Consider the following 72,089-nt stretch of genomic DNA (forward strand, 5'->3'; position numbering starts at 1 on the left):
AAGCTCTAGTTGATATAATAACAGGGTGTGTACAAATGATGTAATTCACATATACAGAGTAGTACCTAAATGTTTTGTCCTTGGTTTTAAAACAAGCATTTGTCTCATGTTCTCTCTCTCTCTTTCTTTCTCTTTTTTTTTTTTAATTCTGAAGGAGCTTTGTCATCAGCCAACTACCCTAAACAAATCCAAATAAGCCCTGTATAGCTTTTCTTGCAACCATAATAAATGACTTGTTTCAATTACTTTTTTTCCTTTTTAGAAAAAATTCAGTGTGAATGATGACAAATCATCTCAAACAATAATAAAAAATATATTTTTTGTAAAGCACTCATGGTTTAATGCTGTATTTTCTGGTCTTGAAACAGCTGTTAAAATGAAGTCTGCTCAATGATGCATAAACGTCTTTGGCTGCAAGTATGAATAATACCCTCAAGCAATGATATCAAAGTACCCTACTAGGTACTTTCCAAAACAAGGAATAAAACCATCCTTGTTCTCATCTCCCACCAATTTGAACAGCATTTAATTTGATTATTTGTTACCACACTTATGCTAAGAATAAGTCAGAAAATAAGTGTTAGACGGGTCATTGTTGGTTTTGGAAATACAATGTAAATTTATAAAACTGCAATTCAGAGCAGTGATTACAGAACTCATGTTTACCACAAGATAAGAGCATACACAAGGCCGTTAGTGTGGCACAGACAAGGTGCAGCAGTTTGTTATTCTATAACATAGATCCTTCCCTTTGCACCTTCTCAATAAGTAAATCAAAGACTGTTCGGATTTTAAACTGCAGTTATGGGGAAAAAAAAGCTATCTTGCTTTGAGACAAATATAAATGTTGTTTTATTGCATTTCTTGTGCAGGCAGATCCTCTTTGTTCTTTTCAAACCAGTGAGTGTTTGTATTGTTTGAGAAGATTTTTTCTGGTGTGTAGCAAACCGGCACGCTACGTGATTCTATTCCCCTCAAAAGTCATGGGGCATCACAGAAACAAACTTAAATTTTGCTCTGAAAAAAGACATCAGAGCAAAACACATAATGCCTTTCATGTGATGTGATCATTCAGCTCTATGAACTGTATAATTGTCCTTCCAGATATGAGATTTCTCCCTTCAAAACAGAACAACTATTAATTTTTTTCTTATTATTTTTGCAAGACTTCTTTCTGACTATCAAATGAATGTAAACAGGTGTCAGGTATTTGAGTCTGAATCTTCACCTAGAAAGGATACCTGGAAGGGAAAAACTTGCCATTATCAACCTGTTAGTTTGATATTAATTCTGTAAATTTGAACGTTGTTGACCATTTCTCTATTGATCAATTCAGGAAAAATGTCAATAGTGATTATTGATATTGGCTAGAAGTGCTTCAGGGTTCTTATAAATGAAGAATTAAACACCCTTTGTTCCTGCTTATCATTTAAAAGAAAATAAAACTCAACAGCAATAGAATTTTGCATTTTGGGGGAAAGAAAAATAAAAGTGACTTTTATTGCTGACCAGCGTTCCTCCCACACTCAAAAGTGAGGGGTTTTAAATACATGTGTGTGCATGAAAAAGAAATATACAGATTTTTACCTTCCATTCTCCCTGCTTTTGCACCCTCCTCCTCAGAAAAGTCTGTTTTCCTTGGGGGAGTGAAAGGATTATTATAAGGGCCAGGCAGAGGGAAGAATGTTGTAATATCTGAGCAAGGTCTAATTACATATATTAACTCTTTATAACCTCATTTACTCTCTAGCTGGATCGATATATAGAAATAGGAAAGAAGCCAAATTAAATGCATAATATCTATCCTCAGCTGCAGTTCAAGGAGATGTATTGATGGAGAACACGTCTTTAAGCTATATTTCCTTTCCCAAACTCTGCCCACAAATCCAAAGCCTCATTTCTTCTAGTGTGAAGTCATGATAACTGTTGTTCCAGACTGTAATGATACTACCAGTGGGTATTTTGGGGAAAAGAAAACACCTTTGCTTGTTGTTTTCTTTTTGTTTGTTTGTTTGTTTAGTTCTTAAACTGAATATTCTCCCTCTATAGAAGCAGTTTGTTTCCCATGCAAGCACACACTGTGAGAAACCACAATACAGGCTCTCCTACTATTCTTAGTAGATAGTTGTTGAGCTGAAGAGATGTTATGAGCTGTGAAAGGGAATAGAACTAGCAAGTGCTGATGTTTGCGCACTTTTCATGAAGTTTATAGCACTTATTTTATATGACTGATGTTTCACTGGTAAACGTCTGATAATGGTTTGTTAACCGGTTGGAAAGATGGGGTTTGGATTTTCAGTAGCCAATAACTTCAGTTTTCTTATGCAAGCTTTCAAAGTGATGTAAGATGGGCGTGGAATAATGTAATACACTAGTCTTCAGAAGTAGATTGCTTTTGGGTTTGTACTGACAAAAAAAAGTGGAAGGGCAGGTCGAATATCACTGGTTTTGCTCCAGAGAGAATGTATCTATAACTAAGAAATAGTTGTTTAAATGAGCATTAGGTGCTAGGTTATGAAGGGTGGATGTCTCTAAACTAGTTGCCTAGATTGTTATTTCCATGCTTTCACAAGTCAGATTTGGTGTAGGTTTGGGGATAGGATTTTACAAAGGTAAAACAATGCATCAGCCAGGGGCTATAGAAAAACTAGATGAATACAAAAACTAGACTTTGAAGAAATAACTTGAAGAACAGTTTTACACACATTCAGCTTACCCAAAAAGCATGTTTTCTGTGACATATGCGAACTTGCTCGTGACAGTTTCATAACCCAACTGCATCTCCTTTCCATGTGCTCCTTTGATAGAAGTTCTCTTGGGGGGGGGGTATAAGTGCTGACAGTTACATCCTGTGTTTGTGAAACAGGACACACAAAACTCAAGGTAGACACCTAATTCAGCCTAGGCTAAGTGAAAGAATTTTAATTTTAAAGAAAGCATTTTGCATTATTCATTCATTAACTCCATTATTTGTTTGATGGTTGTCATTTCTAATAGACAAGTATACCATTTCCATTTTTAACTACGGAAATATTTCCTTGACAGTTCTTCCTGTCTTGCAAAGCAATGAGTTTCAGTAGTTTTTCCCACTAAGCACTGGAAATAAATGTTTGGCAAGTACTGGAAGTATCTTTGAAACTGGGGGGTTTTGTTTGGTTGATTGTTTTTTTTTAATGGAAGAAAATTCTAAATTACAACCCCTGTATAAATACACTAGGACAGCTATTCTTACAAAAAGAGTATTGGCAATTAAATTCTACTTAAACTATGCATATAACTCAGGCTGATGAGCTAGGTATCTGTAGCTCTGGGAGGAGAAGTACTCCCAGCTAGACGCAGGTTAGAGGCAGCATCAGAATTCATCAGGGGCACAGCAGTACGAAAGACAAATATCTATAATGGCATTGTCAAGAAAGAATTACAGAACTTCCTTGAAACTGATAAGGCCAATATAGCAAGATCCAGCTTTAGTAAGTAGCGTGTGAATATTTGAGTGTGTTTCGGTTTGTGATTGCTTTGTTAGCTTTTGAAATATATGATGTGGTAAACATTTTTGGACGTGTGCAATAACTCTAACCATTATATGGTGGCAATCACTGATGTTGCTCATTAAATGGTAACACTTTTCTATCTTTCGTCTCCAATGTTTTAATTTTTTTCTTCTTTTCTGCACTTTCCACAACTCTAGCCTTTCTGACGGCCAATTTACAAGTTCTGTCTCTTGAGGAGTGAATGATTTGAGGATGCTGTTATTTCTTCCAGTGATGTGCTTGACATATGTAAAGTTACTTTTGTTCTCTTCTTTGAAATACAAAGAGGAAGGGATTTAGATTTCATTATTATGTACATTAGCTCCTTTGTTACTATTAGAGTGGCACAAGCTCTTGGCACAGGGATTTGTTTATTTATTTATTTTCCTGGTGTGTGCTGCCTTTGAATTGGTGTTGTGTATCGCCTGTTCTTTTTGTTTTCTCCTGCTTGGGGACAAGCAGATTTTTTTCTTTTCCTATTTTTGTATTAAATGTATTAACTGAGGAGTAGTGCAATTTCATAGGTCTCTTTTTGGGTGTTCCTCTCCATTGCTGTAGCTGGTAGATAATTGCAGGCCAGGAGACAGAGTCAGTGGGATAATAATGGGCATACATGAAACCTGGTAAACAACGTAATTGTTCATCTGACAGCAATGCAGTCTGGAGGGAGAGAAAATGAACTATCATGAAAGCAGCTGTAATATCCAAGAAAAGAAATAAAAATAAAAAAAGACTATAGGAATAGCAAGAGACAAACAAACAGATACTTTTATCTGTTTAAGTCTGTCTTTGCTTGCAAAGGGTCTTTGCCTTTGAGTACTATCCTTAGAAATCCGTCTTCTATTTGTCTTTCAATTCTCACAAGTTCAGTGGATAGTATTCCAAAAAACACAGTTTTTCAGATAGTGAGAAAAAAGACATTTTATCTTTTCTGCCAACTTCTTGTTACTGTTCTTTTGTTTCTGAAGTAACTCATGAACTTTCAGAGTAGTAGAATACAACTGTCTTAGGCTTCCCAACTTTAATTGATCTACAAGGTAAGTAAAGGGCACACTCTGAAATTTGAACTTGCCTTGTAATTAACCAGACTAAAGAAAAGGACTCAATCAAGAGTTTGACAATAATATAGATAAATGGAATATTCCATCTTACGTCTGATGCACAGGATTCTATATGAGAGAATATTCATGCATCAGGCCATAAACCAGATTTTTACCATAAAGTTATGAAGAGACCTGTCATATTGCACAACTACTGATTATTTTTCCACTAAAATATTGGATGCTGGCCATGTTCAGAAATATACATTAGTAGATGTAGATCTTTGACTTTCAAGTTCCTGTGTTCACTTCTGAATCATAGAATGGTTTAGGGTGGAAGGGACCTTAAAGATCATCTAGTTCAAATCCCTGTGCCATGGGCAGGGACACCTTCCACCAGACCAAGTTGCTCAAAGACCTAGCTAACCTGGCCTTGAACACGTCCAGGGATGGGGCTTCCACAACTTCTCTGGGCAGCCTGTTCCAGTGCCTCACTGCCCTCACAGTAAACTATTTCTTCCTCATATCTAATCTAATCTACCATGTTTCACTTTAAAAACATTACTCCTTGTCCTATCATTATGCTCCCTGATAAAGAGCCCCTCCCTATATTCCTGCCATGCCTGTAAGAGAGTTTTGGTGGTTTTTATATGTATCATTCTAATTTGAAATGATGCTACAGATCATTACAGTATTCAAAAATACCTTTGCTGAAGTAACAAGCTTAGACTAAGAGAGCCCAAAGGCAAAGATGCATGACAAAAACAGCAGCAAAAATCATCATTACCTAACTTCCATCAAGAGTTCAGCATCTCCTGCTTACTACTGCGTTAGGAAGTCTTTCTCTTGTAACAAAACATGGCATTGGAGAAAGGATAAGAAAATGAAAAGTGTGTTCTACATTTCTTCTAAAAAGTCCCAAAGTGAAAATATATTTCAAAGGTGGACTTCATGTTCTGGTTCCTGGCTGGTTACGGACACACACAGCTGGTGGGTAGAGAGCACATATATGAGTAGCACACTTCCGAAGACCGTCAGGCTGTAGTGGATTTGGACAGTTGGCGGTGGGTAGGAAGCTGGCTGTCCCAGCTCCACGTGGTGTTTGTGCTGCCCCCACTTAGTTCTTGCTTAGTTTTTAGTTATTTTTCCTCCTGAGAAGTGGAGAAACCAACACCTCCAGTGCCAAAGAACTAGACAGCCTCTGCATTTTATGCAAAAGCTGATGTCACAGTTTCCCTGGTAATTTTAGCACACTTTATTTCCCACTGGCAGGGTAAACAATGGCTAAGGAATAATTCAAAATCAATTTAAGTAGGAACAACACAGTCTCTAGACACACAGAGAGACTGAGTGTGGTATGTTGTTGAATTGAACTATTGCTATGGAAATATATCCTAGAAAAGAGGACTATATCTGTATACAATGATCTATTAAAATCCACTTCTACATTCATGGTGATTTTCAGATCTGAGCCAATTCTTAAGTCATAAACATATGTTCTTAACAGGGAAACAGTATTCTAGAAAGCTTTTCATCTGCAGACAAAGAAATACATGAGAAACACTTGAGAAGGTAGAATAGTTGTATACTTTTTTCTCTGTGCGTGTTGAAGTGACATCAATAGATTATGAGTTCATTTTTGATTACAGATTAAACATAACCCTTTTGGGAGGCTGCTGACGGTCTTGAATCTTTAAGGGTTTGTGGGTTTTGGTTTTGTTTTTCTTTTTTTTTTAAAGGCAAGCACAAAATCAAACCTCACACTGGAAATTTCTACAATATCATTAATCTATATCAAAGACCTCCTACTTTTGAAGAAAATAGTTTGTGTTTGGGTAACATTTTTGAGAACTGAAGTTTTTACGATTGCCATGGTTTAACATCTAAACACGACTTGGAACACATGAAGGCTCTTTGATACATATTTCTACTGAGAGCTACTCTTGGGACAAGCTGGGTCCTAAACTTTTATTTATAAGGAGAAAACCAAAGCTTATCTCACATGGTGCAAGAAGCAACATACATTGACATGTAGCACAGCTCAATTAAAAGGCTGTTTAAAATCTATTTTTGTAGTAAAGACTCAAAAGCTTCCCTGGTAACCATAAAGAGTTTGCTGCTAAAATGGCTCTTGGCTTGCTTAAAACATTTCACTTGGATGCTCAAACTGATACAGAGTAAAGGATGGAAGGTAATGCTGCAGCTATATGATTATTGATCTTTCAGGTTGGAAACAGGGAGGATTCTGATCCTATATGACTCTTTTGCTGATTCCATGGGACCGGCCCCTGAGAGGAGTCATGCCTGCAAACCCTAAAAAGAAAGACACAGAAATGCATAACAGTGGTTTTCAGCCCACGCATGGTGCAAACACTGAGCAGGAAGGACTTGAGTTAAGGCAGTGCATAAAATTAGTTAATACAAATATAATTATAAACCTAGAATGATAAATAATATCTCATTAGAGATATGGATGTTTATTTATGAACTACCATTAATATTTTTAATACAATATAGGATCCAGTATAATTTTTTCCCTCCCTTTCTCTGTGTCTTTTCTCATTCCTTTCCTTCAGTATGTTCCTCACCTTTTCTCCCTTTCAGGTGACTTTTACAGTGTGTACAAAGTGAGCAATCCCTTGAATAAGAACTGTGTGCACACCTCCCACTGGTCTTACACCTTTGGGATTTTTCTATATGTAAAAGTTACTTTGCAACTACAGGGTTGTATTTTAACCCTGCTGTTGCTGTCAAAACTGCTGAAACTGATTTTCAATTCTTGCCATCAGTATGGCAAGATTTATTAAAATAACTCAGGAAATTTCTAAATTGACACAATTGTAGTTCATTTATTAAATTTTTATTTGTTCAACTGAATTTCACATTATGTGGATTTCTTTGGTAAGATGATGCTACACATCAGGCTGCTTAGTGAGGACATATCTCAAAAGGTTCCTCCCAGCAAAAGATATTTTAATTTATTTCTGAAATAATAAATAATTTGCAAAGTTAAGAGGGTGGTAAAAGGGGCATGGAAACCTGTTGGCATACACAGCTGGATTCACTTAATTTCCCATCATGTTCTTAGAACTACTAGAAATTTCCTTCTTTATACGCTTCACACATGAACCTTTGTCCTTACTGAATTGTTCTGTATGCTAACATGAGTGAAGTTATGATTATAATGAAACACATATGGTGTGTGTCAGGAACAGAAGGGAGCTGACAAAAGATAAACTCAGACTTCACACAGGGTTTTAAATAGAATGGATCAGTTTTAAATTGTTTCTCGCTATGTTACCATGCAGTTCTCGCTCAGACAAAACTACACATAACTCAGTGGGACTTAAACCTTAGTAAAGATGAAAATAAAGGGCAGTAAGAAATAAAGTAGAACATATGCCATTCAGTCACAAAAAGCTTTTTTTATGGAAAAATCCAGAAGCACATTGCTCAAGAAACCATTCCCATAATACATTTTTAGAAGGTAATTTTTTTCTATGCAAGTTACACTTTTCTCTACCTCTTCTGCTCCTTTGATTGTCACTGCAACGAATGTTTGACTTAAAGAATCTGATTTCATGTATCTTAAAGAAACATTGGTAATACCTTCTGCTTTATGTGTCTCAGTTTAAAACTGATTTCATTATCTTTTTTTGTTTGGTTGGTTGGTTTTGGTTTTGTTTTTGTTTTGTAACCTGTAAGTGTCATTTAGAATATGGTTTCACATTACAGCCCTCAACACTTTGAGCCATGCCTGGTGTTTCTCTGACTCCCTAATGAACTGAGCCAGGGAGTTAACAAGTAAAAAATACATTTTACAAGAAAGAAATGAAAAGTGCACTTTGCACCTATTCTCTGCATCGTTTCATTCTGGGGCCTGCTCTGCTGAAATGGGAATGGCAGAAATACCAGGCCAAAAATGGACCTTTTCAATGGCAACTCATCACTAGATCATTTTAGCTTTAACTGCTAAATGACAAGGCTGGGGTTATAGTCTTTGAAAGTTGTCTTCATAAAACTTATGGTGAAAAGGATATCTCAACATTTGAATGAAAGTAAATTAAAAGGTTTGGGCCTGGGGTGAGGAAAACAAATACCACAGTCTTTGACAAGTTTCAAAATACAAAGAGGTATTTTTTATATATGCCTAAGGAATAGTAGGCATTAGTATGAATATCAGTAGCAGAGCTAACGTTATGTTCATACATCTCTATGTTCATTAATAAGAACATATGAAAATTAGTAATTGAGCCTCCATTGTAAGTTGTTTGAAGAAATACTATCCTTTAAAGAGATGCAATGAGTACTTTCACCTTTCTAATAAGAAGGTTTTCATTAACTTCATTGTATTGGTCTGAAAGCTTCATAATTTGCCAAAACACTGTAGATAGAAAAACAATTACGGATTCACTTAGATTGTTTATCAGCTCAAAAATTGTCTACTTTTCATCTTTTTATTTTTAACCTGAGGGTTTTGTATCAATGAAATAAGCACAAAAATTACTTCCTGAATATGCCGACAATCAATTACTTTCTCCTTTCCGTTTTTCTAGTAATAGCAAATCAAAACATATCTAGCCATAAATTGCTCCAGAAAACAGTATATAAAGCAGTTTGATAAGCAAGCTGCAGAAAAGAGATACATATTCTAATAAACTGTTTAGATTATATTCTTGATGCAAACACAAGAGTGTTTTCCAAAATAAATGAGGCTTGGATGCTATTGCTTTGTTCTTACAGATATATTTGATCTATATTCAGATGTATTTTCCTTTTTAATTTGCAGTTTGTTATCTACTTCCTACAATCTTTCCTCCTTCTCGTTAGAGTAAAAAATACATACAGAATAAAACATATCTTATGACCTGTAATATGGGAGCCAAATAAGATTACATATTCCTATATTTTTTCTTTTAGTGCTTTCCTCCCATGCTAATGAATATTCACCTTAGTTCACCTTTACATTAAGACAGACTATTTTGTGGCCAAGCTTACAGACTGAGTTTGATGACTTCATTTGTATTTACCTGCCAGTTCCAGACAGCTGAACCTCATTTTTGTTTGTCTAAATATGAATTAATTCAATCTTCCCAACAAGTTCTGCTTAAAAAGGCTAGTTCTACACACACTCACACACAAATGCATTGTTTGGGGGTAGGGTCCCCAAAAAGTAGCCCATTAGAGCACATCAGTGTGCTTAATTGTATTCTTCCAGATAGCCCCAGCCCCAGCAGCATTCTCTGCTATGCACAGAAATGGAGCCATCTCTTAAAACAGTAGCAGTGGTATTACCAAGAGCACTCAGTAACCTGCATAGAAACCAGCTCTTCTCATCTCTTAAACACCTCGGTGAACCTAGATCTCCTGCACAGAAACATTTCTGCCTCTTGACCCACATGCAGGGATTGATGGAGGACTGTATTATTTGTTTAGAATCAATAGCTTAGCACCTCAGAAGTCCTTTAAAGCACTCAGTCCCTGATGAAGTAGTAGAGAAAATAACACTTTTGAGGCTCTTACTTGTAGGAGGTGCTCGACAGTTTCCCAAAGTATCAGAATTGGTATATATCCAACTGCAAGCAAAGAGAGCACATTTAGCAAGACTTTGAAATCCTTTCCTTTCCTAATTATGTTAGAGTTATCCTTGGTTTCAGCCATCTGCTGCATAGGATCTACATGAAATTCTGACTTTTACCTTCAGTGACAGTCTTTTTGCCTGGTAGATATTCTAACACAGCAATTATTCTACTGTTTCAGGATAATGTCTTCTTTCATTAAGCAACGTAACATTCATATCTATTCAGAATTAAGATGTCTGAATTGGAAATTTTCCTCTTCTTAAGTGCATGTGTATCAGAAGCAAAAGGAATTGTTCGAATACTTACGGATCAGTTTGATTTTAATGAAGTTGAAACAGCTCTTACTTAAGAATATCCAGATAATTAGATACCATACTGTGGTCTGTACTAATCACAAGAAGAGCCTGAAAATGAAAAATTTAAAAGGGGGAAATATACTGCATGCAATATTTTTTATTAAAATAAACATGAACACTCATGTGCACAGTATATGAATGTTTGTGCCCACATGAGAAGAGTCACTCAGCTGAGAATGACTTTTACATCATGTATGATATGACTCATAGTTTCAGACCTGCTCTCTTTCAACTGTACCCATAATAAGATAGGGCTAATATCTTTTCTTTGAAAGTGCACAGAAAGAGACGGGTACATCAAAAGGACTGTAAATCCCAAGTGTCAGAGACAACTTCTCTATGATCAGTAAAATGCAGGCCATAAAATCTTATCTCTGTGTCATTTCTTTCCCCCTGAAATCTTCTTGGAGAAATCCGAGATCTTCCGCATGCCCTGATGGCTGTCCCAAGTTGTAGTTTTACAGCATTGAGAAAGACAGACAAATTTCTTAGCAGTGCCAATTACAAATATACAGGTTGTTAATAAAATTGAGAATCAATAGTATGTCCACAACCAGGGGATATACTTCCTGAGATATGTGGCACCTTCTGTTTTGGGGCTGTCTTTCTAACCTTTCCTCAAAAGGTACCAAAGATCCTTGATTATGAATATTTCTTGTTTTCTCTTATATATATGTATCTTTCTGTGTGTGTCTGTGTGCATGTGTATATATGTGTTTGTGTATTACTTAAGCATTTCACCAGTCTACTGTATTATTTAAACATTGCTAAGGAACATGTTCTCCACTCTGAGAGACAGGGTAGAATACCCTCGAGGGACTGTCAGTTTGCTACTGATAAACAAATAAAATGGAAAAGTGAATCCTCTATAGAGAAGCAGTTACAAATATGTGAGGTGGTACTTGTGATATATTCTTTGTTTATTACATAAAATGCATCATATGGAAAACGGATTTCTAAAACATATGACTGCCTACAGTTTTGTTTTATATCCAGTAAATGCTGCATAATAGCGGTATATTGACATTTCCTTGTCAGCGTAACTCATTCCATTTTGTTTGTAGTAGTTAGAAGCTAAACAGAAGCTAAAACTACCAGAGCTACTTCATCACATCTGATGACTTTACCTTTTAGGAACTGAGCCAAGATTGATGAAAGTGTCAGTATCGAGAGCTGCATTTCAGTATATTTGTAAGTGTGATCCTCAGCACAAACCTTATTATTCCTTACCATGACCTTAAGTTGTACTTTACACTACTGACAATAACAACAGTTATGGTTCCTTTTTCCCTCCTGTGTGATTTGTTCTAGGGAATGTGCAAGGAAAAACGCATTGCAGGAGAGTGACAGGAAGGATGCAAATGTTTCTGCTATGAGTTACTCTCAAATGACCTCTCTCTCTAGCCTGTATCAGACAAACACCTACTCTGAGGTGAAACAAGAAGTTTTTTCTTTAGCTAAGAATCTCTAAGATTGGCAGTGGCTACAACGTCACTGCTACAGTTTACATGGGCTCTGAACATGCTGCAGGACAACTGAAGGGTCTCAACTTGACCAATTTTCTGTATGCAGAAGAGAGAAAGTCCTAAGGAGAGAACTGTACAGTGTCATCCACATTTCTGATTTTGACCTAAACTGTAGTAACCCAATGTCCCAACATGATGAACATCCACCTCTCCCATTTGCATCTGCTAAAGTGTCACATCTGAAGGCTCTGAAAATCTAGTTGCATCAAAGGTCTGGAAGAAGTAGAAAAAAATTGGTTTACTTTAATATCAGATTTCAAAAAGTCCTTGTTCAATAATGCAAACAAATGGCTGCACCTAGAGAAGACATACTTGAACTAGTGTCAAACAAACTGATGTAGATAACAATAAGGCCTGCAAGTTACAAGTGAATTTTTTCCCCTCTGTGGTCTTCACCCACTACTTACTTATCACAAACTTCTCCCCTAAATCACTCTCTGTGCAAGTTCCAAAACAATAAATTCTTCCCCACAAAGTTTTTGAAGCTATTTTCTCTCCAACGCTGACATATTTTAATAGTTATGTCAATAATCAAACATTTATTTCTGATACATCCCTTAATATTTTCTTGATTCTACATATGGGAGCTTTTAGCTTCAACTAAGAAATTCAAAGCCAAATCTCTAATTCTTCTCATTTCTATTAAAAAACATTTTGGGGAAACAAAGAGTCACTGCATACATTTTGTATGCAATACAAAGATGAATAAGATCATATGAGAGTGTTCCATCTAGCTGCCTCTTGGATTGAAATAAATTCACATAAAAGGATTGAAATAAATCTATTTTTTCCATACAGTGAATACTTAAAAACAGTATTACACATGGAGTTCCTCCTGAAGGAACTGGATGGAAGTTCTGCTCTTATAAGAAGGAATTGTTCTGATGAGAGAGATAAAATCTCATCTGGCTTCATTTGGTTTGCGTTTTTGACAGCCGTCTTTAAAAACTCTTTTCCACTGTCTGAGAAGAAATGTACACAGTTGTTTCAACAGCTGATGCTCTTTATCCTCCCCAGTAAGAGCCTGTGTCTTTTCCTACAAACATGTGGACCTGGGTAGGTTGGGAGTTAGAATGGAAAAAAAAATCATAAAGCTGAGTGAATACAAGTTACTATACATGTTCTGTCCAGCAAGTATGCTACCTTTCTCTGTTCACAAGTCTATCTACTATTTTTATTATAGTAAATATATTATATTAAGTATTGTATATGTTTAGTAGTATCTATCTAGTTTTTTACGTCTTGTGAATGTACTTGTTATTTGTTCAATGAGTTTTGAATACATTTAATGTAACTGTTGCCAGCAGCTACTTGCTCTTCTGAGAGCCATTGCTGGACTTGGTATGTGTAGACCCTTGTTCTAGAAAGAAGAGGGTAGCTTGACTTGTGCTCCTGAAGTCAAACATTTAAGGTAATTTCCTAACTTGTGCCTCAACCTCAGTCAGCAAGGAATGCAGTGGTGGCAAGAGTAAGTGCTGCAGCTGGGCGCTAGATTGAGGTGGACAGGGGGGTTCCTGGAACTAGGTAAACCCAAGGAAGAACAGAGAGCCCCACCAGGAGCCAAGACGTCTCACAAGTGAGGCTGATGTACCTGGGCATTGCCCGGAGCAACTGTGGGGGATTTAAACAGCCCTAGGGAGGGCTAGTGACCAGGGTGGGCAAACAGAGCATGGTACATCAGCCAGGCACAGCAGTTTGTGTGGAAGGGTGCACAAGAAGGGTGCTGAAAGTTCTGCCAGCTTGACCAGGGAGAGATGGTATCCACCCAGCAAAAAGCCAAGTCTTCTCTAAGCTCTGCACCCACCACAACTGATGTAGCATCTCTGACAGAGCTCCAGTGGGAACATGCAGCCACCCACATGTCAGGCTGCAGGGTGTGCCCTGCTCTTACACCCGTACAGGACGGCAGCAGTGAGCACACCTGTGGGTGTTGCACGCAGGTAAGAGGAATTCCTCCACTTAGTAACAGAGCTCTTGGAGGAGGTGAATAGGTTGAGGAGAGAGAGAGAGATTCACTGTGGGAATCACATCCTACCCTCCCTGAAAAAGGCCCAACAGGAAGACAACGTACGTAATACTGAGGATTCCCTACCCTCTTGCTACCTGACTGAACACAGTAACTGGAAGGATAGGGAGCAACGGCAACAAGTTCCTGCCCGGTGCAGCAGGCACGTCTCATCAGCAACAACCCCACCTTCCTACGTGCCCTTGCATAAGAGGCTCTGTAGGTAGAACCTACCAGTAATGAGAACGATGGTTCATCTAGCTTGGAAGTGTCGCTGGGGTTAAGTCAGCCTACACCCTGCATCAAAACTACCCCCACAAAGAAAAAAAGACGGGTCATTGTCATTGGTGACTCCCACCTGAAGGGAGCAGAAGGCCTGAGATGCAGACCAGACCCACTCTTTAGGGAAGTCTGCTGCCTCCCTGTGGCCCGGGTTAAAAATGAGGCAAGAAAACTTCCCAGCCTGGTTTCGCCTTCGAACTATTATCCATATTGATTTTTCAGGTAGGCAGCAGTGAAGTTGCAACAAGAAATCTAGGGCAATCAAGAGAGACTTCAGGGCCTTGGGACGACTGATTAAGGGACAGGAGCTCAAGTAATGTTCACCTCTATCCCTCCAGTTGCAGGGAATGATGGGGGAAGAAAAAGGAAGACCCAACAGATCAATACCTGGCTCTGAGCCTGGTGTCACCAGCAGGACATCGGGTTTTTTGATCATGGTTTACACAACACCAGGCCTGCAGGCGACAGATGGGGTATGCCTGTCTCAAATCATAGAATCATAAAATGATTCTATGGAAAGAATCAAAATGGGGAAAAAGATTTTTTTGCACAGGAGTTGGTAGGGCTCATCAAAAAGGCTTTAAGCTAGATTTGAAGGGGGAAAGGGATAAAACTAGCTAGAGACTTGCTAGAGACAAGCCTGAGGGCAGCTTATCAGCATTTGTGGGATGGTGTGCTAGCGAGGTCTTTCAGTCTGCCATCCCAGTGGAGGTAGGGGATGGAGTGCCATGTGATAGCAACGACACAAGGGACGTTGATGGGCTAGAAATCATGGAAGTGCCTGGGAATGGTCAGGTAGGAATTAGGGCTTCTCCATCCCCAAAAGTGACAGGATCAGTAGCACAAGTGAAGTGCATCTACACCAGTGCACGCAGCATGGGCAACAGAAGGAGCTGGAAGCCATTGTGCAGCAAGAGAACTATGATATAGGCTCCATCACAGAAACATGGTGGGATGATACTCGTAACTGGAGTGCTGCATTGGATGACTATAAACTCTTCAGAAGGGATAAGCTGGGTAGGAGAGGCTGTGGAGCGTCATGAATAAGAAACAACCCCTCAGAATTGTCTTCTTATCTCTGTTGAGAACAGTCTTTTAGTCTGGAGATATTAAGATAGGAATGTCCATTGTCTTGATTTTTTGAGAATTCCTTAGTGCATTTAATAAAGAGTAATAATAATTATTGGTAACAAAGATCCTTGGCATAAATGTTCTCAGAAAAAGTCAATAATAGCAGTCACAACTACCAGAGAAATCAATCTGTGGAATTTATTCATAATAACATCCATTGCTGAATTATTTCCTGCTGTGTGTATGTCTAGTTGGCAATGTCTGGTCTAGCAATGGCTGCAGCACTGGGCAAGTTGTTATCTGTTAAAGACTGAAAGTCAAATTACTTGCTTGGAGCCCTCCCAAGCGGGCAAGGTCATGCCTCATGTAGCTCATTTCTATAACTTTAATCAGTACATCCCTTGTCTGATTAATCACAGATTGTTTTCAGTATTTTCTTGTTTCTTTCTCTTGCTCCCTCTTCCTTTTGCCTACATTATCACTACCTTATTTCTGTACCTAACTGGATATTGTTCTTTCCCTGGAATTAAAAAAAAAAAAAAAAAAAAAAAAGGGAAGAAAGAGAAAAAAAAATCAGCATATGAAAGTTAAGATACATTGTTTGACCTTTTATTGTCTTATGGATTACTCTGAATATCATTGTGCCAAGATAATATTTGTATTTCTGTAAGGAAGAAAGAAGAAATTGGCATTGTAATTCTACAGAATATCACAATTTTTTGATGTTTTCAATTTTATGGTGGTCATTTTTCTCATCAGTCATGCGGAAGACAGCCCTTCTATAGCTACTAATGCTTTTAAAATGTTTTTCATGCACAAACTGTCATCTTGAAGATATATTTCAAGTTAAAGAACATTTATAATTGCAGAATATTCCTGGATCTGTTTTTTTCTTAAATACGCTGTAAACCAGATGTGACCGGAGCTGAGTAGGTAGGTGTATATTTCAAAAATCATCCTGGTATTAAGACATGAAATTCCTGTCATCTTTGTTGTTTGTAGTTAGTAAAATTCTCCAACAGATTCATTTTCAGAAAGATCTTTTTAAGCAGCTCTGTTTAACACTTATTCTACTTAGAAACCTGATAAATCTCTGAGCTTAGTATTTACTTTATATGATAGTGAATTTTTAGCAATATCTTTTAAGTACATATTAAATATATACTGTCATGGATAATTGGTTGCAGAAATCATTATCTAAAGCACTCTTAATGGAACAAATATATGAGTGAGAGTATGCCCATAGTAGGCTTTTACAGAGCTAGCTTTTACAGCAACCTATTAGTACCACACACCTTCTGCTCAGGCTCTAGAAGTCAGAAAAATACACTAGGTGTTTCTGATTCAGTGGTGCAATTTCAGCTGCGATTGATGAGCTCGCTGTGGCTCAAAGGGGTGGTTTCATTTCATCCCTGTCCCCCAAGTCACCCTTCTCCTCCTCGTTCCAGCTTTGGCATGCATCTGCTTTTCATCAGGAGCTTATTTGATTCGATTCATTTGCCTAGAAGTATACTGTCAGCTTTTTTCTTCCAGCTTAGCCACTTCATTGCGATATTAGACACACACCACAGCTGATGCTAGGGAAGTGTTGCACACGCAATGTACAGCTGTTGCATGTGGTCAGGGATGGGGACAGAGAGAAAGATGGAAGAGACGAATAAGGTGAAGTGGGGTCTGCTGTTCCGGCTGTGAAAAAGACGGTGGATCGGCTCAGCTGTAGTGCCTAACTGCTCCCTGAGAGAGCGGCTCTGCTTCCAGCTGCGCTGGTTCACTGCTGATATGACTGTACTGAAGGAAATACATAAAGCTAACATAGCGCTGAAATAACAATAGTATGTCTTATAAGGCAGAGACGCGCTGAAACAAACTGACTCATCAGTTTGTTTCACCTCATCTACTTTGGTTGCGGTCTCAAATAGATCGAGTCCGTGTTTGCACACCTGTAAAACACGGTCATTTGGTTCACCTCGCATGCTATGAGGATTGGGCTCATTTCTTCCTAAAGAGTCCTCCAAAAAGAAATCACAATTTGGGAAATTAATCTATCACTGTATTTTTATTGCTAAAGTTGATTTGACAATACTTTTCCAAATGTGGGTCAGATGTCACCCTTAGTCTCTGCCAGTAACCTATATGCCATTTTGAATAGTGGCTCTGTAGATCTGGCCTTGTTCTGCTTCCACCTTGCAAGTGGACACAGCTTTATTATAGCAAAAGGCTCTAGATTTTGGGATTTCCTAGATTCCTCTGACAGTAGGGATGATGTGCCTTTTCCAAACAGGCGCATCCTCTCTTCTAGGGCTGATGCCACTTCAGCTCTTTCACTGTGCCTCTTTCTTCTGTGGACCTGTCTTCCCACATTTTCACTTTCTAGTTATATACAGGGGCATTTCGGGAAGGAAAATCTGTGTGAGGAAAAGCAAATTTTTTGCTAGTAGTGGTAATGGTCTTTGTTCTACAAACATTCTTGAAAAAGAACTACCAAAACATATTCAGCAATTACGTGAAAAGTAAGAAAACATCATTGTTACTTTTTACAAGATTGTGCTCAAATTATATTTTTCTTACAAGGCCAACTCCAAACTTTGCTATGGCAAAACTTCCATTGTCTGCAGTAAGTGTTGTGGATATTTTTTTATTTTATTTTTTAGTTTTCAACTTCAGCAGTTGATTTTGTTTTCAAAATTTCCAGGTACTATTTGGACCTGATTTTCCTCTTACTGTTGAAAGACAGGAATTTTAGGAGGGTTGCTTCTGGCTTACAGTGGGGCAACTGAGGAGAGAATTCAAATGAAATCGTTCAGCAAAATTTACTACTCATGGCAAATCAGGGATTTCTAGTAAGAGATATTCTTCTGAAGTGTCTGTTATATCTGTGCCTTTGGCAGAAAGCTTGAGCTAGAAAATTTTCAGATCGTACAAGATGGTTGCATAGTTTCTGGAGTGCCAAACTGTACAGCATCTTACCCTTTTTTAAGCTTTCAGGAGAAGTTTTGACAAGTGATTAAACTGATGCAGACTTCAGAACACTAGAAGCCTGGGATGTAAAATAACTAAAACTGCAGGTTTGAAAAGAATGATAAATTTCAGTATTTTTTCACTTCCTAGCTTAAAGGTAGACATGTCATAAAATGCTTAAATTCAGGAAGCTTTTATCAGTGATGTTTGGAGTTGTTTGGATAAAAATGGATGACTTGCAACTCTTTATCTGAAACATCAAAATAAATCCCAAAGTTTTTCTTTCTGAAGGTGTGTTGTTTTAATGTTAACTTTTTCTTGAGATTGTGTGTGTCTTGGATTTCTGCTATCCTGTTTAATAACACATCAAGATCAGCACACATCCTTGAAAGGATTTCTGAGACTCTGCATCATATTGCAGATGCAGAAATAACAGAAAAACAAATGAGAGACTTCCTGTATTTCCTTCCCAAATGAACCAGAAAATAACAGAACTATCAAGAGATATTTTGTCCTGTTATGCTTTTCTGTTCTGGTCCTAGACCAAAGTTCAGATTAATTTCTGAACCTCTCAATGTTTGTTTCAAATGACAGGGCTTGTTGATCCACAGCCATTTTACAGGCAGGGAGAGTGACCTCTCTGTTCTCAGTGGTTTCTTTCTTTCCTTCTGTCTTCTCCCACCTTCTAGCCACAGTGGTGAGGTGTGGATTGGAGCAGAGAATGAAAAGCTGGGCAGAAAACTAGCTAGATTGTCAGGCTTAGAGGCACAAAGTCCAACTAAGTGGCTGGTTAAGCAGGGAGGTACCACTCATTGCTAATGACCTGGATGATGGGACAGACTGGGGTTCATATCAAATTCGAGGACGCATCGAGTATGCTAAAGATCAGACTGACCATGACAGGCGAGACACCAGTGTGGCCAGGGGGGTTGGAGCACAGGAGGTATGAGGAAAGCCTGATAGAGCTGATCAGCCTGTAGAAGAGAAGCCGCAAGGGAGGTCATATTTCTCTCTCCAGCTAACTGACGTGGGGAGAGTGCAGAGATGACAGATACAGAGAGAGATGCACAAGGATAGAATGAAGACAAGTGGTGATACAGGAAATTACAACTTGATGTAAGAATTTATTTATTTATTTACGTACTTACTTATTACCTGAGGGGTGGTTAACAGTGGAACAAGTTGCCTGAGGAGGTTATGGGTTCTCTATCCAAGGAGATATTGAAAATGGCATTGGACACAGCCCTAATCAACCTTCTTTAGATGACGCTGCATAGAACAGGGAATTGGAGTAGTAACCTCCAGAGGTCCTTTTCAGACTGCAGGTTTCTGTGATTCTTAGGGGGACATTATGAATACTTGTGGGGTACTGCTCTTTGTCTGCAAATCTGTCAGTTGTAGGTGGTTCCAGAGTAATTTTAAGTCCACTTCTACTGATGACGATAGTATCACAGCAGAGACTTGTGATCTTTTAGTATCAGTATCTGTCTAGGAATGTAAAACCTTTTCTTTTGGATGCAGGCTACACCACTGGCCAAGTCATAACCAACTCAAAAATTTAATAATATCAAAGAAAAACAATTATCATTATTTTTGTTTTTCTCTGATTTTATTATGAAAGATCTAAAAACAGTACACTTCCCAGCAGGATAGATGGAAATAGCTTTACTGCCAAGAGAATACTTGTGAGCAATGAAGCCAAAAGATTTTACCACCACAGTCTCTAGCAGTTTTTTAGAATTAAACATTCAGTCACTTGCTTGAAGGTGATTATGAGATGAACTGGGGTAAGCTATGATACATGCAGACAACTTTCTTTCATCTAATCTCAGCAGTAGTTGCAACAAACCTTAAAAACAATCATACTAGAAAGTATATTTAGCTTTCTACTCACTAAGTTGTGCCCCCATAATTTTGTTTTCATAAGACTTGAAGTCTTGAGGAAGAGGAGGAACATTAGCCAGAGTTTTTGCTTACTTGACTTCACAAAATTAGGAAAAAGATAATTTCTTTCAAAACAAACAGTCTTAGATAGGTATACCACACAGAGTACAATTACTTATGTGCTCCTTCTGAAAGAAGGATTAGCTTTCCTTTCATACCATGAGTTAGATACTTTTAGATCGCTATTGTTAACAAAAAACATTTGATGAGGAAAAACAGAGTCTGCTGAGCTACCTCCGAGCCAGAGGTTTCCCTGGAGTTCAGTTTGAGGCTTGTATAAATTAGTGTAATAGCAAGTATCGCACTTTTAAAAATCTCAGTAGACCTGATCCTGTAGGCTTCATTACATTTGAACATGCTTGTGTGCTTCAAAAAAGACAAATCGTGTTTGCAAGTTTGCAATGCAATAGTGTGTTCACTGCTTACATCATCATCATCCCAGCTGTAGGATGTCAAATCAAATTCCTCCGAACTGATTTGTATCCATGGATTTCAAGCTGGATTTAAAAACCTTGATTTGTAAACAAAGTCAAGTCTCTCAACTTGATGTCTGGCATATTTTTATATTCTTTCCACTTCAAAATTCACATTCTTACTGCTATTCTGATCATTGCTTTTGCCATTTTTATGCTCCGAGCCTCTTGTAGGAATATCCTCACAGCTTTTTTATTCCCCTCCAGTGTTCGTATTACCATGTAAACTATTTTGGTTTGGTGCTAACTTTAGTTATCATTAGTTATTGCTTAGTTTCCCATTGCTACAAAAATTAAATTGCTGTTGATAATAAACTTACACCAGAAGAATAATAGGTGAAAATTCCACATAATTTCTCTTAAGAAATAACTTTAAAGTTCTGAAATTGATTTAAGCTTCCAGAAGCTAACTAGATTAAAGGCTACAATTTCATTTATCTTCTACTTCCATTTTATTTTCTTGCAGTAGGAGATTTTGAGTTCGCCATAAAGTCTGAAGCAGCCAGAAACTGATATGATTCAAGAAAAGGACTACTTATCAACACGAGGCATTCAGCCCAAGGAAAAAAGTTTGGCCTGATACAACATGGCTCTGGTGGTACTAAACATTGCTCAAAGTAAATCAGTTTCTCAAAAAATGAGGTGTGTTTTTGTATCAGTGAGTACCATGTTGACCTCATTTGCTCAACATTTGTGAAGCAAAACGTGCAATTTCATAAAATCTCAGCCATGATGTAGCAACAGGCTTCAGCTATGCAATGTTTATAGCATTTCTACAGGGCCGTACTTTTTAGTGATCTTTACTATTTTAATCTAAAAAAAATAATTTCACTTTGAGGATGGTGAAGAAGATTATGAAAATTCCTCCAGATTATAGAAGTTGTGTCTTCAAAGCTCTGTTCCGCTAATGCAAGCAGCTATTTGCGAAGTAACAGATATGCAGCGTTCACCAGATTAATCTTCCTCTGTTCAGAAGAGAGATTCAGGTGAGCTGTGTGTGACTTGAGAGATCTTTCAATGTCATGAACAACAATTAAAAAACATCTACATGTACACAACAAAACGCAAGTGCCAACCACTTAGGAGGAATAAGTATCACAGTGACTTAGACTGTGGAAATCTGTTTAAGTTTCTGAAATGACTTCAGTTCTTCTCCCCTCTATAGATTGATTGTAGACATGTATAATTGGAACCTCCACAGCATAGCTGTCCTTGGCTGTATAATTTATCTATACATGTTACTCAGTGTTGATTGAGTCAACATCCACAAACCTCCAGTCCCCATTTCTTAAAAATCTTTGGCACTAAAAGCGATTGTTGAAATCTCACGATTGAAGGAAAAAAAAAAAGAATAAACTGAAGGAAGTTTGAAATTTAGTTTCTTTCTTATTTGTTCTTTCTTTGCAGAATAGTTTTTGTTATTTGGGGGGATTCTTTGTTTTGTAGGGGTTTTTTTTTCCGATGAGGTTTCACAGCTCACATGAGCTGATCTAACTGCTTGCTGACACTAACGGAGACCATTTCATCTACCAGTTTCACCTCCAATCTTAGACTCACTGTAGTTATTATCAGACACTTACATGAGCTGGTACAACAGTAAATTATGCTTTTTCTTTTTAAGGGAAAAAAAAGCAACACACCCACAAAACTATAAAATATTTTGGAGTACTTAATTTATATTCAGAAGTGCTGAAACATTGTATTTTGACTTTTGTGTTCTGAAAGAAGCCATAAACTGTGTGCTGTGTCCCTGAGCTATATGACACCTAATGAGATCTGTAATTCTGGTCCTTCACATACCTCTTTTTCTGCCATCATGGGTTCCCTGATGTATTCTAGCAGTTTGGGCAGTGAGAGAGACATGAGAGCATTAAGGACAGTGTAGTTACAGATTTTATGCCACAGTAGTAAAGGAGTCAGTAATTCATCCAAACTACAACCCCCCATGTCCAATAACTGTAGGTTTGGAGAACAGGAAGAGAGCAAAGCAACATATTTCAGTCTGTAAAAGCAAAATGTTTCAGTCCACACGAGCCAACACTCAATAATGGTTAGGCAGGATTCTGAATAATAAAAGTGAACTGTATGTACAGGCCTGGAAGGTGTATTTAAGGTAAGGGTTGTTTTGTGAAAAAGGGTGCAAAAATGGTGCAGTGATTTATTAACAGAAGGAAGTCCTGTTTTTCTTTCAGAATATGGACTAGTGTACTGGGTAGGATATATATATGTGTGTGGTAGAGAATAACAGTACACCAATGAGGGAGTAATAATGTGTCTTGCAGGTTTATTTGGTCATGCTGTTCGTAAATTCACTGAACAGGACATGAAATGCTCCTACCGCGTTTACAGAGGAAGTCCGTTGTATTGAACTATGTTTCCTCTGAACCTTTCTGTTGGAGGCAATAGTGGACTTTACCTTTCCTATTGACCTGGCAAGAAAAAATAGTCACTCTCTCATGCTGTGAGTAAGAACCAACTTTTCTTAGAAGAGGTCTTCTTAAAATGGCCCCAGGGAAGGTGCCAGCGAGAACTCTGCCCAGCACCACTCCATCATAAAGATGCTTTAAGCTCTGGAGGTTATTAGCAGTGGCCCATCTGAGATACCTCAACAGAGCAGGAAGTACCACACCTGTGAAATGATTTTCCGTCAGCTCAGCAAGCATTACAGCCAATTCGAGTGGTTGCCTGTTCTGATACTGGGAGGAAATTCGATTGAAGTCTCAGGAATGGCAAGTACTGATGTAAGTAGCAACTTTTGAGGTGGTTTAAGACCTCACAAAAAGAATGAATGCTAAGAACAGCAAGCAGCTGGATTCCAAGCTAGAATGTCTAAAACTTTCTAGCTCTTGTTAGTGTGAATAGCTAGGCAACTTTGGCTATTATGCAGAGCGATCTCAATAGCAATTTTCTGAGGCACCACAGGTAGCAATGTGTTGCACAAAACCAACTACTCCTGCCTCCTGAGGATCCAAATAGGGGCATCTGTTTGGCAATGTGTTAAGTGTGCCTTCAGGCAGGAGATTCGCAGCTGCTTTGTTACCTTAGGAAATTTAAATTAGTTTTGCTGAGATACAAGGATGGTTTTATGTAGTTTGTCTCTTATATCATGCATTTTGAATTCGAGGTCCTTGCCTGTTCATATGGAGAGTCATCCTGCAAATGTTTGCACGCTGCAGAAAAAGTGGGGATTCTGATGAGGTGAGGTCATAAAAGGTAGATGTTCCATCTTGAATAGACTTAATGCTTTTTAATCGTAAATATATTAAAATATAAATGGAATATTTTCCATTTTCTAAGACACCCATTTTCCATTTTCTAAGACACCCAGAATTTAGCCCCGAAGAAGGTGTCTTGTGCAAACATGTCTCGGAATAAAACCGAACCCAGAAATGCCTTTAAGCCCCACTTCCAATAGAAACTGTATAAAAAACATTCAAAAATTAAAGAATATTTTTGTATTTCTTATTCCTTTCACTTATCTCTAGTTAAGCAAAAGATCCAGATTGGTTTTATTTGAGACATAAAAAAAAAATCAGCTGTGTAGTAGAAAGAGGTGCACAACTCATGACTCAAGAAAGTTCTTTTTTTTCCTTTTTGTGCTTGTAGGCTGGTAATATCTTCTGACAGCCAAAACCCTCAGAGGCCCTGACATGCTGCTCTCGGTCGCTGGACTTGTCTTTACTTCCAGTCAAAAATAGGGCGGGACAGCTCCACCCAGTGAACGGTAACTAATAAAAACTCTTATTTGAATAATACAGTTTTGCATTTCATAAGGGAGCAATCTCCTCTGCTAATCTCCTCGATTTTTCAAAAATACCCATCCATTATTTGCCTGGGCTAGAATTTAAATCTGCATTGCTGGACTCAGATCATCCTGTTGATTCTCACACTTATGCATAATTTTCTTCAAGAATGGGATTTTAGCTGTGCTTTCAGGTCTTTGAAAAACTCAGTACCATAGGCAAGCAGACGAAGTACACGTTACCAGATGTAACGTGCTGTTTTGACAGCAGTAGCAAAAAACTTTGTGCCTATTTCTTAACTCCTCATACTTCACTGATAACAGGACCTGCATATATATTCTTCGCCACATTCATCACCATTGTGTCAGAACATCATGCATAAATCAGCCTAGTTATCAGAGAGAAGCTGTTATGGAGGTAGCAGCTGTACCCTGTACACTACCTCAATATTTTGATGTGGATGTGGTAGTTTACTTACAGTTCCTCTTAAGTTAAAGACTTCTGGATGAAATTGCCCGTTCACTCCTACCCACATCTTTCCTTTTGTTTTACATCAGTCCTCCCAAGGAGTTAGCCAGCGTCGGGGATGCCCTGAAATTTGAAGGGGTTTTTATTTTAGCCTTAGCTGGGTAAGCAGGTGGGCAGACAGACACCCTACAGTCTGCAGCACATGACAGCAGTGGCTTTTGAGGCAGCTCCAGAGTATGTTAAAGTCATTAGAAACACTTTCATTGATTTCTCGGGATTGCAGATTGAGAACGTTTTGAACAAGGCCTTTACAGAGGCTTCAAATCCACACACCACCAACAACTTCTTAAGGCTACAGACAAACCTCAGGACACACGGGAAAATTCCAGGCTGCGTGTTTAACTGTTTGCTATGCATTATGTTTGGATGCCATATATTTCGATAACCACAGAGGCCAGGTAAATGACAGAGCTCTTTGTCTGGAACCTTTATTTCTTGACAGAGGCGGTACAAGCTGAAAAGGAACACCAAACCACTTTTGCATTTGCGCCGTAGCTTCCAAGTGTAATTGTGAAACATTAATAGCAGTTTGGAAGCAATCTGACTGTTACCGGAGAGAAAAAAAGCAAGCCCATGATACTCAGCAAACTGACAGCAGAGGGCACCAGTGTCCTGCGTTGGAGAAAAGATTGACCTTTTTTTCCTATGTAAATTGCACTATAAATCCTTGTTTGTTCTTACCAACTTAACGCAGGAAAGCCACAGCAGTATGTCAGTCTTAACAGATTCTTAAGGTTGACTGTTTTGGGTGTGTCAGATATGGGCTTGTTATGGAAATGCAGTTTCCACCATCTGATGCCAGAAAGAAACAAGAAAAATGTCTAAACTGTTATCAAAATTTATTGCTTGGACATTTGCTAACGATAATCTTATTGTAAAGGCTTGTTGCCTTTCCCACCCCAAGAAAAGTATTTATTCCACATATAAAATATTCTATGCTCTATTTATTAGTAATCTAAAAGTTTTAAAGAATCAGTAAATTGTGATTTATGTGACAGTTATTTTCATACAAACTAACAAAACCAGCAGATAAAATATTTGATTGCTGCAATCTGTGCATAAGTTACTGGCATCTCCAAAAACCAAAGCTGACATCGTTGCAAAAGCTAAGACGATCCACACAAACGATGCACTGCATTTATTATGTATTAACATGCGTGTATGAATAGAGAGCACCTACCGTCAGTATTTCAGCTTGCTGTAGAGATGTGAACCCTTGTGCCTCTAGGACGTTCGACTTTTGTCAGGCACAAAGTGTGAGCAGCACAGCCTATACAAGCCATGTCTGCATATGAATATTTTTAAACATACAATGTAGACATTATATTGTATGCTTTTATGATATTAAATACTACTTATAGGTACATACATATTTGTACATACTTACCAAACACAATTATTGCATTGTGTTATGTTTATTTGCATGATGGCTCTAACGGAATGACAGTAGGAGCCAATTCTTTGCATATAACATTGATGCAGGCTACTATTTACACGTTAAGAGAACACTGAAATCATCAGTTATTGCGAGACCAGTGATTGACAAAGGAATAAGTAAGCCCATTGGCTATTCTCTTGGCCTAATATTATTTTTATTATTACATTTTTATGCTTGTTTATTGAAAATAGCCATGTGAAGATAATGAGCTGAAGACCAGGCTTCGTTTCTTGGCACTCTCAGGCACCTAGTCTCCAAGGATTTTGAAGCTGGCATGCTCTAAATTTGTAATAAAATACCCTTTTAATTGGTAAGCATAGAAAATATTACTTTTATAAATATTTGATGAAGAGAGATGTTTTATCTATTCATTAGACTCCAGAGTAATATATGTTCATTAGCAGAAGATGAATAACAGCATTTAATATTCTTTGTTTACAACAGAAGGTCACATGGAAGAATATATTAATATGTAAGTTGTGACCTTCACACTTTGTCAGTTTTAACAGCAATGGGGTTGTTTCTTTTTATATGGTCAGATCTGTGTTTGATTTCCAGTTTTAATTAAAGCAATTAAATTCACCCTCTGTGAGAGGTAAAATGCACAATGATTGACAAGACTGGTTCAGTTGCTTACAGGTTTTAGTCAAAAAAAGGGAAAAAAGGTAAAATCCCTTTTAAGAAGAGAAATTTCTGTTCACGTGCCACAGAATAAAATTGTAAATTCCTAGTGGGTATACGAGTTACAGATATCAGAAATAATCAGAAATAGGTATCAGAAAGAACAACTGATTAGTTTTATTTTATAATACATACCTGAATAAGAAATGACAGTCATAGAAAGCGAAGGGTACAGCAGGTCTCTTGCGGTGTTTATCTCAGGAGTCATGGACGCACTCCAAGTTCACAAAGCTGTTAGCATAACTCTGTTTAAAATTGTATGACTGGTAAGTGTATTACACTTACAGCTTTCAGGCATGGTTTCACAGAACAGACAGTAGGGAGGAACAAAGAAACAGCAGGCCAAAAGGAAATGGTGCTTAGAGTTCATCAAAAGATGGTTTTGTCTGATTGGTTTTTGAATGGAACTGTGATTTCCACAAAATCATCATTTTCTTAAAAAAAATCTGTTCTGCGGTTAATCTTGGGAACTGGGGTTCAGTCATATTACAGCCTAGAAAAGAACCATGGAATCACTGGGTTCATTAAAATAAATCCCTATTTTTTCTTATTGATTTTAAAATGAAAAGAAAGTCAAAATATCAGAGTTTCCACCAAGATACACATTTAAATGTCTGATCGACAACAACCGGAGAAAAATCATTCCAATAAGATGTTTGACTTTGTGGAAGGCAAGCGAGGCAGGAACTTTACCTGTGGCCTAGCTGCTGTACATAATATATTTTGTTAATAATACCGGCATCTCAACAATGAGTTCTGCTTTTTTCTTGTTAGGCTGCGCTCTTCTTTTCCTTGTTTCCATAAAGTATGGTCTATGGATAACTCTTGTGGCATAAATGGGTCAGACTATTAATGGATTTAAAGGAACTCTCATATAATCTGTGAATATAACCTTCCCCTCTCCCTCCTCCCCGCCCCCCACCCTGGCCCTTCCCTGATCACATAGGTATCATCCTCCTTCTTCAAAAGCAGAGCTGGAAAAACACCTCGCATCGTCTTCCTAATCATAAACCGCTTGATTTTTTTTCTCATTTTAATACTGCACTCTAAATGCAGACATTGAATGCTGACTTGTTTGCACCTCCCTGGCCCAGACTCATATTACAACAATAACGTATTAGTCACAGAGAAAGAAGCAGGAATAAACCCTGCCATCACTGTGCTTCTGCCCTCCATGCTTCTGTGGAAAGATGTGAACTGGGCTTTATCTTTGTGGTTTTAATTTACATTTCATTAAGTCCACTTTCTTCTGTGCAAAAGCACTTTCTTCTCATTTGCATAAACATATACATTGCATAAATAGCATTGACTATGAAGGCGTCAGCATAAAGGAGGCGAGCAAGAATTATACATATTCAAAGCAAGAAATTAATAGGTAAGGTGAATTACATCTCTTGAAGGGGAAGTTTGCTGAAATGTTTGCTGAAAAACTTGAGTTTGAGTTTGTAGATTAGTGCCGCCCATGAAGATAACCGTGAGAAATGGTACCTCAGATGCTGAGAGAGAAATGTCTTTACACTAGGCAATACGTGCCCCTTTTTGGGGGGTAGTGCCAATACCCTAATTAGTCTCTTCTTCCCTGTTCTGAGGTAACTGTATTTCCTCAGCTGCGGAGAAGGGCCAACCCTCTGCTTCACCACAGTTCTCTTTTCCCCATGGGTTTGATGCCTGTCCCAGAAACATGAGGGCTTGTTAGCAGCCCCTTACACAAGAAACGGTGAAAATGACGACAGCAAACCACCTCTCTCCTTTCCTTCCTGCATCACGCTGCTCTTTTGTGGGCGTTGATTCCAAATACGTTTTCATCCTGTTTAAGAAAAGTCTTTCTACAAAATTATGAGCCCATGTAAGCCTTGACCTCCAGTGTCACAGCTAATACAAGAAGTCTTTAATATAGCTACTTCTCGGGAGCAATGCTCGATTGTCTGAGATGAGGATGGCACATGATGGTGAATCCTGTCGTCGTTTTATAAGGACACTCAGTTTTCTTTTCATTCTTATGACACATACGTTCATTAGCATTTGTGTGAAAGCCCATAATTTCTAGGGCATTTAGAATAAATTGGTGATCGAGTTCTTTGCATTAGTAGAAGACAATGATGTATTTCCCAGTGGGTAGCTATTCAGAATACATGTCCTATGACAACTGGTGGTGGATTTGGCAGTTTTAGGTTTACAGTTGGACTCTTAAGGGTCTTTCCCAACTTAAAGGATTCTATGATTCTATTATTCTATAACCGTGTCCTATGAGCACTCTTTTTGGAAAATTCAGTAGAGGGAACAAGATCTGAACCACCGGGAGGGTTGAATTTTCCCTCCAGAGACAGATGGTGTTCATCCATGACACACAAGGCAGCGTGGGGAAAACCTGCCCATGAATACCTGTTATCTGAATAAAGAGCTGCTGGTTAGGTCAGTAAGAATCTAATTTTATGAAAAACAGCGACAGTGGAAGGTTTAATAAGGGTTATTTTTCTTTGTTGTTATTTTGTTGAGTGTCATGTTTGAAAGGCATAGCCTTCAACAGTTTTTTGAGAATGCTGTAGCTCTTAGAATGAGTTCTAGATGATTGAAAACAAACAAACAAAAATCAGTTCTTAAATGAGATTATCTTGAAAATAATGGTTCTTTTTAATTTGGACATGGTTTCCAATCAAAGCTGTATGTGTCCTGCGTACAATTACTACTTTTTGTCCCCTCTAGCCAGAATGTAAAAACTGTTCACTTCTAAAGAAATAACATTTAGAAACATTGAAAAGTCTCATGTCAGAACTTAGGACTGGTTTTGATACTCAGAAATTGAAATGTTTCTTACATCATTGAAACACCAATATTTGGCAGACTTTGTGAGGCATACGCTGTTTAGCCAGAGCAGTAAACCTTGAATTACAATTTCCATGATGCTGCAGCTGAAGAAAACACAATGATTCGTTATGAGGTAAAATAAATGTTTCCATCTTTTATGGAAAAAATCCACCTACAATGAAAATCATTTTTTACATTAAAAATCATGCTTGAAATCTGTATCCACATCTAGTCAAAATTAATATTGCTTAAAATAATCTATAGACTTCTCTAAATTGCTTCATGGGAGAGTTATGACATTCATGCCTGTGCTGGTTTTGCAGGCACCTTAACTAATTCAAAATAACAAAAATTCAATACTCCTATTATAAGCCAGAGGTCAAGAGCCATTGCATTTTTTTTATTCTTCTCAGTGTTCTTCTACACAAAACTTATTTCTTTGCCAAAATTAAGACCAAATATGTGCTAATAGACTATATACAATAATATATAATTATATAATATAATATAATACACTGTATTTGACCAGTTCAGCATATTACCAGTGCCTTGTCCATGCTGTTCCTCTGCAATGCACATTTCTTATGTTCTGCAACTTTCTAGCATATGCAAATGCTGTATTAATATGTTTGATGATATTACATAGTAGTGGTATGGCTGATTACCACTAGAATTAAAGGAAAAGAATAACCTAAGTATCTAACTAGGTACACTTTACCAGGTTCAGTAAGTGTCCTGACCTGAAAGTAGTTGGAGACAAGAAAAGAATACCTAATACATAATAATAATAATGATTATGATGATAATAATAATAACACCACCAACAGCTAGAGAATACCCTAATTTGCTTTTTCCTAAGCAAATATTTTTTGCAATCATTGAAAAAAAGAGTCCCGAGCAGGATGTTCTGAAGCAGAATGGTCATTCTGATATTCTGATGATAGAGAAGAGGAGCATGGTTGTTGCATTGACTGGTTTCATTAGAGAGTAGATGGGTCTTCTAAAAAAGGAGGGGATTTTCCCAGTTATCTGTTGGGAAAGCTAGTAAGTCTGATGAGCAATACAGGATAGCTTGTTGCTGTTCATGGGAGAGTTTGCAAGAAGAATGAAAACCAGTTTCTCAGAAAAATAGAAGAAATAAATCAGCAAAATGGACAAATCACCATCTAGTTCACATTTATGATCTTTAAAAATTATTCTGCAATCACAAAAACTTCTACAGAGTGCACCTATTCAAGAAAAATTATGCCTTAGAATTACTATTTGTTATCGGAAAAAAATATCTTTTTTGCCTTTGGTTGCAAGATGAACCCCGACCTAAGCATTTGTTTGTGTAAGAATGTACTAGTTTTCCACTACAGTATTGGACACATTCATCAGATTGGGCTAGACAAAGTCTATGAAAGAACCTAAATAAAAAAACCTTTTTGAAGACTTAAAAGTCATCCTTTAGAAGATTAATTTATATGTAACCTCCAATGGAAAATGATACCACCCGAAAATGGCTGAGAGTTTCGGCTTCCTACAGACAAAAGAACCAAAAGATCATGTTTTTGACATCATAAAATATTGTATTTATGACACTGTTTTAAACAGATGTCTGAAATGCAAATCAGTTAACATACTGACAACAACCTTTTAACATTCAGTAAAGAGAAGAGGTTAGAGATTTCTTGGGCATCTCTAAGGAAGGATGTACAATTACTACCAGCAGCAGTTTTGTCTATGCAGTCAAAACTAAAAAGAATAAAAGCTTAAATAAATATCAAGTTAACAAGTTAATTAAAAACAAAACCAAAACAAAAAAAAAAAACACCTTTGAAGATTAGTTTGCATTCAGAGCAAAATAATTCATTCATATGATACATTAAGTTCAAAACATTGTTTGTGATTTAAAAAGGGCCCCGAAAATGTCCCTCCCATGTATTTATTAATTTCTGTTCCTGTCTAGATTTGTCTCATTGTGTTTAGACCCTACAAATAGAATCCGTTTATGCTTTGTGTATGTAAGACACAGGATTTGTAGTCATGCTGAAAGTGAAAAAAAAGTAGTTTTTGACATACTTAGGCCACAGAAAAAAATATCAGCTGAGACAAAGAAGTGTGAGGGATTAAAAAAAAAAAAAAAAGAGACAGACATCTACAATGATATACAACAGGAACTTCATCCTACAGATTTTTCATCAGAAGTAATGCCTGTACATGCAAAACCTCAGTCAGCATTTCGGAACATTCAGGAGACAAGTTTGATTATTGTATTTTGTTTCCCCTTCCCCATTTCAGACGTGTAGGACAGTAAAGTCTCCTTAAGTATGACATAGGCCAGTTACTTAAATTCCTAACTGAATAAGTGTTTAATTTTTTACAATGGATATGATTGGGATATTGGCTGAGCTTTGAGACACTGTCTCTCCATTGGGAAGAGTTTAAAAATAAGACACGTCCAGATTTGTCAACTGTTGCAAAATTTTCACAACTTTCATGCATTTCTATCATGTAGAGAGGATACACGAAAGAGCAAATGGTTTCTGATGAGGAATTTTTGGTTAAGCTTCATGGGGATACATGAAGTGTGCCTTGTTTAAGGTACAGCAGAGGCAGTTTGCCAAAGGTTGTTCTTTATATAAAGAACTGTGCCTTTTGGTATACATTTCTGCCCATAAAGGCAAGTAATTATTAAGCCACATCAGAACAATATCTAGCTTTTGTGTACCAGACCTAGCTACTGTGTATTCTGCTGCCGACCGCTTTCTAAATGGGACTGGGACAAGCAAAGGCGGTGATGGAGAAGCTGAGTAGTGGCTTTAGTAACACTCGCATAAGCCAGCGAATGAATATGCACCCTCAGTAAGGGTCATGAAAGCGCACTAAATGCAAGGAGTTTCTAGAATTTAAAGGAATAGAGGATGAATGAGGACATCATTAAACCCATGGTGCCCCCACATTTTGGCCATTTTGTGTAGTTTTGCTTTCCTGGTTCAGAGCTGCTACATTAGAAAGGGCAAAAGGGAGCATGAAAGGTAGGGAGCAGCTTGTCTAGGAGGGATGACTACTTTGACTAGGATGTTATTGGCTGGAAAAGAGAAAATGACAGAAAACGTGATAAAAAGTCCATATAAATCATGTGACGGCAGATAGATGACATCTTGGTTTATAAAATCATGAGAGGGGTGGCGAAGGTGAATGGAGGAAAATCATTCACTGCCAATTCCAAGGCAGGAGCTTGGGACCATCAAGGGGAATGCAACAGAAATGCTCAGAGCTGAGGACTCTGAAGCAAGAAGACGCAGTCTGGAGGAGTCTGTCTGCAAGAGACCCTCTGCTGCGAGTCTGTGGAGACAGGCTGTGGCACACAGTATATCTTTGGTTTGAACTTATGAATAGTCATTGCCATCTTTTTTTTTCTCATCTAGCAGGAGAAGCCAAGAAGATAGATCAAGTTTTCAGTTTGGATTCTCAGAAATAGCAAATAATATGGAATAGAGTTTGTGTGGTGATGATACCAGCAATACTGTCATAACATAGGTCTGTACAGGACTTGTCTGAAAAATAGTATAGAACACAAACTTTCAGTGTACATGGTAAGAAAAAGTAATACATATCTAGGATTGAAAAATACTGCCACTTCAGATCTTTTCAGGAGTCACTATTCTTGAAAATTTATAAAGCTAAACAATTTTTGAAGGTGTATCAGTCAATAGTGAAGAAGAGCAATGGACTGAAAAAAGTTAACCAAATTTTAGTTTTATAAACTTTTTAATTTAAAAGCTTATGACAAGATTCATTAACAATTCTCTGAGAAAAGAAAAATGCTTAAAAAACTAAAGGGTATAAAAATTGTCCTTGTGTGAAATTTCAGTTTTATGTTAAAAGTTGTCTGGATTCTTTTAAGATGCATAAGAATAATCAATAATTATGTGTAAGGCAATTTATCAAAGTCATTTGCTTTGCTGGAATGCAAGTTTTAATATGCAAATATAAAGTAAAATCACTACTACAGCTGCATATAAATACAGCTTCCCTCAAGTTAATTTCTATGTTGACAATAGAGAAATAAGGGTGCTTTTTATTTAACGTAGTTCATTTCATTATGGATATTATTCAGCTATATGTTCTAAAACGACAATTTGATTTGGTTTCACTTGAATATTTTGAAGCTTTTTTGAACCTTAAAGCTATAGTATGCACCAGAACAATGTTTTAGCTTCATGTTAATATTCAATATTATACTCACGAATTGAATTAGTTGGAGAGCTGCAACTCCCATAGTAAAGCTTCTTGGTATAAAACGTACAGCTTAGTGCAGATTTTATGCTATCAAGCAGCTTTACTGTGGTTTTGTTTACCAATTCTTCTGTTGACAATGTGTACCTTAAGATGACATGTCAAAGGCAATTCTGCTGGAGCAGCATTAGTAGAAGAAACTGCTGTATCTCTTTTGAAAGTATAAAAGCTGTTGGTATTAGAAAAATGCATTAAGAGAGCCTGAAATTCAGTGTTGAAAGGGAACTTTTTGCTTCTAAGCTAAATCCCAGTGAATAAAAGGAAATATTCCATTTGGCTCAGATGGACTTGGAATCAGGCTTCAAAATAGTGAATAGTAATTCAAAATGCTACTTCTGAATAAGGCTGTAGCAGACAACAGAACAGGGCTGAGCTTTTATTAATTCTAGAGGGCAGCCCGTACCCGGGGGAATTCTGCTGCAGGTTTAATGCAGTGCAGGCTCTGCTTCCAGAAACATTTCAGCGGTGATGGTGTCTTGCAGTAACACATGAGTGTGCTTATTTTCCTATTTACAGGAAAGTGAAAAAAAAACCAAAAAAAAAAAACCAAAAAAAAAAAACCACTTGGGGACAATTTATTAATGAGGAAAGAAAAACAGATGAACTGTGTAAAGCATGTTTATGAAGTGAAAGGAAGAAGATGATAAAAATATTTTTTTGTTTTGCATTGCTTCAGGCTTTTTTGGGGGAAAAATGGAGGTAGACAAGAGAAAAGCATCATTATGTGGCAGTTACTGCATTTCCTGCAGGAAATGAAGATGTGGGAGGAGGGTACAGCATGTAGCCCACTTCCCAAGCAAGGTTCTCAGTGAAGGTGCCCAGGTGGGTCAGTAACTCTTAACAGTTGTCCCAGTCCTCCTCTCACCTGCTCCAAGGCTTGACTACAGTCTGGTTCTAATCAAGACAGTCTTCCTGTGGGTAATTTGCTTTCTTACCATCCACTCTTATATACCCATTCTTGGGTATAATCTTTGATTGGGAGAAAAAAAAAAAAAAAAAACCAACAAAATCCATCTAGGGTCAAAATAAAAAGATGGAAAAGTAGGACCATGGTAGCACTATCCCAGAGTATCCACGTTCTTCTGCTACATGTATCATCAACCTCTTTTCCTTCTCTTTCCCTGTTCAGCCAAGTCCTGTGCTCTGTAGCTTACTTCCTCGAGGGATGACAATGGAGACCACCTTTTTCTGCCGTGGTGAGGTCCTCCAAAAGAGTTCCACCAAGGCAACAGAATCAAGTAATTCCAGGTAACAGGTTTCATAGGGGCTGATCTTGAACAGCCAATCTAGAGCTGTAAGTCTCTTCTGAGCACCCTCATTCAGACAGTCTCTCACAGCACATGATTTCCTCTTTTCTCCAGAACCCCTGTGCGCAGAGGACTCTCGTTTCAAAATGTTCCCTCTTGCTTGTTTTGTGCTTTACTTAGTTGCAGAAGATAATTTAACCATTAAGTAGAAATATTTATTTTGGGTACAAAACATTGCTGTGTTTGCAGACAACCTGATGTTGATTGAATTTTCAGGAGCTAGTGATTGTGGTAGTGTTATTGTATTTTAAGTTTCTGAGGTAATTTAAAATAATTTAGAAAACATTCAACCCATGTACTATTCATTGTTTTGCTTTGAAACATTACATGTTATATGTTTATTTAATGTCCTTCATGTTCAAAAAGAGGAGTTTCTAATCTAAATTAAAAAGAAACCATTTTCTCAAGGTAAGATTATTCTGCAAAATCCTCACATTCTTGCGAGCCCACAGTTTTAGCAAGAACTCATAGAAAGACTAAAGTGAAGCACACTACCTTCTTTACAAAATGAACAAGAGGTACTTAAACCAAGTTTCCATTATACGCAGAGAGCAGCTATACAAATTGATGTCTTTGGGGTCTTATTGCTGCAGAAGAGTTAAATAGTTGGAGATTTAATTGCTGCACAGACAGAAAAAAGGCCCTGTATTATGCTATCAGTGGCAGGTGCGCCTCTTTGTTATAATTTGTGCCACTGGGTTTTATGAAATTCACATCTGTAGTGTTAGCATAATCTGAACATTTCTGCATCCATGTTTATTCATAAACTTCTACCTGGCTGTATAATTGCTAAAAGGAGTGAAAGTGTTCTTATTTCCACCAGTCTCACTCTGGTGTATCTTTCAACGAATTCAAGTTTTAGGTAATTTTATACTAGACAGAGAGGAGGATCAATTAAACGACTAAAAAATGAAACCTTATTTCCCAAGGGGCAAAGAATTATCCCATCAATTAGTTTAAAAGATTACCAAAGACATCTCATCTTAATGTATACAAAGAAAATTATCCTTTCATTTACATCATTCTTCTGCTTAATAGTATGTAATCAAAATTGGCACTGCAACTATTACATATATGATGACTGATTTCTAAGTTTTTCTTAAGATCTTTAGATACACATCCACATGCCAGATATTTCTACCTGTGTAGACCTCACATCAGTTCACCTGTATGTCTGAAAACCACTAGTGCTTTAAAATAAATAATCAGAAACTTGCATTTTAATTTATAGGCAGGTCTCACTCTGTATTTAGTTGAATATTTTTATTTGGGTTTTTTTTTTCTTTTTAGATTGAAATACACATCTTCAACTGTTCTCTGACTCAGAAGGCAAGAAAGGACTGAGTAACTGAGTAGGTGGTTTGTTTAGATTGCACTGCCTGCTTAGGTTTGAAGAAGTACCGATCAGCTGCCACTTTGCAGTAAGTCCTAATTTGTATTCTGTTATCTCCCTGTTGAGGTAATAGAAAAATTTACTGGTCATTTTCTGCAGGCATCAAAATTGCATGAGAAACTTTCTTGTAAAGTTTTGTTTGGGTTTTTTTGAGTAATATTTAAACTTAGAATCATAATGCATGCTTTCAGTGTAGTTTTTACGAACAAGTGATTTTATCAATGGTCAGGTACTTATCTGCTTCAATCAGGATTTAAGCATTTAACAGAACAATGAGAAGAACATACCAAAACAAACAAACAAATAAAAATAATAAAAAAGAGAAGCTGTAAAGGATACATCTTCATCTAGTACTAGTCACCACTGAAAAGAGCAATTCTGGATTTTTATTTCTTTCTGTGTATTTATTTCCATGCTAGTTTTAACTCACAGGCACTTTTCTTCACCATGTGGCCACCCAGGTGCTTCTACTGAAATGAGAAGCAGGGGACAGAAGGGTCATAAGAGGAAGTAGCAGCAGCTGAGAGGTGTCAGGGACTGCTTCTCTTGGTTTCAATCCTCCTGTATAATGTACAGGAAACCAGCCTTAATAGAGTGCTGCTAGTAAGCAAAAGTCGCTCTCAGAATTGTGCTCTTTATATCAGTTCTGAATAGTTTAGTTTACCCTGTGGCTGTTTTAATATTTAAATTTAGTCAAATGTTTTTAAAATACTTCCATTTCACTAAACCAAGTTACTTAATCAATTACGGAGCTGCTGACCTCCTCATGCCTTATTTAGGTATCCATTATTTTAAAAAGTCTTTGAGCTGCAAACTAGTTTATACAGTTATAAATGCTTTCCATTAATTTTCTTTTCCCTTGTGTGTGGAATAGGAAGACTATATCGTTTGTGGAGAGCCTAGACGATTTCAAGGCCTCAACATTTTAACAATTATTTATTGATGGAAAACTGTTACTAAATATTTATTGAGGTATTTGCTTATAAAATACAATTCCATTTTATGCAGCTCAGTGTAAGTAGTGCTTCTGTCCTTTGTTTGGTTGGTTTTTTGGTTGTTTTTTTTTTTTTTTTGTTACAAACCATGTCTGAGCTGTAATAGCTGAAGATATAATCAGGTCAACGTCTACATTACCTCTACAGTCTTCTGTTATATATCCGTACAAATCAGCAAATAGGAGCTAATCCTCCAGTTGTGTTGGGAATTAATGAACATAGCTTTTTAGGCCCATGTCAAATAAATCTCTACTGGTAAGTGAGATCTCAAAAAAGGGTAGTCATTAAATTGAGCTGTGGTATTGAGCATTATTGGAGTTTCTACTTCTCATGGATATGTGTAGCACAGTGAACACTGGGAAAGAAATGATGTTTTGAACTGTGCTGTGTTACTGTATGAAAAACATTAAAAAATAATCAAAATCAGCTTACTCTGATGCAAACTTCCCTTCACCAAGGAGAGCTCAAAACAGGCCAAAGAAAAGAGATGAATATATGTGTGTCTGTATACTCATATGCAAGTTCAAACTGTGTATTTGTATTTTTGTTTGAAAAGATAGAGAAATTGAAGCTAAAATCTGTGGTCAGCTAATCATTTTACAAAAAGCTTTTAATGGGATTAATATTGAAGATTTTTATTCCCCTTACTCTTTCTATGTAGAATTGAACATATAAATGCATAGAGTTAAGAATTCAACAGCATTATTTATTCTATCATATAATTTAAATATTTAATTTCAACTGTAATAAATTAAAGCTATATTTGATTGTGGATTTTGACCATGTGTTACTCTTGCAAAAAAATGAATAATGTCTTAATTAATTTTTAATACAACAGATAGTAATATTTTGTGATGACAGTTTCTTAGTAATACGATTTCATCTTAAAAGGTAATTTGCCACTTTAGGTTTCCTTTATTAGGATATTCTTGACATTTTGAATTGTCTAAAAGTGACATGAAAAGTTGAAAAAATTATTAAGATCACGGTTGTCTTCATTTTTCTGATTTTTTTAAATGTAATCTACTGTTCCTCATTTTTATGGTATAATGATTTGTTACATGAATAATGAAACAGAACCTCCATTACACTGTTTTTAATTAATATTATTTATTTTGTTGAATTTTGCACTGGTAACCGTGTTTTTACTAAGAGTAAAAAGAAAAGTAAGCCATATCCATCTTACTTTTCTTTACAGTATACTAAAAGACCAAACACTGGAATACAGAATCTGTGAAACTAGAAAAATAATTTTGCATACCACATTCTGGGGTAGAATTCAGAAAATGTTGTGTGCAAAAGAACCTTTTTTTTTTTTACTTCACTGAAGTCCAGAGGTACAAAAAATTGCAGCCTAAATTTTTATGGTCTTTACCTGAGTTTCTCTCCCTTAATGTATGTTCACCCATTGCTGGTGCTGTCAACGTATAGGCAGTCTTTATGCCTTGTAAGAGCTGCTTTGAGAATAAGCCAAATTTCAATGTTTGCACTGAAGCTTAGTGAAAAAAAAGCATGGTAATGTCTTATTCCATCATGGAGGCACATCAAGATACAATTTGGCATTTCATTTCGATGACAGCTTGAAGACAGCTTCTAAGTTACTTTGAAGTAACTTATGGGATGCAGCAGGAAAGGATAACAGAAAATGACGAAGAAAAGTTTAGCAGGTAATGCAGTGAGTGTGAACCGTGCAATTTAGCACTGTCAGAAGCAGCATTCTTGTGAAGGGCCCTACTTCAGGCCAGAGATATGACATCGCATCATACTCCAGTGTGAAATTATATTGGGACTCAAATGATTCAAGGGTAGCCTTGAGGAGGAAGGAAGAGATTAGAAACGCGTCCAGATATCCCTGAACAATACTTTGTAAAGAGTTATGGAAATGTCATTGGAGAAAAATATGGTATTCAAAGTTGCAGCCGCTTTACCCTTCATTCTTAGGCAGACAATAACGTGGGAGCAAGTAGGGCACTCGTTTCCATTTAAAGTTACTATTAAAGAAGATAGGTATTGCTGACCATAAATGTGAAAAGGAAGATGAGCAGCAGAGAAGAAACTGTCTTTACAGAAGGTATTTCCACTATTGTTATTTTAAAGTGTAAGTCCTGCAGTAAATTTCACAAAGATTCAAGCACAGAACAATTCTGTCCTTTTGCCAGAATTCTTTGTTCATAGTTGGTATATAAAATGTTCCTGTATGGAAAGATCTAAATGGTCTTTTGTGTGTTTTAATAGCCTTTTTTTTTTTTTTAATCTGTTGTGGTTCCTCCTATCAACAGCTGATCACTTTGTCACAGCTATTCTCTAATACCCGTTCCTTGCCTTGTTTTCAAAACTCTAAAATAAAGACATAATCCAGTTACAAAAAGGACTGCAGAAAATATACTATAATCCTAGGCTAGAGTTAATTAAACATTTTTATATAAAGTTAGACTGACCTTCAGCACCCACAACATCCATTAGCAATTGAGGATGAAAGAAAGTCCATAGAATAATCTGATTTTTGCTAATGTTAGCTTTTTTGCTTTCTTAGACGGTCATTGTTCATTTATCTTTGACATTAAGATCAACAGCAGCTTAAATGCTTTTTGGCTTTTGGGAAATCATCCTTTTTTATCCTTTTTTTTTTTCCTTGATAATTTTTGCTACTGCAAATGAAATTCAGCCTTTCTTTCCTTATGTCAATAGTAATCAATAATTAATTCAAAGTTTATGATCATCTCAGTCTTTTTTATGTTGCTAGAATTGGAAGCAAAATGTAAAGAAACTTCATTGTTTCAAAGCAATTGAAAAGTGATGAGCAAATAAGTCTGGTGAATAAAGACTTTTTACCAGAAGATATTGCGAAGCAAAAGGCAGCAAGACTCCAAATTGTTCTGTTATATCCAACTAATATTCTTCAGTTCAGGTACATGCAATTACATGAACTGAAAATTTTGTATATCCTTGAGCGAATACTATTAAAACAACCTGCTAAAAAAGCAAGGGAGAGAGAAACTTTGTGGCATGATTTTCTATTGTGTACTGAACTTGTTAAAGTGGCCGAGCTGATGACTTCATTGTGTTGTGTTTATTATAATAATATTACTAGATAATGCTTATTATAATAAATATTTATGAGTTTTACTCTTTTACTAGTGTAACACGAACTTTAGGCAAACTCTTTACTACTCCAGCATACTGCGTGGTGGCAACTGTCATCCATGAACAATGCAAGAGGGTCACTGTGAGGGTTACCTCTCTTTTCTCACTAGAGCTAAGCAAATAATTTATGGAAAATAATGCATTCTCCAATCTTTCCTTTTCTTTCTGATTATCAATGTCAGTTGAGTAGATCATGACTTTCTTGGCATATTTGTTATTCTAAATTATTGCACAGATTCTCTGCCACTGAGGTTGAAAGATGCCTGTTATTAATTTCTGTCATTCACAGCATGGTGGTTCAATCTTTAATTTTGTTTGGAAAATTTTATTTCTGTTATGGAATAGGAATAAACGTTTTTTAAAAGTCCTCAGCAAATAGGAGTGCACGTAATTCAATATTTCACTCACTCTTATATTTGAGGAAGGGGAGGTTGTGGTGCCTTACTTGAAGGTTTTGAAAGTGCCCAAAACATGAGCTTTCCTTTTTCTTTTGTTCAAATGTCCTGAAAGTTTCTATATTGAGCCACCACCCACATGGATTGTGTTTTTTCACTGGGATACAGTGCCACACGAGATTTGCTGGGAGAAAGGAGGTGAGGAGACCTGGAAGGAACACAGACTGTATTCCCTGTTCCAATTTGCCAAGAATACACCATCCCAGATAAAAGAAAAACTCTACTCTTCTACAGAAAAAATCTACACTCACAGTTATGTGAAAATCCAGAGTGTCCATAAGGTTTCCTGCAAATTCAAGTTTAACTGAAATGATTCACAAAAATGTGATCTAAGCTACCTGGAAAAAGCACATGGAATCAGGAAGAAATGTTTGATTTCCCCAATGCAAATTTGAAAGATGAAATAACTCTAAAATATCTCACTAATTATTTCCCCAGCAGACCTTTGGTTTCTGTTTGTTTGTTTGTTTTTATGCTTTTGATGTGGGGGTGTTTGGCCGTTTTTCTTGACTAAATTAGCTTCCAGAAGACTTCAGGGTCCTGCTGTGCTAATGCAAAGTCCAGAAGTAGAAAGAGCCCCGTGATACAGCTGCACAAGGGGCAAATGGTTACTGCCCCAGACTGCTCCCAGAGGAATACTGAGGGACGCAGTAGCAAGGACAGTAGCAGCACTTACTTTGGTGTAGTGGAGACAAAGACGAGACAATGATAAAACTGAGAAAGTTAAGCAGAATTCTTGCTTTTCAGTGTTTTTATACTTAACTTTCTATGTGAGTAATTGCTATGACAATGTCTGCCCTTCAAGCTCTTTGCCTGAAAATCAGTGTCTGAGATGCGCTGCTGGATGAATTCAGTGCAAGGAACCGTCTTTCTTTTTTTCTTATCATATGAGCAGATAGCTCTGCTTTCTGATAAAAATAATCACGTTTAGATGTTTATAACAGCCTGTGAAAATTGCCTAGTATTTGATGAAGGTAATAAAGTTTCCTTGGAATTCCTGTAAATAAACTAATTTGCTTGATTATTCATGCAAAACAATTGTAAAAAGGAAACAACCACAGAATGACTATTATATTGATATGGAAATCTGTAAAAATTCCTATTGCAACATCACTGTTGTTCTTGTACATTGATTGTCTGTGGGTTTATCTAAGCAGTTTCATTTTTAAAGAGATTTCTATCATATTTAGTATTTAAAAATGCGAAGTTGTAAAAAGCATAGAGTCGTAGTTCTTTGATTATAAATATCTTCACAGGGTCACAGGAGTTAGAATCATAGAATCATAGAATCATAGAATTAGTGAGGTTGGAAGGGACCTTTAAGATCATCAAGTCCAACCATTAACCTACCCTGATAAAAACACCACCACTTCTAAACCATGTCCCTAAGCACCTCATCTACCCTTCTCTTAAACACCTCCAGGGATGGCAAATCCACCACCTCCCTGGGCAGCCTATTCCAATGTTTAAGAACCCTTTCAGTGAAAAAATGCTTCCTAATATCCAATCTAAACCTGCCCTGACATAACTTGAACCCGTTTCCTCTTGTCCTATCACTTGTCACCAGGGAGAAGAGGTCAGCTCCCATCCCTCTAAAACCTCCTTTCAGGTAGTTGTAGAGGGTGATAAGGTCTCCCCTCAGCCTCCTCTTCTCCAGGCTAAACAACCCCAGATCCCTCAGTCGTTCCTCAAGTCGTTCCTAGTTAGCAGAGCTATTCTACTTTGCATCGGCTGAGACTCAAATATGCACATGAACCCTCGTTTATCTTGAATGATGAGAGCAGACCTCAGACTATAGCAGGTAAGCAGGTCCATGCTGTGCAGTTCAGCTGCATGAATCTCAGTTTGCATTGCTGGATCCACTTCCAAAGTGAAGTTTCTAGTAGGCCTGAGCGTTCTGACACCTTTTATACAAAAATCCAATTACAAAGTAAATTTAGTTTCCTGCTGCGCTGCAGTCGTTTGCAAGGCCTTGAATCGCCTTTTATTTCTATGGCACCTCTTAGAGGCCTAAAATTCTCATTTAGATTTGCTGTTTGTCATTCCTGCAGATTTAATTTAACTTGTTCCTGTAGACTATATATCTATCACAACCCAGTTTTTATTTATTTTAATTTATTTTTAAGATAACAATATATTTAATGGCCCTTACAGCTTAGGTTTTAAATCAGCTTAATTAAATATAAAGGAGGGGAAAAAATAATTTTCTCATTACGTGGTTGTTAATATCTTCTTACCTGGTAAATTGTTATCTTATTTTCCCTAAGACAAAAAAATGTCTCTGCTGCCTGCAGTATATAGGACATGTCACTGAAAGCATAACCGCAGCACATGCCCTTTGTGCCTCCATAAAGGAGACGCTCCAAGGACCGTTTCTTCTCGTTCAGTACTGAGCTCTATGAAAACGCTGCTAATTACTCCTGACCTGGTCTGTGACAATATGAATTCAATCACACACTTTGTGATAGCATAAACTAAGCACCAAGCTAGTCCCTCGCTCTATCATTATACATCTCTTACCCTCCTCCTTGGGACACTGGGGGAGAGGATTAAAGCCATAACACATTTGGAAGGTATTGTGCGTGACCTATGAACCTTGTAGTTAATCTCTGTTGTCTGAGGAGCAATGAAAAACCTCTCATAATCTGTATTTTTTTAGCCGATATCATTTGTGCTAACACACTACATACAATATTTTCTGCTCTTTGACTCTGGAGAAAAAGGTCTATGAGGAGAAAGAGACAGAGAAAGTATTATAAAACTAATCAGTCACATAATTGCAACTTCCATTGCTCAGGCAAGCAGTGGGTATCATCAGTAGTAAATGCTGCTAATCATTACTTTTCTTTGTCACAAGACTATATATTGGATTTTTCGCTGGTCTTTCCATAGCTATTGTATAAGCAATACAAAGCGCTCTTGTTTTTCTTCTCCGTGGTTTTAAAAGAGATCTACTAATTAGATAACTTGTGGCATTAGGGAGAGTCTGGGGATTTTTCATTCCTTGAAGAAAAAGACAGCTCTTTTGCAATCTCTGCGTCCTTGGAGACTGCTGAGAAGGTTATTCCTTATCAGTTTAGCAGTTTCAAATGCTTATGGCAGCGTTTGGGGTTTATTGTTTTGTTTTTTTTTTTTTTTTAAAAAATACTATTCAATTATCATCTTCTGTCTTTTCTGTATTATAATTGTATTCTATTCTTTTTGTTCATATTTTTCAGTGGCTGAGGTTATCATTATGCTGTTGCAAAGCAACATGTAATAGCACTGATTATTAACTCACGCATGAAAATATAAAGCTTACTTTGTTGTTCTTTAAATACAAAGCTTACTTTGTTGTTCTTTAAAAGGTATTTTGAGACAATGTGAGCCCTGACTGATGTTCAGTAGCATTCTTTCTGATCAGACTGGTTAATTTCAGAAGAGACACCTGATGACAGAAATCATCAGAAAGACTCAAAACCTGGATTTTATAAATATAGCTGGCGTTTTATTCCAAACAAAAAATAGCTTCATATGGCTAGAATTCCCCTAGACACATTATACTGTAACATGAATGATCTTGCTCTAACTTACTGATAAAATTGATAAACTCAATCCTTAAACACATAATGATTTTTTTTCCACCTAATTTTAAATTTTTTTGATGGCTAGGGAATGTTTTGTTGCCCAGCTGCACTTTTTATTCTGTAGGGAAGTTTGGGCTGAATATGTCAAAGCGTACACATGAAGACATGCACAAACACAAAAACCACAGGTATACGTAAGATATGCATTTATAGTGTATGTACACATATATATGTAAATATATAGTAGCATAGATTTATTTATAATGTGAAGTTTCATAATGTCTTTGAGCTAGGTAGTGTATGTCTTGCACAGAGGAGTAAAGTGAAACACATTTTAGTAAGCAAATTTTTTTCAAAACTTACAACAGATTTTGTTTGCCTCCAATTTGGGTGTCCAACATGACATGCACGAGCTTTGACTTCCAGAATCATCAAGAATATATAGCTTTTCTTGATTTCACATATAAAAAGGGTGCTCTCAAGAACCTATGAAAGTCAGCATGAGGAATCATAGGGTTGGAAGGGACCTCTGGAGATCATCTAGTCCAACCCCCCTGCCAGAGCAGGGCCACCTTAGAGCAGGTTGCACAGGAATGTGTCCAGGCGGGCTTTGAACATCTCCAGAGATGGAGACTCCACCACCTCCCTGGACAGCCTGTTCCAGTGCTCTGCCACCCTCAAGGTGAAGAAGTTCCTCCTCATGTTTAGGTGGAACTTCCTATACTCAAGATTGTGCCCGTTACCTCTTGTTCTGTTACTGGACACCACCAAAAAGAGCCTGGCCCCATCCTCCTGGCACCCACCCTTTAAGTATTTATAAGCATGGATCAGGTCCCCCCTCAACCGTCTTTTTTCCAGACTAAAGAGACCCAATTCCCTCAGTCTTTCTTCATAAGAGAGGTGTTCCAGTCCCCTAATCATCTTGGTAGCCCTATGCTGCACCCTCTCCAGCAGTTCCCTGCTGGAAGATAGTTTCAAGAATACAATGACAGCTTAGTCAATGTTGGCGACTTCAGATTGTAGTGCATTAATAGTAAAATTGTGTCTTGACCTCAAATTTCTGAGGTGAAATTTTGATTGTTCCACCTACAAGAAATTTGCAAAGAGACTATTTAAGAATGTGGACTGCTACTGATTATTTAAGAAATTATTCAGATTATTTCAGGTTTTACTTGATCAAGTAACCCACAAACAGAATTTTTAAAAATTGCTTTTTTTTGACAATGAGGTCTTATTAAAATATAAGTGAAAAAAATACCCACAACCAAAAAAAAAAACCCTACTTTTGTTTTACATATTGCATTTTAATACAATAAAACACACAAAATCTGCACAGTTTACTTTTCTCATTTTGACTAGTTTTGCCCAGGAATTCTGCCTTTCAGTCACCAGGGTCTTAAGATGGAGGACTAACATCTTCCTGGTTCCTCTCTCCTCCTCCACTTCAGCAATTGCATCCATTATCTTCAATAGTTCTTTATTAATCTAAAAATCTCCCGATTTTAGTAGGAACAGGAATTCATAATCAAGAGCTTAATCAAGACTGTGCTTAGCACAGCTGCTAGCAAATGTCCATCAACATTCCTGTTCTTTTTGCATGAAATCATAGCATGACAAGGGCTTGATGGAACCTACCAGTACTACCACCACCACCACCCCCCTTCATCCAAAAAATAAATTTAAAAAATGAAGACACCAATTGCATATAAAGTAAACCTTATTCACCAGAAATATTCTTCCCTGCTTTCTCATTCCTCTGCAGCTATTTGTGTATTCTCCAGCACTAGTCTTGGTCCAAAACTAGGACTTAATGACTTTGGTAACATGAATTAAATGACTGGCCTTCTGTGTTATACAACTACAAAAAGAAAATCAATTCTTCTTCACACTTCATAATACACCTCCACATTCTTTAGGAGATTTTAGTGTGGACATGGTCTTTTAGCTTCTTAAAACACATTCTTGGACAGTTACGTTAGTGTTTGCCTAAGAATATCTACTCATTTTTTATACTGATTATCCCAGATCCCATTATGGTGTTTCTCTTAAGGAAATATATTAAGAGAGCATTAAAGCTTTCTGTCTCATCTCAAGGTTATTATTTGACAAAGGGTTCTAATAGTTAAACCTCTCCAATTACAGCAAAAGTAGATTAAATGAATGATCAGCTCATCCATTTAAGAAATTAATTAAAAATAATAAAAAAATCTATGAGTTAGACAAAATAACACCCACTTTTTGTTGTTTTGGGTTTTTTTTCTTTTTTTTACAGCTTGATCATTCATTTATATTGTCTTTTGATTGATTTGTCATTTACTGGCAGCTGAAGTATGTTTTCAGATCTTTTGTATAGATTTAATCTTGTGATGGAAATCACATGTTTGACTGACACTAATAATCATTGCTCTTTCAAGAACAGCTTTGAGCTTTTTATCTTTAAATAAGTTTTGTTATTCTTTTAGTTTATAATAAATTTAAGTGGTTTTGTATGAAGACAGACTCTACTGAAATTAATGTGTATAATAAGTTATTCTCTTGAAGCACAATAAAATATTTTGCATTTAAAATATTGGATAAAAATGTATTTAAAATAATTCCATTATTCTCTCTCCCTCTTACAAATAAACACATCAATACAAATATGATGAATATTAATACGCACAGTACTAGAAAATTTTCTGCTTAACATACAATACTTTTTAATGTACAATGTTATAAAATTAACCCATAATTTAAGAAAATAAGTATCTGATAATGAAAGCAGATTTTTTTCCCAAACCCAGATGGAGTTTGCAGTTCCTTGATCTTATAAATTACTAATAAATAAACAATTATTTTTGAAATTTTTCATATCAGCTACACAATGTTATAAATGTATAATGTACAATGTTATAAAATTAACCCATAATTTAAGAAAATAAGTATCTGATAATGAAAGCAGATTTTTTTCCCAAACCCAGATGGAGTTTGCAGTTCCTTGATCTTATAAATTACTAATAAATAAACAATTATTTTTGAAATTTTTCATATCAGCTACACAATCTGAAAATAATTACTTTATTTTCCCTAGCCTTAGCGGAGAAAGTCCTAATTATGACTTTGCTAGAATTTGGATACATCTTATAATAATTTTTTTTTCTTTTGTTTCATTATCTTTTCTATAACTATGGTGTTCTGTAACGTTGCTATTCATATCCTATGGAAAGAGTAAAGGTTTACTTAATTTCCCTCTTACTTATTGAGTAATAGCCTTTTTTTTAAGGCATCTATTTCTCAGTGATGGAATCTGAGATGCCAGTCTGAAAGGATCCCCAAAGTTACTGTGCAAAAGATCAAATAACTATGAAGTCCACACCACAGTAATTGTAAAAGGAAACCCTGAGCAGTGGAACACACAGCGCTCTCACACGTTCAGTGAACTTGTTTTCACTAGAGTGAGACCCACGTGCCCCCACTGGGTCTGTTCCTGGACCGGCTGTGCATGTGCACGGGTACTGACAACCCCCAGCGCCCTTACGCTAATCCTACCACAGGGCTGGCATAAGGGGTTTCCTAATTACTTTTTTGATAGCAGCATCCCTACCATGATGTTTATATTCTTTTCACAATCCACAATTAAAAAAAAAAAAATTAAAAAGCAGGTTCCTTTGTTCCTTCTGTCACAACTTTTGCTAGTCACTTATTCTGTAACTTGAGAGACTGAAGAGAAAAGTTTTTTCATAGGCAGCTGTTACAGCATCTTTTAAACCATCTAGCAATTTGAAGACTCTCCAGTCCAAATGAACCATAAGCGTGTTTTGTGCCACTGTGGGACATGAGCTGTACCACCTGTCTGGATGGAATTAATTTTTACTTTCTATACAGCCAGTGCAGAGAGGCGAAAACTAGTTCCCTGAGGTGTTATCAATTGCTCCGTCTCCTTTAACTCCATAAAGCTCCTATCTACACCTTCTACAGGCAAACAAAGTGAATACCTTTTAAGTGTTACATTTGATAGGGAACGGGAGTACCTATTTTTCCGTAGAAGCCAGTCTTTCTGTAGATTTTCTCCAAGGCAGGAGCTCTTTACAACATATTAACAAACACACATAAATTTACAATATTTAATCCAAATATGTTAAGATTTTTAACTTTTTTGTCTGTCTCATCCTTAGCATTTTTAAAGTCTCCTCCTGGATAGCACCATTTGCAGGCTTTCTGCAAAGGGTAAATGAGCTGTACACAACCCTTTATGTTTTCTCTGTTCTTCTCACCTATTTTTCTCTAGTTCGTGTCTCCCTCTGCTGTTATTAACATTCACAATAAAAGGAGGCAGAATCTTCTAATTAGTTTTTGCAATCTAACACACCTTAATCGTGATTTTTCACATACCTGTGGTAACTTGGGATTTCAAAGAAGCAAACAACTCTAAATTCTTATCAACTACGCTTGAACAAGGTGCGATTTTCTTTAATTAGATGTAAGTGAGCATGGGTGGAAAAAATAGATGTTGTTTGACTTAGACTTGAAAGGTGAGGTGTGCTCAGTGTATCACTAAAGGTTTTTTATCTGAGGCCAACGATTTTTTTCCTTTATTGCTTAATCCTTATCAGCTCCAGAGCTGAGCACTGAAGAAATGTGATACAGTAAGTGAAGCAGGGGTAGGCGAGATACAGGCAAAACTTGCAACTTTTAAAATTCTGTTGGCTGCTGAAGCTTGAAAAGTGGATCCTGACTTTTCCTCCCTCAGATAATCTCCAGAGAGCATTTCAGCACAAATGCTACCACAACACATGACTAAGTCACACTGTAGTGATGGCAGAAATTTTACTTTATTAAACAGGGCACAATTTCACCAAGTAAAACTTATTCTGAAGAGCTTAGGTGTTTTTTGAAATTGCTTGGTGATTTTTGTGTGAGACACTCTGCGTGTCTACTTATCACTCATACTTATAATCTTGTATTTGAAAACAATTTAAGACTTCAGCTTCTGCCCCAGAAGTGTCTTTTATAAATAATTTCACTAATTTCTGTGATTTGAGGTTCGGATAATTTATTGTTTACGACTGCTGTCTATGAATAACAATACCTAGTCAGGTATTGATCAGGTATTTCTGAAAACTTTTACAAATGGTAGTTTCCCCTCATAACTTTAACAGAAACAAATATTTATATCACAATGTGTACTAGGAGGTTATTGAATTTGCTTCATCATTCGCTGATATCTTGTTTAAAAAATACTAAACAAATATCGTCAGATGTGCAAATTTATATATTTCAAGTATCTTGCTGTAAAATGCACAGAGTGAATAATTAGAATAAGCATCTGAACAGCTCCTTCAATCTGAAAAGTATTGGCTACATTAGCGGAAGTTTGAGCTGGTTTGTGCATGATCTGCTCACCGAAAAAGAGTGCTTGGCTTGCAACAAGGTTTTATGTAATTAATCTGGCTCTATTTGACAATGTTCTCAAGAGATTTGAGCTACATGGTCTTTTACTTAGATGTTAGTTGACTCAAAAGTTCTAAACTGCTGATCCAGCGCCATGTGAGAGGAATACAATCACCACAGGCGTGAAAGTCATGGTAATGTGAATCTTGCCACTGAAATCTTACATGGAGGATTTATAGTTCAGAGCCATCTCTGCAGAAAGCTCTACTGTTATACCGTGCTTAGTCAGAATTTGCATGGAAACTTGCACAGGAGACGTAGACAGGTGGATATTTATTCTGAAAATGCTATGATGTAGTAATCATCTGAAGATGCTGGTACAAATCAAAGGAAATTATATTCTAGGCTTCATAAATGCTACTTCATTGTTATTTAATTAACTTTTGTCAAGAAAAGAATTCCAGCACGTACAGATGAGATCAACATAATTTTGAGTGTCTCTGCTCATTTTATTTAGTTAGTTATTTTTAAGGGATATATTTGATTTTGCTGTATATTCAAGTTTTCTTAAAATAAATTTGACCTCTTAACAAAAGCCAGGACGCAGGGACAAGAGACTGGTCTTTATAGTATTGACATTTCCCACAATGAAGTGCCAAAGAATAAGAGTCAGACTCCCCTAAAGGCAGAATTATTGTGAGTGCCATGAGCTTGCACTACTGAGTTACTTCTGAATAACATTTCAAAAAGCTCACGGAAACATTAATTTGTGTAAATTTCATGGGTAACACTTTTAGAAGGCAAACCCCTATATTGCTACGTCCCCATTTTAAAGCTTGTGGCCGAGCTCCAATGTTAAAAAATAAAAAGTCATAGAGGCAGATGTGGGTACAGGGTTGGGTTACAGAGAAGAAATTTAAAAATATTGCCTGGGGATGGTGTTAGGAAAACCAAAGTTCAGCTAAGCTTAAGACTTGTCAAGGGACCTAAAGGTGACAAAAAGAGCTCCTACTGCCACTTTAATAGTAACAGCCCGAACAAGAAAAAAGCGTGCCCGTTCCTGAATGAGAGGGGGTGGGAAATGATGTAGTAGCAATGGACAGAGATAAGGCTGAGATCACAGGAGAAGCTGAGGTACACGAGGCCACCTTTGCATGAGCCTTCACTAGCAAGGTGTCCCGGGCTCCTGTGATTAGAGATAGGGTGCATGGAACAGGTGCCTACCAGTGGTGGCTGAAGATTGAGCCAGGGATTGCTTGCAAAAGTGTCACCTCCACCTGTTCACATCACCTTTCCAAAACAAAGGCACTCGTTTAGGTGCAAAATTTTCTTAGCTTTTTTACCATACTCCAAATCAAAACTAATCCCTGAAATGTCAAGTGGGTCTTTTTTCCCTTTCCCTTTGCCTTCTCCCCCAGCCTCTTTTATTTGTTCTGTATATTTATCCTGTTTTTTAATATCTTTTGATACATCTTAAATACTGGGAGATAAAAGACTCTAAATTATAGTCATGTTTAGACACCCCACTTCAGGCAAAAGTACAAAATGAGTCAGGGAAAAGTGTGTTAATTATTGAAAATTGAGTGCCCTGCTAATTTCAGGTGACTGAACACCTGTGAAAGGGAAGAGATTCTGCACTGATGCTCCTCTCCTGACCCCGGTATAAGGTGATGAAGAGGAATAACTCACCAGCATTTTTGCTGCTGCTGGACAAAAAAGGTCAGTTATAGATTCTGCACAGGTGGGGTACAATAATTTTGTTTATTGGAGTTAAATTCGTTATATAACTTGATGTTTCTAGGCTACTATCCAATTAACTCACCAGCTTTGATGGCAGGCCTATGGTGTTTGGGGGATTTTTTTTAGCAGAAATGGAAAATAATTCAAATGTAATCACTTTATTTAAAGACATTTTCTTCTTCCCAGCTGATGACAATGGAAAGATTTCTGTTGATATTATCAACGGTCCCTTGTGAGGTAATATTGTGTTGGGACTCTTGAAGATTCATTAATTAGAAGAACATGTTTGATGTGCAAACTATGGAAACCAGAATGAAATTTTATTTTTTTTTCTTTTATTCTCTTTTTACCTTACTTTATTTTACCTAAATCATTTGTCCTTTAACTACATTACTTAATTAAATGAAAAATCAATGAATAATCAGATCTACTGTTAAACAGTACAAAATTTCCCATGAAGTAGTACTGGAAATCATTACTTTCTATTTTCTTCGGGGGGGGACCCAAAAAAACAAAACCAAAGTGTATATTGCCTTTAAAAAATGCAATTACCTCCTGTGGTAGTTTTCTGGTATGGGCGTTTAAAGAGTTTAATCTCAAAAAAAAAAAAAAAATCCTAAAAGAAGTATATTTGAAAAAAGTCTCTAAACATTCAATACTAGTGGCAAAATGTAAATTTTATGGATGTAGAGTTTATTGAATATTCTACTATACTTCGCTTTAATAAGTACTTTGCTGGTAATAAATACATCAAGGAATATATAATGCACTTTACAGCTCAGCATGGATTTTCAACTTAACGACTTTCCTCTGGTTATGAGACTGTCTATTTCAAAAATGATTTGTTTAGAAACATAGCAATTCCTTCAGTCTTAGCTCACTTTTGAGTTACTATAGGAGATCAAAGCATTATGAGAAGCTTCAATTAAATATGTAAGATGAGACTGAATACTCCTCATGCTGTTTCCCGGTTATTCAAATGTATTACCATGTAAGGTGCTTTATTCAGGTTATTTTCACAACGTAAATGTAAATCTAGCACATTACAATTGCTTTTCCTTGAACAACAACCTACATATTCAGTTAGATAATCTTCTGCAGAAACTCATGTGAAATGAGAGATAAGGAGTCTGCAGAGCATCTCTAACTCCTGACCAAACACAAAGTACTGGAGCTCAGTTCAGCACCACCAAAAATCTAAATTACATACACTTGAAAAGTTTGCACCATTGCTTATTCAACCAGTTTCTAAGATATAAAGCTGTCTGCAGCCTCAAATGGATCTTGTCACCTCTTTAAAATGAGTACAGGGATGGAAGGGATGTTTGGTACACCACCTCGGAGGGGTCCCTCACCAGTGTCCAAACCTCCATTGGATGCCACCAGTAGATCTGTCTGTTCTTCCAGCACCTTGGCAAACTGGGGCTTCTGACATATTAAATGTGCTGCAGCAGGTCTTAGATGAGCTCATAAGAGATTTGGGTTCCACTAAGTGGGAGAAAAAAAGCAATTCTGTATCCAGCTTTCAGTGGAAGTTCAAAAATGAGATTCTCTCAGAAGTAGTATGACTGAACTTTGCTTTTTGTACCTCTGTTTGTTTAGAAACTTAGACTGAATGCTGTGCTTCCTGGAAGAGAAAGCAGGAGAACTTACTTCAATATAGAAATGAATATGTAAATGGGAGATGTTCCACTAAGTCCAGTTTTAGTGGTAATCCTGATTTTAAACAGGTAGCTAAGTCTGACTTCTTAATTTAAACATCCACCAGTAAAGGGATGTCCTTACCTTGACTCGAGCCAGGTGGGAATTATTTGCAAACCACAACCAGTTTTGCAGTTAGGAGTCACGCCTGCTGCCACACGCAAAGCTCCTTGCAGAGAGGGTCTGAAGAACACTGTGTGTTTTACGGGGTCCTCCTGAGACTGTCAGCACCGATAAACACTTGGAGCTTTCTTGGCAGAGATAGTCAGTATGCACAGTGACCACCATCTATCAACTTCTTACAAGGAAATGTGTTAGCCAGAACAGTCTTAAGTGTATCAGGAACTGGGTATTAATTGAGAGCTCTGCTTTTAGAGGTACAGCCTAAGAGGAAACAAAAATTCTTTTGAGAACTCATGGTTGAAGTTTTCTTAATTTTGTCTTTTGACTCTAGCTTCCTTTTTTTTTTTTGTCATTCTTTAAATAGTTACCAGTTCTTATTTTCTCAGAGTAGTAGCTGTCAAAATTTTGTTGCTAACTTTCTTACTATGTATTTTAGAAGTGAGACGACAGTTTAAAATAGAGGTTGCTTTCCTGTGGATGGCAGCGGGAGTAATCCTGTATCGTCACTGCATGTGGATTCTCTTTGAACGTGCTTAATGGTTTCACTGACACTATTGTCGTGAATTTCATAGACTGATCTGGCCTTCCACATTTGACAAAAATGAGGCAATTAAAATGTTCTTATGAACAACTGGGACAAGCTTTCACAGTCTGGAGCATTTGTGGCCTAGAAACCAGGGCGGCGAGTTATTAATGAAATGAATCATTAGATAATAGTCTCCTGTGAATTTTAAATGGAGTTTTCTGAAGTTCTCATGGGTAATAGGATGTGAAGTGACTTGTATTGACTTATCAAGAAAAATGCAAGGTGCTTTACTGGAGAATTAGCTTAACAAGAGAATTAAATTTCTAAATACACCTCTCCAGAGTTAGTTTGCATTAGCATTCTAGTTAAATTTCTGTTCCCACAGTTGATGTTGCTGTACAAAGCTGACACCCTTACCATCATGACACTCTTATCCTCATCAAATTCCAGCCTGGGTAGTGGTGCTGTATTTCACCAAAGGAAATTTCCCCTCAGCTTTCAAGTGGGGACTAAGCATTGTTCATCTTATCTCAATTACAGCAATTACTGAAATAAGTGGGGTGACTGTTGAGGCTTCTAATTTCATAGGCAAAGTCTTAAAGAAGTCTCAAATGCAAATGAAAAGAATCAGGATGTGGCCCAGAGGATCTGTCTTCGGGAGAAAAATAAGCAGGATTTAACTCTTGCTGTAAAATTCATCTGCTCTTGTCTAGTGGGTAGAACTGCTGTTTGTTGATAACATTTATATTTCATGTGATGCAACGATTTCAGAATGTTACAGATAATGGATTACAACACTTGATGCTGAAAGTTGATTATTAGTAATAAGTCAATGCAAAATTTAGTTCATAGTGTTAAAGAACTGTACTACAGAGATACTTTAGAGGAAGAAAGAACAAACATGCCCTTACTGTATTCTGAAAACCTAGGCTTTTTGGTAGCATATACTCCTTTCAATTCCACTGAATTTTGCCATCATATTGCACAGAATTCCTTAAGAATATTTTTCCTACTCATTTCAAAGACTGTGCATGACAAATAGCATAGTGCTGTATAACGAACAAAGTTTTCTCAAAGAAAATGTTCACATTCTGATTTTCTTTTTTATTCAGTTTCTTCTTATAGGACCCTCAAATTCTTTTAAGGCAAAGTAAAATTATGCTCTATAGCCAATAAGGCAGTGCATATTAAATGAATAAGCCTATAAAGTCTATATCTGGAGAACTGCATTGTTCTAACCAGTACATACTGCTTTATGTTTCAGTTTCCTAATTTAGTTTTGGTTTCTACAGTGTCTTTCACACCAGAGATGAATGATTGACTTGAAAAGGCTTAGTGAATGATTTGTTGGTGGAAAAAGTTATTTTGAGGATTTATGGAATATCATTGGATTTTACATCTTGTCTAAATCTTATGAGAATAAATGTAGTTTGTGATCACAGGTAATTACAGAAACCAGCAGAAAACCAGAAACTGCCATTTGCCCTCTCAGCTCTGAGAATCAAAATTTCCAACTCAAGGCACCGTACAAAAAATGGTTTTGCTGATGAATTTGAACAGAACTACAGCAGAGTCCTGCAGCCAGTTAGGTTAATCAGAAAAAATGTTATTACCTTTTTCCCCAAGGATGCCATTAATTTAACGCCGGCAAGCTATCATTAGTGCTGTGTGAAATGACTAATTTTCCCTCAGGAGGTGTTCACATATGAGTCATGGGGTTCTCCATAAGCGTTCACAAGCCTGTGTGAATCATAGGTGAGACTTTCGCTGCAGCTGTTAGTAAAAACCTGCGTATGGATTGTTGCTTTTGCTTTCCGTGTTGTTCAAACACTTCATGCAGTATCAGAATTAAACCTTCAAGACTAACTTGAAAGGAAGAATCAAACACCTTTAGATCTCCAAAAACGCTTGCTCTTTCTTTTTCAGGTCCTACTTGCACACTGCCTCTCAGAACATCCTATGTCTCTTTCATGATCCTGGTCAAGTTTTTGTTTGTTTGTTTGTTTCAAAAAAACAAAATGAAAAAGCAAAACAAAACCCCAAAACCAAAGATGAGATGTTTCCTGCTTTTTCACTAGAAGGTAGAACTCCAAAGAATAAACTTTCGATTCATGTTTTTCAGCATTATTATACTGCTGTTTTTCCGCATACTGTATACAGAGTACATGCATATACCTAAAGTTGGTTTCTTTTAAGGATTCATCTCAACAGAAATTCAAGTGCTGCAGCTGATTTAGTAGACTAATGCCACTGCAGCAATCTAGAAAAGATTCCAGACTCTTATTTGCAGAGGAAGGTCAAACAAATACACTACCTTCCATACCCAAAGATTATTTTGTCTTAAAAACAAAACAAAACAAAACAACCCAAACACAACAAACAAACAAACAAGCCACACAACTCACTTTGCATATCAGCAGCAAATACTTGGGAGAGGGAGGGGAGGAGGGGGGAACCTGTGGTCTAAAATGAGATCAATTGCCTGAAAACATCTAGGATTAACTCTTCACCCGTTGTAATCAACATGGTTTGTTAAAGTTAAGATGGTAGTCATATGGCCTCTTATTAGCAAAACGGTTTGTAACAGGACAAAAATCTGAACAAGGAGAAAAACAGACCTGAAAGATCTATTTTATTGGGGGGGGGGGGGGGGGCATTTGCTTTTTGGGGGTTTGGGGTGTTTTTTTTAGTGAAGTTTTTCTCTGAGATGGCTTTGTGGTGTTCTGTTTTATTCTGTCTACAGGCAGTGCAAAGGGCATGCAGTAAGGATTTGGCTGCACGTTGTTGGATGTTAGTAGGAATGTGTTTGCCTTGTCTCGCTACTTTTCTATAACATATAGCAGTAAAAACAGCTGTTGTCCTCTCTGTCTCCAAATTATCTGACACTATTGTTGAGAAATGGATTGGCTTATAAACTTGAGCGATTTCATTCTTTGTCAAAAGACTTGGCTTTGACATTTGGGAAGTTATTTCAACTTCTTATACCTCTTGATCTCTTCTCTAAAATATTTTAAAGGGGAGCTATTGGTATCTGTATGTTTGATATTTAAGCAAAACAGCTCCTGGACAATAACTGTATCTTCACAGAATGTAGGCATAAGAAGTGAAAAATAGTATTTAAGTTCATATATCTTCATGTCTTCCCTGGCTCTTGCATATTTAACTTACCCAGACATAGAGATAGAATTTTGTCATTTTATGCATGTTAAACGCCTTCTGAAGTTTCAGAGTGGGTAGATGACATTGTGAACCAGGGACTGGAAAACCATCCCATGCTGATGGAGTTATAAAAAGACTAACAAAATATTAAGGAAAATCTAGAGTACATCCAACTCTCGTCTTGTCAAGCAGAGTAACACTTTCAGTGAGAGACTGCCAACACCAGAACAATTCGGGAAATAAAACACTGTACATCATGAACAGAACTGGAATTGGTGGGAGTTTTGCCAGTGATTTCTGTAGAGCCAGAATGTATATCTAATGCAAGGCATGCTCTGATGATCATATAAACAGTTTAGATATTCTTTAATTCCCCCTAATGCATGCTGAACTTAGTACTGCTCCCTGGAAAGACTAGTGATATAAATTAATATTCATTTAACAGAGACTAGTTGTTTTTCCATGCAATACTCCAAAATTATCACTACTGACAATATTCATCAAATTAAAACAAACAAACAAACAAACAAAACCCCAAACAACAAGAAAAAAACACAAATGAAACAAACAAACCCAAAACTAAAATATTCCCTTGGGCTACAGGTTAACACTGAACGTTGATTTATAAGACCTTTTAATTTTCTTACTTTTAATAGTATTTGACATTTATATTGCATTACAGTTCTTCTGTCCATGCAGCTGTGTTGCTTCTATAAAGGTGTGACTTCAAAAAATTTGAATTTTTTAACTTATTTTTGTGAACAAAAATAACAAGCATAACTAGAGAAACAGAACAGAGGTAGTAATTACATTACTAATTTAAAGAGATTTTTTCTTACTCCTGCTAAGTTAATAAAATTATAAAATAACCTCCTACTGTTAAATACAGCATGAAAGAAATCTTGTGCATATAACTGAATAATTGTAAGTACATTTTTAATTCACTGAATTATCTTTTCAAAGGGCAGCTTATTAAAGAGTAATCTTTATTTTAATAAACATTTTACATACATAGAATATATATAAACATTAGGCAGTGTAAGGAAAATAAGGTATATACTAGTCATAGTTCATCATGCTGAGTAGAAATGCTTTTGTCTTTTGAAATGTGAATGCATATGACATGGAATATGCAGTTGTAAGAGCTGTGATCAGCATGAAGTAATTCTTTCTTTTAATTTCATACCTATGGGATTACATAAAGATAAAACATTTCACATAGTTCTGTCCCCACCTAAGTATACTTAAAGTTTATAAAAACAATGGCAAAACTAAACCAGGACTATTCAATGATAACTTTGAATAATTAAAATTTTGCAGATTCTGGGTTTTCAGCACCAAAGGACAGATTGTTGGTATTTCTCCTGACAAATTTATTCTACATCAAGTAGCAGTATTGGATCATTTAATGTGGATATGACATGCCTGAGGAAGTGGCAAAATGGAGTTTAACAAAGTTTCCGAAACTTTGGATATGGGATTATGAGTCTTGTAAAATCTTGTTGAAGTGCTTCTGGCAAATCCAGGCTCTGCTTTTGCCAGGTTATCAGAGATGGAATTTTTTCTACAGTCAGACACGAACCATTAGAAGAACGTACAGATATTAGTTAAACTAATTTACAGTAAGAGGCAAACCTCCCGAATTTCTCAAATGAAATGAGTTCCATTCGTAAGTTCACTTTGAATAATTTCACATTATTCAAGTCTTTTGGATATTGTTATTCAAGTCACATCTTACGTTGCTTGCCTACCTTTCTCTAGAGTGACACCCTGCTTCTTGCAATTGTGTGTGCGCGAATTATTTTTTTTTTTTTTCCCCCGAGAAGAATCCAGGATGAAACAGCAAACCTTTTGATTGTTTGTTTAGCATAGCGAAAGAGAAAGGGCACATGTGAGAGCTGATTACCAGAGGGACAGAGGGCTCATAAAGCTGTAGAAAACAAGCCTGGAGAGAGAGTGGGGATCACTTGCTCTTTCTTCTGGTACATTCAGAAAGCTGAGGGGAATGGGAGCCCCCCATTTAGAGAGACTCGGGATCTGAGCAGCCCGTGCACAACTCAAGTCAGGGGGTGGCTGGGCTGGTCTCTCTCAGCCCTGTATGTTCATGGGCAGGGGTGCGTTGCTGCCTGCGTGCAGCCCTGCTCTAAGGGGGGAAGATGATGGAGCTGTGCTGCTCCAGCCCCTTCCCCTTGCTCCCACCTCCACCTCCCTGCTGCCCCACAGGGGGTGGGGCAGGGCGAGGGGGAAACCTCTCTTCTGACACACAGGCGGCCTGAGGTCCCAGCAGCTCCAAAGTACCACAGTGATGATTAGTGCCCACAGGGACTATACTACTGGGTCTCATGAGACCAGGACAATGTCCATTTGCTTTCAGCTAGCTGGAATAAAAAATATTTTAATATTTATTTTCTTGAATTGGTAATAGACTTTTATATGCAAGATCCCCACCGTGATGGAAGGTTGCCCTTAGGATGGTTTCAACTTCTAAACCGTATTCACCATAAGTCTTGTGGAAAGAGATTACTCTATCGAGTTAGTCGGTGCACATCTGGTCAAAGCTGTGGTAGATTGTGCGGTGGATCATATACACCAGTGAAAACAGCAAAGAGCATGGAAATAATAGAAGATTGGATTTTTAAAATCATGCTGCCCTTTCCTGTGACAATATTGCTTTCTGTTCTGTAGTGATAGTTCCTACATTATTTCAGTATTAGGAGACAAATCAACTTAAGGAATTTCCATATGTTAAGAGATACTGTTAATAAAGGATTCTAGAAGCTGGGTCAGCATGTATTTAAATAATTAAAATAACTCTATAATTATGTTTAATGAGACAGATCACTAAACATCTTTGTTCTATAGAACTCTGGTCATTTATCTTGAAAATATAAATTGACTCCCAGGATACAGTATTGAAAGGTAAGCACATCTGGGAATCAAACTGTAAGGCTTAGGCTTCTTTGTTTAAAACGACTCTTCAGAAACCAACAAAAGAATTGCTAAATCAAGTCATAGATCAGTAATGACATCTCTTTCTGTATTTTTAGCATTGTAGAGGGCACTGATAACCGTGGCAAATGTGAAATTGCATGGTGTATCCACTGCATGTAATAGTTAATCTAATTCATTATCTCGCTGCATTGTGAACCCCACAAATTTTGCACACTAAGATAACACCGGAATTCTAGTAAAGGTTTTTCCCTCCGGGAGGATGATACTGTGGGTAACTATGCATTAAAAAGTTTATCATAAACAGGCTAACTGCCTGTAAAATATTACTGAATGCATGCTAAACAAATTGGGTATTATATAGGTACTACCTTGTGAAAACCTTGGCGCTCATGTCATCTGATAAACGCCCCTGTAGCTTGCCAACTTCCAGTCGCAGGCAATGAAAGCGCACTGCTTGGTTCAGAGACAAACACTGCAGACCCAACAATATTTTATCTTAATTTAAACCTTAATCCATTTAAATAGAATCTGCACTGTAATAGTAGCGTTAAATCACAGAAACGGGAATAGTGTTAACAGCAGGACATTATCTTTTATTGAGGGCAAGCAGCAGGGTTGCTGCTAATGAGGACATCATCAATTTATCAGTTAAAGGTCAATCTAAAAGGATTTCTGCCCTCTGCCCGTCCCCCGCCTCCCATGTTTTTTGCTCTGTGCTATCACTGTCTGGACCCTGAATCATTTTTATCAATCATTCTGTGCTATGACAGGAGACATCTTAATGCAATGTCTGCATAATGTTTACAAGAAGTACAGATTTGCCTAACTGGGAAATTCTGCTTTACTCCTCATCATTTACCAAGTTGCTAAAATATTTCCTGCTACCTTTCTATTCCAAATGTTTAATATTTTTCTGTCCTGCCATTTTTCCTTAAGTTGCTGGTCATTTTTAAATCTTAACAAGAAAGAAATCTTTCATGGTATGAATTTCTTGGGGATTGATATGTTTTACTGGAATAAGTCTTGCAAAAGGATTCAGTATCCTTCACATATTATGTGGCTATCAAAGACAAGAGCTTCTTAATTAAATATTGAAAATCATTGGTGCGTATCTTCAAACAGCTTCTTGATTGCAAAAAAAATGAAATAAATAAGATATAACACATTGCTTACAGTGGTATTTTAAAGATTAGAGCAGCTGGATCGCAACTTATTCCATACTGAAATAAAATTTAGATTTTATCATGAAAATTTAATTATTTTCCCCCCTCTCAAGCTTGTGCCATATATTAGCTACAACATGGCAACCAGAAAGCAATTTTATATTTCTTTAGTGAAGCTGTCAAACTCACATGATCCCTTTTCACAGTTCATTCTGTCTGGTGTGGTTTTGCATTTGCCAAGGAATGAGACCTTGAGAATCAACTAAAAGAAACAGTATGCTTTCTTGCACCTAATTGGGAAAATGTTGTTCTGTTTGAAGTTGCAAATCAGCTAGTTACTTGTAATTTCATTATCTGTGGACATAAGACACTTGGTAATTATGATACTTTTGCTTTTCCTATTTTTGTAATTTGTTTTAATCCATTAGAAGCTTAAGTTTTCATATTGATTCTTGTCACATTTATTTTTTTTCTTTTTGATTTCACCATATCTGGATTTGTAGTTTAGAGACAGCAAATTAAAAACCCTGACAAGAAGTCTGCAAGTTATTTCACTCTTCCCGCCAATGCAAACGTTCTTTGGTCTAAACAAGCCTTTTTAAATGTAAAAATAAATGCTAACATTTCTGCACAGAAAATCTGAAATGCAGAAAATAAATAAGGTATTTAGGACTGTAGCTTTAAAACAAGGCCATACTTGCAGGCAGACTCGCACTGTTTTAACGTTATGATTACCGTGATTGTAGCCGGGAGTCCCTCTCAGTGACAGCACCCCCATTACGCCAGACTGGGTACAGGATCCGAGATACCAGTTTCGGAGGAGATGGGAGTTTTGAGCAAGAAACGTGGCAGACAGGCACAGGGTGACAGGCAGGCAGCCACCAGGAAACAAGACAATAGTGATCATCAAGATAAACACTAGTCTCAGCATGTGTTTTTAAATTATTAGGTTTTTAAACTAATTTACTTAGTGCATAGTCTTAAACAGGTTAAAAATGGATGATATATTGATTTTGCTTAATCTTGTGAGGAATCAATTTAACCTGGGCTGATGTTTCAGGTTTAAAACAATTTAAGAGTGTCCACATAGGAGTTTTGCACCACGTTAACTAAATTAATCTTGAACCAATTTAATTTGGGCTGGTATCATGTTTTGGACAGGAAACACTGTATAAAATACTTAAAAGTACGAATAAAGTGATTCTAATCCCAAATTAATAATCAGACTCAGCCTCCAGTTTCTTGAATGTCATGCTCCATTAAAATTAGTAGGACTATACTACATCTGGGAAAGCAAACTTCAGCTAAAGCTTTCCCTCACTGAATACTACTGCTTTTTTGAGGTGCAACTTCATCCAGATGACAGGTGATGAGTGAAGGCTTTAGTTTATTTACACGTAGATAGATCTTCAGTTTAATGCTCCCAGACTTCTAGGTGTGTACCACAGGATGGGGGAGGGAAGAGGAATAAAATATAATGATGGGATATGTGTTTACATTCCAATTTGGGCTGCTTTGTGGCTCTTCTTGTAATCTTTAGGTAATTAATCTGCTTTGCTTCTCAAAAGTACTACGGTGATCCTGGATCTGCCTTGCTGTCATCATCTCTTCTGTAGAACGCATACACCCACAGACAGTTCTTAAAGAACCTCTGCTTTAGGTCCAGCTTGTGTCCTGTCTCATCAACTCGATGCAGCTCTGAGGTAACAAGTCAGCACTGAGTGTTGTATCATTCCGTGAGCATCCCCCTCCTGGCACGCATTTGTTGAAGCTTGGTCCAGCTTTCTTTCAGAATAAGAGACCTATGCTCTAAGCACATCCTAGCTTAGAACTGAGTCCTTCAAATTCTCTGTTATTTCCTTCTAGCCACAAAGAGTAATGGACAACCTTACTTTCTTGCTCCTGCCTAAGGGTAGGCCATTTCACAGTAATCTCGTGTCTAATCTTAAAAGATGTATACACATAGCTAGGTAGATGGCATCTTTCAGGAGCTTTGGCACTAGCAAATAATGTGGTACCTTAATGCTGAATTTGTTCTCAGACATACTCATGCCCATATAATAATGCATAATTGGATATATGTATTGCATAAATGCAGGACTCCAACATCTTAAATATACTGGTGGTACTGAGTGGTGCAGTTGACACACCTGAGGGACAGGATGCCATCCAGAGGGACCTGGACAGGCTCAAGAAGTGGGCCCATGTGAACCTCATAAGGTTCAACGAGGCCAAGTGCAGGGTCCTGTACCAGGGTCAGGGATACTCCTGGTATCAATACAGGCTGGGGAACGAAGGGATTGAGAGCAGTCCTGCTGAGAAGGACTTAGGGGATAGCAGTGGATGGAAAGCTAGACATGAGCTGACAATGTGTGCTCACAACCCAGAAGGCCAAGCGTATCCTGGGCTGCATCAAAAGAAGTGGGGTCAGCAGGCCAAGGGAGGTGATTCTGCCCCCCTATCCACTCTGGTGAGACCCCACCTGGAGTGCTGCGTCCAGCTCTGGAGCCCTCAGCACAGGAAAGACATGGACCTGTTGGAGTGGGTCCAGAGGAGGGCCACAAAAATGATCAGAGGGCTGGAGCACCTCTCCTGTGAGGACAGGCTGAGAGAGTTGGTGTGGTTCTGCCTGGAGAAGAGAAGGCTCCAGGAAGACCTCATTCCAGCCTTTCAGTACCTAAAGAGGGCTTATAAGAAAGATGGGGACAGACATTTTAGTAGGGCCTGTAGCAATAGGACAAAAGGGGTAATGGTTTTAAACTAAAAGAGAAAAGATTTAGACTATACATAGGGAAGACATTTTTTTACAATGATGGTGGTGAGACACTGGAACAGGTTGTCCAGAGAGGTGGTAGATGCACCATCCCTGGAAACATTCAAGGTCAGGATGGATGGGGCTCTGAGCAGTCTGATCTTGTTGAAGATGTCCCCGCTCATTGCAGGGGAGGTTGGACTAGATGACTTTTAAAGGTTCCCTCCAACTGAAACTATTCTGTTCTATGATTCTATTCTATTCTGCTGTAGAAACTGCATGTAGAGGATTCATGTTTTTTTGGTTTTGGTTTGTTTTGTTTTTTTTTTCCTTTTGTGCAAGGCCAGGAGCATAAGTGCTGCTTGATAAATCTTAACAATAATAAAGATCAATACACATGAGTATATTTATTGCTGTTTGTAAACAAAAAATATAAAATGCTATCTCAACTGCTGTAAAAAGTGTTGATGAGGTCCATTTAATTCATGGATATTGCTGATATTCTAATTCAGTGGTAGCATTGGGATGACAGAAACATATATCTCTTTGAATTTACATTTGCAGCAAAATAAGAGTCACTAGAAATATGGTTTAAGAGCAAGTTTGCTGCTAGTTTACAATAGCAGAATCCTACTTTCACTTGATTCATAATGAGAAAAGCCTCCATTTAAAAATTCAGTACTGTATTTTATAGTTTCCCAGAAACATAATGTTGCAGATGAAATTGTGTGCCTGTGTCCCTATAGGCACAACATTACAGAATAAATATGAGCGTAGCAGGCTCGGTTTTAACTTAACAGTTTTAGAAAATTTACTGAGGCAGATCCAGTTGGGGATATTTCTCATCTGAACCACCCAAAAATTGAAAAGGGTAAAAATTCATAGATATGGGGGCCAGAAGGATGAGTTTCCTTTTAGATTCCTGCTCAGCTGCCCCCCAAAAAGGTATTTCCTTTGTTAGGAAACACCTGAAATGATTTGACATCACATCATTACAGCAGTCCTATTTTTTTTCAGATATGTTTCTATATCTAGAAACCAACCAAGTGTCATACATCTTCTAAAACTGACGAAACAGAGAATGATTTAAATCTTACCTTTCAAAAATAAAGGTCCAGTGAGAGGGAGAGATAAAGTTGCTAAAGTATTAGCAAATAGTATAAACTTTCCAAGCTGCTTTAGAGGCACCCAAATGTTAAACCATATGGGCAAAATTCTACTGTCAAAATCACACATGCTAGCTTCTGAAAATTAATTTAAAGTAAATATGTTATGGGCCAGAATGTCTAATTGATTCTCTGCGGGCTTTTTTCCATGTTCTAAAATGTGCTTTGCTCCAGATCTCCATGCTTGCTGCAGATGGTCAAGCTTCAAAAGGGGCTTGGTTTGGCCAGCAAGTGGCTTGCCAACTACAATTTACTCTCTTCTTGCCTGAAATGGCATGAAATTCACCTCTGAAGTGAGCTCCTTCTGACCACCACATAAACATATTTCACTTACTTGTATTGTTTCTTTTTTTTTTTTCTTTTTGATGCATCATGCATAGTGAGCTGATGTGTCTGAGACTTGTCATGGGGGAAAATTGTGTAATTATTGATGATGATACAAACTGAGTGTAAAATTACTTATGCAAGTTTGAGCTGGCATAAACAAGGACAGCCAGTTCACCAGAGAATCAGGTTCCCGGTTTGAGGCAGTGGGACTGGGCTGAGTTACCAGGTGTCTGCCTTCACCTCACCATCTATGCTGGCCTCTTTCATGAATAATAGAAGTCATTTTAATCCCCTTTTCCCACAGCCGTATGAGGGTGGTTCACAGGAGGAGATTTCCAATACTTAACAGGCCCTAGTTTGAGATTTTTAGAAACATACATGACTTCCTCAGGGACCTTATGCATGTCGTATTCAGCACCAATAAGAACAAGTTTTTGGTTTATTGCATTTGGTCTCCCACTACTTTATTGCTCTGTTTGTCATACTAATAACTATAGCTTATAGTCAGATTTTACATCCTTTTTGATTATTTAGTTAGTTGTATATTCTGTTCTCGTGAAATACCAGTAGCCATTGTGAAACAGTTGGGGACAGGCCATAAAAGAAGTCAAAACAGCAAAATTCCATACTGTTGAACTAAATTTCATGTATCTATTTCCACAAAGTTTCCTCAGCCCTAAGTCAGGAAACCCCAGGACTAGGCAAATACGCCATTGGTTGGCAGCTGAACTCTGACACTGGAAAAATAATTCCAGCATAGTTTAACACAAAGAGAATTTACCTCTCCTTCCTCTTACCACTTCCCTGAAATGAGAGCGTGATTATTTTTTTTTTTTTCTCCATATAAAAAAGTAATTTTAGACTTTTGGGAAAAACAAACAAACAAGCCAACCAACCACCCTATTATCTTCCTTTCCCTTAGCTTCCCCTGAAATCTAAAGCTCCAGAAAGAGACAGAAAGGCCTCAAGGCCTCTCCACATCGCTTTGGGATGGCCCCCTGGCGTCCAGCCCTGGAAGTGAAACTAGTTCCCACCCTCTATCTGAGGGGTTCAAAACCAGCTGCTTCTTCCACTCCTGCCCGGGGGTGCTCCCCAGGCCACTGACATACCAGCTACTCTCCTCCAGCCACCATAAATTTCTCTAGCTGACACCGGTTTGTTCCGTAGCATGAATGTTCACAGGGAACGTAAACTAGAATCCCCTGTAACTTGTAACTTGCTTCTCAAGTGACTATCCTACTGACTGCGGTAAGTGATGTTGGAGTAAATTATACAGCATGAAACCGTTCCAGGTGGGGACTGCGCAGTGTGCCGGTTTCAACCTTCTGTTTAAAGGCGAAACCCTTTTCCTCAGGTATAGATTTCATCCCCTTAGATTAATGGTATCATTCCACTGTCTTTTGGGAAAGGATACTCATTCCAGGCAAGTTTCATCTCTCTGCAGCTCTACATCCTGCACATAATACATGAGAAAAGAACAATTAAAAAGCTAGCGTACTAGGTGAAAGAAAGCGTTGCTCTCTGCCCTCCTTTCCAATACAAGAATGCAGGGTAAAGGTATTTTCCTGGAAACTGAATATATGAGTTTAATCTACTGAGGGAAAAGAAGGAATGGAAATGATATTTTCCATATTTCTCTACTGAATTTCAATGTGCTAATGCATTACCTGATCCGTTCCAAACACATCAGGGTTATAGCTCATGTGCAAGCCATCTGTGTGATACATGTGCAATTTGTTCATAGCTTCCCAGATGTATTAGAGCCGCTGCACAAGAGCTGAAGCCTAGGGAGCAGATCTGCACTTGCACACCCATATGATCTTTACATGCACGTTGAGTATTTGACTGAGATTTCTGGAATTAATTCAAGCAGGGGTAGAGCCTGTATAGAATCCCAGAGGAAAAGACAAAGGCTAGAACTCAGATAAAACTTTCCAAAGATAAAATCCCTGAGCTAAAAAAAAAAGCCCATAAAAACAAACAAACAAACAAACCAAATCTACCAACCTTGTTTGAGCAAATTTGCACCTAGTAGCTTGGCTTCTCAGAGTCCGACTGGTACTCCCTGACCCTCTGCATTTCTTAAATTATTTGGTTCAGGTCTGTGATTCCATCTAACAAGTGTACTGCAAAATATAGGAACTAGGTTTTTGAGATTAGAGAGGAGAGAAGAAACTGATAAAATGCTACATATTGTAGAAAGGGGGTTGCTATTGCATTTGAGGAAAAGTTTGAAAGTATTATTTTGGGAACAGCCTTAGCAATGAAGTGGAAAAGCACCTCTTTCTTCAGTGAACTAAGATTTTATTGCATTGTAATGTTTCTCATTCATGCCTAGCAAGCCTAAATACAGGGAATCAGAAAAGAACTGGAGAGCTAAAATAGTAGGAATATTTAAAATACTTCAATCTGAATTTAATTTATTTCTGGCACATTCAATCTTTCATGTTTCGAACATTTCACTCGTTTTAGGGTATTTTCTTCTTCCAGCAGAGGGTAACTGAATCGATCAGTTCTGTTCTGTGCATTTCTGAAATTGTTGCTGTTTGGAACTAATACATTGCAACTGTATGACAGCTTCTAAATGAGACCAAAAGTAAATCAAAGGTTTGAAGGGTTGCCTTGGGCACCTACAAAGGTTGGATGATTAAGTGAAACTGAGTGAATAATACGTAGTGAATAACACACTCAAAGCATTTTTATCCTTTTTTTCTCTCTACCGTTAATGTAACTGCAATCAAATGTTTTGTACAACTTTGCTATTCATCTTAGTTGGCTTATTCTTAGCAGTAAGTTGGTTTGTTTTTTTTTTTTTTTATTTTATGGAGAGATCGTAGTTGCTACTGTAGCACACAGAAATCTGCTGTAGTGATTGTTGTTAGTGACTGATCGCTTAGGCCCACATTTGTAATTTTCTTTGACTAGGAGTGACTTAGGACAGATAGCAATAAAAATAATTAAAAAAAAAAAGAACATACAGGATTATGCAGTGTCATGTATTTATGAAACTGAGTGATACCAACAACAGTATCTTCAGAAGCAACTGTAATCCGGTTGTGTGATCAGAAGCTTGAAGTACTACAGCTTTAGCATTTTTGTCTATGGTTTTGTGCATACAAATTTCCTGGTCATGAACATAGCCCAAAGCACTTGTCCTGTCACTGAAAAAGACCAATGAGATGTTCTTTGGTTCGTACCCTTTGATGGATAATGGAAGTAAGCTGTCTACAAGCACCAGCAGTATGCCCTTTCTTTGTATAAATTAGTAAAACTTGACAACTCAGTCGGATAAAATTAGCAGTAGGGGCTCAGACAGAGTTAGTGGCTAAACAATTAAAAAAAAAAATCTGATCAAGAATTGCATTTGATGAATTGGGGGTGGTGGTGATTGTTTTTTTCATCCTCTTCATTTACTGTGGCACTTAAAAGATCATTTACATGGTGCCACAGGCATGCCAGACATTTTATAGGCAGACATTAAGACAGGGTTCTGGCCCTAGCAAGCTTGCAACTCAGTTTAATATTCCCTCAAAGTTTGAATAAAGGTCAATCTATGGCATAACTATGCATTCTTAGGGAGTCAGTGAAAATAAACTGCAACTACACTATATGTGTAATAATTAAAGTTCAAATGTTCTTTTAGGTTTTTTTCTCCAGGCTGAGAATAATAAGTCAATATTTTGTTATCACTGGAGTGCAGCCTCAGAAGCAGTACAGTCCTGATTTTAATATTGATTTCTCCATTGTACAAGAATTAACATGTGTCTTGCTTCTTGAATCACAGATCTTATTTCCTGTATATACCGCACAGAAGAGCTTTGGAATAGCAATGAGCAGTTTATCACTTTACCTGTTTAAACTAGGACTGGGCATATAGAACACACAGAAAATGTAGGCATGTGTTTTCCCAAAAATTTATCATAAATGTGATACGCATTAGTTACAAGAATACATGATGTTTCTGGCTTGGCGTAGAAATGGAGACAATTAATCTGGGTCTGTATGAATCGCCTTAAAACCTGACTTGTGAGCAGAAGTGCATTGACTTTTAAATCTATTTATTATTTATTCATTTATGAAAAGGAGAATGCTATGAATAGGGTTTTAATATTCTGAACTTCTTTCTAACTCTAATGCGTGCTGTTAATCTGAGGTAGTCTGGTGATCCAGCTTGTTTCTCAGATGCTATCGAAATGCAGTATACTGGAGAGGAACAGATTCAGAAATCGTTATATCCATTTGAGACTGAGTTATTCCTGAAAACTCTCTATACTAGACTGGCATTTAAACCACTGTTTTGTAATGACGTATGTTCTGGGATAAAGATGAAGTTAGTGACTCTTGGTTACCATAACCTTTGAACAGCCGGGCCTCAACATTTTCTACTCCATCTCTCGGCAAGCCGTAGAAAACAAATACCTAATTCACGCACGAAAAATATTCTTTTTAGTTTGGTACCCCTTTCTTTCCTTTGAGATGAATAATGGGATGATTCAATTTTTTTGATGCGGGTCTTTGCCTGCTTCCAAACGTTCCAAAATATATTTTACCCTTTGGAATTGTTTTTAATATCAATCCTCTCATGAAGGATACTACTAGGTATAATGAGACAGTCCTTGGGATCCATGTTCTCTGATAAACTCATGTAATTTCTTGGTTCACTCTGCGTTAAGATGGCATACCTCCATCTTCTGGTACACCTCTAGTTCTCCTGTAACATATCAGGGTTTAACTGCTTAAAAAGCTAAGCAAAATAGGATTGTTGCCCCAGAATGTAACCTGGTTTATTGCAGTTCTTTCCCCTATTCCTGCAAGAAAAGCTAGCCTTAGAGAGATGAAAGGAGGAAGAGATCAGATGGTAAAAATAAAGAGAATTGTGCTAAGATCAACCCTTTTTACTCAAATCGCACTCTCCCCAGGAGACAGCAGCTGACTATTGCATCTGGAGGTAAGTACATTTGGAAGCCTAAGAGATTCCCAAAGAGAATCCATTTACTGTTTCAGAGACCACAATGAGCTTTACTCAAATCACTTGTCAAAGATACACATCTGCAGGTTTGACTTGAATTTCCCCCTTACGATGTAGCATTTTTAAGACATGCTAGACTGATGCTGATTCTTTATACAGTTTAACATTCCCCTCCAAGGATTTATTGCTGCTATAATTAGTGCTTTTCTTTTGATGCACCCAAGCACAATTTTCTGTTGTATCTTGTGTTTGTTTTCACTAGGTTGCCATGGAAATCTTGGAAATCACTGACTTGTAATGGATTTCTTTGAAGTTCGGTAGCTATATAAGTAGATGTGAAGCATGCAAGTTAGCCTTGCTTCCACTAGACTATACAATGCTACCCTCTAGTTCTTTTATAGTACAATAGCACCTTCCTTTAATTCCTTGTGCAGGTTTAACAGACTAAAAACATGTTTAATAGTCCTGGACAAACTCTTTTTTCATGTGTGTGTATTTTGGCTGTCGGCTTTGAGGAGAAAAAAAATCACCCTACTTCAGTGCCCCTACAGTTGGAAGGAAAAGAGCTTTCCAAGTGGGTTTGTCATCGAGATTAGAGCGAAAGTTGTTAAAAACATTGCTGCTGTGGGAGGACAACATTAACTTGCTACTTGTCTTTCGCTGCTGCAGGCTGTCAGAGGAAAAACACTGAACAAATGCAGTCCTGCTACTTTGGGAGCTGAGCTGAACCAGCTATATTGCGCCCTGTTCTCATCTGCCGGATAAACATTCAGCTTTCAGATCCCAATCTTTTCAAGAATAGAAACAGGAACTAAGATAACCCACAGCCAAACCTGCCTTTTTATCGAGTTATGAAGTTGCTTAACCTGAAAATACAATAAACTGTTGACCTAATTAACTAGCTGCATGGGTGAGAATTGTTCAAACATAATGGTTTTCAAGCGTTTGACATAATCAATATCCAGGCGTTTTGGTGTATTACATAGTTTCATGTTGTGCTTCAGATATTGAAACCTATGATTGAAATCACCCTGT

The sequence above is a fragment of the Vanellus vanellus genome, assembly GCF_965231255.1.
Source record: "Vanellus vanellus genome assembly, chromosome: 1".
Taxonomy (NCBI): Eukaryota; Metazoa; Chordata; class Aves; order Charadriiformes; family Charadriidae; genus Vanellus; species Vanellus vanellus.